Here is a 72,089-nt window from a genome sequence, read left to right as displayed (position 1 = left end):
ACTGTGCCATCCACACTGAGCCACTGTGGCACCCACACTGAGCCACCCTGCCACCCACACTGAGCCACTGTGTCACACACACTGAACCACCATGTCACCCACACTGAGCCACTGTGCCACGCACACTGAGCCACTGTGCCACCCACACTGAGCCACCATGTCACCCACACTGAACCACCATGTCACCCACACTGAGCCACCTTGCCACCCACACTGAACCACTCTGCCAACCACACTGAGCCACCTTGTCACCCACACTGAACCACTGTGCCACCCACACTGAGCCACTGTGCCACCCACACTGAGCCACCGTGCCACCCACACTGAGCAACTGTGCCACCCACACTGAGCCACCGTGCCACCCACACTGGGACACCATGTCACCCACATTGAGCCACCTTGTCACCCACACTGAGCCACTGTGCCACCCACACTGAGCCACCGTGCCACCCACACTGAGCCACCTTGTCAACCACACTGAGCCACCGTGCCACCCACACTGAGCCACTGTGCCACCCACACTGAACCACCGTGCCACCCACACTGAGCCACTGTGCCACCCACACTGAGCCACTGTGCCACCCAAACCGAACCACCGTGCAACTCACACTGAGCCACTGTGCCACCCACACTGAGCCACCATGTCACCCACACTGAGCCACCTTCTCACCCACACTGAACCACTGTGCTACCCACACTGAGCCACCTTGTCACCCACACTGAACCACCGTGCCACCCACACTGAGCCACCTTGTCACCCACACTGAGCCACCGTGCCACCCACACTGAGCCACTGTGCCACCCACACTGAACCACCGTGCCACCCACACTGAGCCACTGTGCCACCCACACTGAGCCACCTTGTCACCCACACTGAGCCACTGTGCCACCCATACTGAGCCACTGTGCCACCCACACTGAACCACCATGTCACCCACACTGAGCCACCGTGCCACCCACACTGAGCCACTGTGCCACCCACACTGAGCCACCATGTCACCCACACTAAGCCACCGTGCCACCCACACTAAGCCACCGTGCCACCCACACTGAGCCACTGTGCCACCCACACTAAGCCACCGTGCCACCCACACTGAGCCACCATGTCACCCACACTGAGCCACTGTGCCACCCACACTGAGCCACCGTACCACCCACACTGAGCCACTGTGCCACCCACACTGAACCACCGTGCCACCCACACTGAGCCACTGTGCCACCCACACTGAACCACCGTGCCACCCACACTGAGCCACTTGCCACCCACACTGAGCCACTGTGCCACCCACACTGAGCCACCGTGCCACCCACACTGAGCCACTGTGCCACCCACACTGAACCACCGTGCCACCCACACTGAGCCACCGTGCCACCCACACTGAACCACTGTGCCACCCACACTGAGCCACCCTGCCACCCAAACTGAACCACCGTGCCACCCACACTGAGCCACCATGTCACCCACACTAAGCCACCGTGCCACCCACACTAAGCCACCGTGCCACCCACACTGAGCCACCGTGCCACCCACACTGAGCCACCGTGCCACCCACACTAAGCCACCGTGCCACCCACACTGAGCAACCATGTCACCCACACTGAGCCACTGTGTTACCCACACTGAGCCACGAGCCACCCACACTAAGCCACCGTGCCACCCACATGAGCCACCATGTCACCCACACGGAGCCACCATGCCACCCACACTGAGCCACTGTGCCACCCACACTGAGCCACTGCGCCACCCACACTGAGCCACTATGCCACCCACACTGAGCCACTGTGCCAACCACACTGAGCCACCGTGCCACCCACACTGAACCACCATGTCACCCACACTGAGCCACCGTGCCACCCACACTGAACCACCGTGTCACCCACACTGAGCCACCGTGCCACTCACACTGAACCACCATGTCACCCACACTGAGCCACCCTGCCACCCACACTGAGCCACTGTGCCACCCACACTGAGCCACCGTGCCACCCACACTGAGCCACTGTGCCACCCACACTGAGCCACTGCGCCACCCACACTGAGCCACTATGCCACCCACACTGAGCCACTGTGCCAACCACACTGAGCCACCGTGCCACCCACACTGAACCACCATGTCACCCACACTGAGCCACTGTGCCACCCACACTAAGCCACTGTGCCACCCACACTGAGCCACCATGTCACCCACACTGAGCCACTGTGCCACCCACACTGAGCCACCGTGCCACACACACTGAGCCACCCTGCCACCCACATTGAGCCATCGTGCCATCCAGAGTCACTGTGCCATCCACACTGAGTCACTGTGCCACCCACACTGAGCCACCCTCCCACCCACACTGAGCCACCCTGCCACCCACACTGAGCCACTGTCACACACACTGAACCACCATGTCACCCACACTGAACCACCATGTCACCCACACTGAGCCACTGTGCCACCCACACTGAGCCACCTTGTCACCCACACTGAACCACTGTGCCACCCACACTGAGCCACCTTGTCACCCACACTGAACCACCGTGCCACCCACACTGAGCCACTGTGCCACCCACACTGAGCCACCGTGCCACCCACACTGAGCAACTGTGCCACCCACACTGAGCCACTGTGCCACCCACACTGAGCCACCGTGCCACCCACACTGAGACACCATGTCACCCACATTGAGCCACCTTGTCACCCACGCTGAGCCACTGTGCCACCCACACTGAGCCACCGTGCCACCCACACTGAGCAACTGTGCCACCCACAATGAGCCACCGTGCCACCCACACTGAGACACCATGTCACCCACATTGAGCCACCTTGTCACCCACACTGAGCCACTGTGCCACCCACACTAAGCCACCGTGCCACCCACATGAGCCACCATGTCACCCACACTGAGCCACTGTGCCACCCACACTGAGCCACCGTGCCACCCACACTGAGCCACTGTGCCACCCACACTGAGCCACCCTGCCACCCACACTGAGCCACTCTGCCACCCACACTGAGCCACTGTGCCAACCACACTGAGCCACCGTGCCACCCACACTGAACCACCATGTCACCCACACTGAACCACCATGTCACCCACACTGAGCCACTGTGCCACCCACACTGAACCACCATGTCACCCACACTGAGCCACTGTGCCACCCACACTGAACCACCATGTCACCCACACTGAGCCACTGTGCCACCCACACTGAGCCACTGTGCCACCCACACTGAGCCACCATGCCACCCACACTGAGCCACCGTGCCACCCACACTGAGCCACCCTGCCACCCACACTGAGCCACTCTGCCACCCACACTGAGCCACTGTGCCAACCACACTGAGCCACCGTGCCACCCACACTGAACCACCATGTCACCCACACTGAACCACCATGTCACCCACACTGAGCCACTGTGCCACCCACACTGAACCACCATGTCACCCACACTGAGCCACTGTGCCACCCACACTGAACCACCATGTCACCCACACTGAGCCACTGTGCCACCCACACTGAGCCACTGTGCCACCCACACTGAGCCACCATGCCACCCACACTGAGCCACTGTGCCACCCACACTGAGCCACTGTGCCACCCACACTGAGCCACCATGTCACCCACACTGAGCCACCGTGCCACCCACACTGAGCCACCGTGCCACCCACACTGAGCCACCCTGCCACCCACACTGAGCCACCGTGCCACCCACACTAAGCCACTGAGCCACCCACACTGAGCCACCGTGCCACCCACACTGAGCCACCGTGCCACCCACACTAAGCCACCGTGCCACCCACACTAAGCCACCGTGCCACCCACACTGAGCAACCATGTCACCCACACTGAGCCACCGTGCCACCCACACTAAGCCACCGTGCCACCCACACTAAGCCACCGTGCCACCCACACTGAGCAACCATGTCACCCACACTGAGCCACCGTGTTACCCACACTGAGCCACGTGCCACCCACACTAAGCCACCGTGTCACCCACACTGAGCAACCATGTCACCCACACTGAGCCACTGTGTTACCCACACTGAGCCACGAGCCACCCACACTAAGCCACCGTGCCACCCACATGAGCCACCATGTCACCCACACGGAGCCACCATGTCACCCACACTGAGCCACTGTGCCACCCACACTGAGCCACTGCGCCACCCACACTGAGCCACTATGCCACCCACACTGAGCCACTGTGCCAACCACACTGAGCCACCGTGCCACCCACACTGAGCCACCGTGCCACCCAGACTGAGCCACTGTGCCACCCACACTGAGCCACCATGTCACCCACACTGAACCACCATGTCACCCACACTGAGCCACTGTGCCACCCACACTGAGCCACCATGTCACCCACACTGAGCCACTGTGCCACCCACACTGAACCACCATGTCACCCACACTGAGCCACTGTGCCACCCACACTGAGCCACCGTGCCACCCACACTGAGCCACCGTGCCGCACACACTGAGCCACCGTGCCACCCACACTGAGCAAATGTGCCACCCACACTGAGCCACCATGTCACCCACACAGAGCCACCGTGCCACCCACACTGAGCCACCGTGCCGCACACACTGAGCCACTGTGCCACCCACACTGAACCACCGTGTCACCCACACTGAGCCACCGTGCCACCCACACTGAGCCACCGTGCCACCCACACTGGGACACCATGTCACCCACATTGAGCCACCTTGTCACCCACACTGAGCCACCTTGTCACCCACACTGAACCACTGTGCTACCCACACTGAGCCACCTTGTCACCCACACTGAACCACCGTGCCACCCACACTGAGCCACCTTGTCACCCACACCGAGCCACCGTGCCACCCACACTGAGCCACTGTGCCACCCACACTGAACCACCGTGCCACCCACACTGAGCCACTGTGCCACCCACACTGAGCCACTGTGCCACCCACACTGAGCCACCGTGCCACCCACACTGAGCCACCTTGTCACCCACACTGAGCCACCGTGCCACCCACACTGAGCCACTTTGCCACCCACACTGAACCACCGTGCCACCAACACTGAGCCACTGTGCCACCCACACTGAGCCACTGTGCCACCCAAACCGAACCACCGTGCAACTCACACTGAGCCACTGTGCCACCCACACTGAGCCACCATGTCACCCACACTGAGCCACCTTCTCACCCACACTGAACCACCATGTCACCCACACTGAGCCACCCTGCCACCCACACTGAGCCACTGTGCCACCCACACTGAGCCACCGTGCCACCCACACTGAGCCACTGTGCCACCCACACTGAGCCACCCTGCCACCCACACTGAGCCACCGTGCCACCCACACTGAGCCACCGTGCCACCCACACTAAGCCACTGTGCCACCCACACTGAGCCACCATGTCACCCACACTGAGCCACCCTGCCACCCACACTGAGCCACTGTGCCACCCACACTAAGCCACTGTGCCACCCACACTGAGCCACCATGTCACCCACACTGAGCCACTGTGCCACCCACACTGAGCCACCGTGCCACACACACTGAGCCACCCTGCCACCCACATTGAGCCACCGTGCCATCCAGAGTCACTGTGCCATCCACACTGAGTCACTGTGCCACCCACACTGAGCCACCCTCCCACCCACACTGAGCCACCCTGCCACCCACACTGAGCCACTGTCACACACACTGAACCACCATGTCACCCACACTGAACCACCATGTCACCCACACTGAGCCACTGTGCCACCCACACTGAGCCACCTTGTCACCCACACTGAACCACTGTGCCACCCACACTGAGCCACCTTGTCACCCACACTGAACCACCGTGCCACCCACACTGAGCCACTGTGCCACCCACACTGAGCCACCGTGCCACCCACACTGAGCAACTGTGCCACCCACACTGAGTCACTGTGCCACCCACACTGAGCCACCGTGCCACCCACACTGAGACACCATGTCACCCACATTGAGCCACCTTGTCACCCACGCTGAGCCACTGTGCCACCCACACTGAGCCACCGTGCCACCCACACTGAGCAACTGTGCCACCCACAATGAGCCACCGTGCCACCCACACTGAGACACCATGTCACCCACATTGAGCCACCTTGTCACCCACACTGAGCCACTGTGCCACCCACACTAAGCCACCGTGCCACCCACATGAGCCACCATGTCACCCACACTGAGCCACTGTGCCACCCACACTGAGCCACCGTGCCACCCACACTGAGCCACTGTGCCACCCACACTGAGCCACCCTGCCACCCACACTGAGCCACTCTGCCACCCACACTGAGCCACTGTGCCAACCACACTGAGCCACCGTGCCACCCACACTGAACCACCATGTCACCCACACTGAACCACCATGTCACCCACACTGAGCCACTGTGCCACCCACACTGAACCACCATGTCACCCACACTGAGCCACTGTGCCACCCACACTGAACCACCATGTCACCCACACTGAGCCACTGTGCCACCCACACTGAGCCACTGTGCCACCCACACTGAGCCACCATGCCACCCACACTGAGCCACCGTGCCACCCACACTGAGCCACCCTGCCACCCACACTGAGCCACTCTGCCACCCACAGTGAGCCACTGTGCCAACCACACTGAGCCACCGTGCCACCCACACTGAACCACCATGTCACCCACACTGAACCACCATGTCACCCACACTGAGCCACTGTGCCACCCACACTGAACCACCATGTCACCCACACTGAGCCACTGTGCCACCCACACTGAGCCACTGTGCCACCCACACTGAGCCACCATGCCACCCACACTGAGCCACTGTGCCACCCACACTGAGCCACCATGTCACCCACACTGAGCCACCGTGCCACCCACACTGAGCCACCGTGCCACCCACACTGAGCCACCCTGCCACCCACACTGAGCCACCGTGCCACCCACACTAAGCCACTGAGCCACCCACACTGAGCCACCGTGCCACCCACACTGAGCCACCGTGCCACCCACACTAAGCCACCGTGCCACCCACACTAAGCCACCGTGCCACCCACACTGAGCAACCATGTCACCCACACTGAGCCACCGTGCCACCCACACTAAGCCACCGTGCCACCCACACTAAGCCACCGTGCCACCCACACTGAGCAACCATGTCACCCACACTGAGCAACCATGTCACCCACACTGAGCCACTGTGTTACCCACACTGAGCCACGAGCCACCCACACTAAGCCACCGTGCCACCCACATGAGCCACCATGTCACCCACACGGAGCCACCATGTCACCCACACTGAGCCACTGTGCCACCCACACTGAGCCACTGCGCCACCCACACTGAGCCACTATGCCACCCACACTGAGCCACTGTGCCAACCACACTGAGCCACCGTGCCACCCACACTGAGCCACCGTGCCACCCAGACTGAGCCACTGTGCCACCCACACTGAGCCACCATGTCACCCACACTGAACCACCATGTCACCCACACTGAGCCACTGTGCCACCCACACTGAGCCACCATGTCACCCACACTGAGCCACTGTGCCACCCACACTGAACCACCATGTCACCCACACTGAGCCACTGTGCCACCCACACTGAGCCACCGTGCCACCCACACTGAGCCACCGTGCCGCACACACTGAGCCACCGTGCCACCCACACTGAGCAAATGTGCCACCCACACTGAGCCACCATGTCACCCACACAGAGCCACCGTGCCACCCACACTGAGCCACCGTGCCGCACACACTGAGCCACTGTGCCACCCACACTGAACCACCGTGTCACCCACACTGAGCCACCGTGCCACCCACACTGAGCCACCGTGCCACCCACACTGGGACACCATGTCACCCACATTGAGCCACCTTGTCACCCACACTGAGCCACCTTCTCACCCACACTGAACCACTGTGCTACCCACACTGAGCCACCTTGTCACCCACACTGAACCACCGTGCCACCCACACTGAGCCACCTTGTCACCCACACCGAGCCACCGTGCCACCCACACTGAGCCACTGTGCCACCCACACTGAACCACCGTGCCACCCACACTGAGCCACTGTGCCACCCACACTGAGCCACTGTGCCACCCACACTGAGCCACCGTGCCACCCACACTGAGCCACCTTGTCACCCACACTGAGCCACCGTGCCACCCACACTGAGCCACTTTGCCACCCACACTGAACCACCGTGCCACCCACACTGAGCCACTGTGCCACCCACACTGAGCCACTGTGCCACCCAAACCGAACCACCGTGCAACTCACACTGAGCCACTGTGCCACCCACACTGAGCCACCATGTCACCCACACTGAGCCACCTTCTCACCCACACTGAACCACCATGTCACCCACACTGAGCCACCCTGCCACCCACACTGAGCCACTGTGCCACCCACACTGAGCCACCGTGCCACCCACACTGAGCCACTGTGCCACCCACACTGAGCCACCCTGCCACCCACACTGAGCCACCGTGCCACCCACACTGAGCCACCGTGCCACCCACACTAAGCCACTGTGCCACCCACACTGAGCCACCATGTCACCCACACTGAGCCACCCTGCCACCCACACTGAGCCACTGTGCCACCCACACTAAGCCACTGTGCCACCCACACTGAGCCACCATGTCACCCACACTGAGCCACTGTGCCACCCACACTGAGCCACCGTGCCACACACACTGAGCCACCCTGCCACCCACATTGAGCCACCGTGCCATCCAGAGTCACTGTGCCATCCACACTGAGTCACTGTGCCACCCACACTGAGCCACCCTCCCACCCACACTGAGCCACCCTGCCACCCACACTGAGCCACTGTCACACACACTGAACCACCATGTCACCCACACTGAACCACCATGTCACCCACACTGAGCCACTGTGCCACCCACACTGAGCCACCTTGTCACCCACACTGAACCACTGTGCCACCCACACTGAGCCACCTTGTCACCCACACTGAACCACCGTGCCACCCACACTGAGCCACTGTGCCACCCACACTGAGCCACCGTGCCACCCACACTGAGCAACTGTGCCACCCACACTGAGCCACTGTGCCACCCACACTGAGCCACCGTGCCACCCACACTGAGACACCATGTCACCCACATTGAGCCACCTTGTCACCCACGCTGAGCCACTGTGCCACCCACACTGAGCCACCGTGCCACCCACACTGAGCAACTGTGCCACCCACAATGAGCCACCGTGCCACCCACACTGAGACACCATGTCACCCACATTGAGCCACCTTGTCACCCACACTGAGCCACTGTGCCACCCACACTAAGCCACCGTGCCACCCACATGAGCCACCATGTCACCCACACTGAGCCACTGTGCCACCCACACTGAGCCACCGTGCCACCCACACTGAGCCACTGTGCCACCCACACTGAGCCACCCTGCCACCCACACTGAGCCACTCTGCCACCCACACTGAGCCACTGTGCCAACCACACTGAGCCACCGTGCCACCCACACTGAACCACCATGTCACCCACACTGAACCACCATGTCACCCACACTGAGCCACTGTGCCACCCACACTGAACCACCATGTCACCCACACTGAGCCACTGTGCCACCCACACTGAACCACCATGTCACCCACACTGAGCCACTGTGCCACCCACACTGAGCCACTGTGCCACCCACACTGAGCCACCATGCCACCCACACTGAGCCACCGTGCCACCCACACTGAGCCACCCTGCCACCCACACTGAGCCACTCTGCCACCCACACTGAGCCACTGTGCCAACCACACTGAGCCACCGTGCCACCCACACTGAACCACCATGTCACCCACACTGAACCACCATGTCACCCACACTGAGCCACTGTGCCACCCACACTGAACCACCATGTCACCCACACTGAGCCACTGTGCCACCCACACTGAGCCACTGTGCCACCCACACTGAGCCACCATGCCACCCACACTGAGCCACTGTGCCACCCACACTGAGCCACTGTGCCACCCACACTGAGCCACCATGTCACCCACACTGAGCCACCGTGCCACCCACACTGAGCCACCGTGCCACCCACACTGAGCCACCCTGCCACCCACACTGAGCCACCGTGCCACCCACACTAAGCCACTGAGCCACCCACACTGAGCCACCGTGCCACCCACACTGAGCCACCGTGCCACCCACACTAAGCCACCGTGCCACCCACACTAAGCCACCGTGCCACCCACACTGAGCAACCATGTCACCCACACTGAGCCACCGTGCCACCCACACTAAGCCACCGTGCCACCCACACTAAGCCACCGTGCCACCCACACTGAGCAACCATGTCACCCACACTGAGCAACCATGTCACCCACACTGAGCCACTGTGTTACCCACACTGAGCCACGAGCCACCCACACTAAGCCACCGTGCCACCCACATGAGCCACCATGTCACCCACACGGAGCCACCATGTCACCCACACTGAGCCACTGTGCCACCCACACTGAGCCACTGCGCCACCCACACTGAGCCACTATGCCACCCACACTGAGCCACTGTGCCAACCACACTGAGCCACCGTGCCACCCACACTGAGCCACCGTGCCACCCAGACTGAGCCACTGTGCCACCCACACTGAGCCACCATGTCACCCACACTGAACCACCATGTCACCCACACTGAGCCACTGTGCCACCCACACTGAGCCACCATGTCACCCACACTGAGCCACTGTGCCACCCACACTGAACCACCATGTCACCCACACTGAGCCACTGTGCCACCCACACTGAGCCACCGTGCCACCCACACTGAGCCACCGTGCCGCACACACTGAGCCACCGTGCCACCCACACTGAGCAAATGTGCCACCCACACTGAGCCACCATGTCACCCACACTGAGCCACCGTGCCACCCACACTGAGCCACCGTGCCGCACACACTGAGCCACTGTGCCACCCACACTGAACCACCGTGTCACCCACACTGAGCCACCGTGCCACCCACACTGAGCCACCGTGCCACCCACACTGGGACACCATGTCAGCCACATTGAGCCACCTTGTCACCCACACTGAGCCACCTTCTCACCCACACTGAACCACTGTGCTACCCACACTGAGCCACCTTGTCACCCACACTGAACCACCGTGCCACCCACACTGAGCCACCTTGTCACCCACACCGAGCCACCGTGCCACCCACACTGAGCCACTGTGCCACCCACACTGAACCACCGTGCCACCCACACTGAGCCACTGTGCCACCCACACTGAGCCACTGTGCCACCCACACTGAGCCACCGTGCCACCCACACTGAGCCACCTTGTCACCCACACTGAGCCACCGTGCCACCCACACTGAGCCACTTTGCCACCCACACTGAACCACCGTGCCACCCACACTGAGCCACTGTGCCACCCACACTGAGCCACTGTGCCACCCAAACCGAACCACCGTGCAACTCACACTGAGCCACTGTGCCACCCACACTGAGCCACCATGTCACCCACACTGAGCCACCTTCTCACCCACACTGAACCACTGTGCTACCCACACTGAGCCACCTTGTCACCCACACTGAACCACCGTGCCACCCACACTGAGCCACCTTGTCACCCACACTGAGCTACCGTGCCACCCACACTGAGCCACTGTGCCACCCACACTGAACCACCGTGCCACCCACACTGAGCCACTGTGCCACCCACACTGAGCCACCGTGCCACCCACACTGAGACACCATGTCACCCACATTGAGCCACCTTGTCACCCACACTGAGTCACTGTGCCAACCACACTGAACCACCGTGCCACCCACACTGAGCCACCTTGTCACCCACACCGAGCCACCGTGCCACCCACACTGAGCCACTGTGCCACCCACACTGAACCACCGTGCCACCCACACTGAGCCACTGTGCCACCCACACTGAGCCACTGTGCCACCCACACTGAGCCACCATGTCAGCCACACTGAGCCGCTGTGCGAACCACACTGAGCCACTGTGCCACCCATACTGAGCCACTGTGCCACCCACACTGAACCACCATGTCACCCACACTGAGCCACCGTGCCACCCACACTGAGCCACTGTGCCACCCACACTGAGCCACCATGTCACCCACACTAAGCCACCGTGCCACCCACACTAAGCCACCGTGCCACCCACACTGAGCCACTGTGCCACCCACACTAAGCCACCGTGCCACCCACACTGAGCCACCATGTCACCCACACTGAGCCACTGTGCCACCCACACTGAGCCACCCTGCCACCCACACTGAGCCACTGTGCCACCCACACTGAACCACCGTGCCACCCAGACTGAGCCACTGTGCCACCCACACTGAACCACCGTGCCACCCACACTGAGCCACTGTGCCACCCACACTGAGCCACTGTGCCACCCACACTGAGCCACCGTGTCACCCACACTGAGCCACTGTGCCACCCACACTGAGCCACCGTGCCACCCACACTGAGCCACTGTGCCACCCACACTGAGCCACCGTGCCACCCACACTGAGCCACCGTGCCGCACACACTGAGCCACTGTGCCACCCACACTGAGCCACTGTGCCACCCACACTGAGCCACCATGTCACCCACACTGAGCCACCGTGCCACCCACACTGAGCCACCGTGCCGCACACACTGAGCCACTGTGCCACCCACACTGAACCACCGTGTCACCCACACTGAGCCACCGTGCCACCCACACTGAGCCACCGTGCCACCCACACTGGGACACCATGTCACCCACATTGAGCCACCTTGTCACCCACACTGAGCCACTGTGCCACCCACACTGAGCCACCGTGCCACCCACACTGAGCCACCTTGTCACCCACACTGAGCCACCGTGCCACCCACACTGAGCCACTGTGCCACCCACACTGAACCACCGTGCCACCCACACTGAGCCACTGTGCCACCCACACTGAGCCACTGTGCCACCCAAACCGAACCACCGTGCAACTCACACTGAGCCACTGTGCCACCCACACTGAGCCACCATGTCACCCACACTGAGCCACCTTCTCACCCACACTGAACCACTGTGCTACCCACACTGAGCCACCTTGTCACCCACACTGAACCACCGTGCCACCCACACTGAGCCACCTTGTCACCCACACTGAGCCACCGTGCCACCCACACTGAGCCACTGTGCCACCCACACTGAACCACCGTGCCACCCACACTGAGCCACTGTGCCACCCACACTGAGCCACTGTGCCACCCACACTGAGCCACCGTGCCACCCACACTGAGACACCATGTCACCCACATTGAGCCACCTTGTCACCCACACTGAGTCACTGTGCCAACCACACTGAACCACCGTGCCACCCACACTGAGCCACCTTGTCACCCACACCGAGCCACCGTGCCACCCACACTGAGCCACTGTGCCACCCACACTGAACCACCGTGCCACCCACACTGAGCCACTGTGCCACCCACACTGAGCCACTGTGCCACCCACACTGAGCCACCATGTCAGCCACACTGAGCCGCTGTGCGAACCACACTGAGCCACTGTGCCACCCATACTGAGCCACTGTGCCACCCACACTGAACCACCATGTCACCCACACTGAGCCACTGTGCCACCCACACTGAGCCACCATGTCACCCACACTAAGCCACCGTGCCACCCACACTAAGCCACCGTGCCACCCACACTGAGCCACTGTGCCACCCACACTAAGCCACCGTGCCACCCACACTGAGCCACCATGTCACCCACACTGAGCCACTGTGCCACCCACACTGAGCCACCGTGCCACCCACACTGAGCCACTGTGCCACCCACACTGAACCACCGTGCCACCCACACTGAGCCACTGTGCCACCCACACTGAACCACCGTGCCACCCACACTGAGCCACTGTGCCACCCACACTGAGCCACTGTGCCACCCACACTGAGCCACCGTGCCACCCACACTGAACCACTGTGCCACCCACACTGAACCACCGTGCCACCCACACTGAGCCACCGTGCCACCCACACTGAACCACTGTGCCACCCACACTGAGCCACCCTGCCACCCAAACTGAACCACCGTGCCACCCACACTGAGCCACCGTGTCAGCCACACTGAGCCACTGTGCCACCCACACTGAGCCACCATGTCAGCCACACTGAGCCACTGTGCCACCCACACTGTGGCACCATGTCACCCACACTAAGCCACCGTGCCACCCACACTAAGCCACCGTGCCACCCACACTAAGCCACCGTGCCACCCACACTGAGCCACCGTGCCACCCACACTAAGCCACCGTGTCACCCACACTGAGCAACCATGTCACCCACACTGAGCCACTGTGTTACCCACACTGAGCCACGAGCCACCCACACTAAGCCACCGTGCCACCCACATGAGCCACCATGTCACCCACACGGAGCCACCATGTCACCCACACTGAGCCACTGTGCCACCCACACTGAGCCACTGCGCCACCCACACTGAGCCACTATGCCACCCACACTGAGCCACTGTGCCAACCACACTGAGCCACCGTGCCACCCACACTGAACCACCATGTCACCCACACTGAGCCACCGTGCCACCCACACTGAACCACCGTGTCACCCACACTGAGCCACCGTGCCACCCACACTGAGCCACTGTGCCACCCACACTGAGCCACCGTGCCACCCACACTGAGCCACTGTGCCACCCACACTGAGCCACCCTGCCACCCACACTGAGCCACCGTGCCACCCACACTGAGCCACTGTGCCACCCACACTGAGCCACCCTGCCACCCACACTGAGCCACCCTGCCACCCACACTGAGCCACCGTGCCACCCACACTGAGCCAACGTGCCACCCACACTAAGCCACTGTGCCACCCACACTGAGCCACCATGTCACCCACACTGAGCCACCCTGCCACCCACACTGAGCCACTGTGCCACCCACACTAAGCCACTGTGCCACGTACACTGAGCCACCATGTCACCCACACTGAGCCACCGTGCCACCCACACTGAGCCACCGTGCCACACACACTGAGCCACCCTGCCACCCACATTGAGCCACCGTGCCATCCAGAGTCACTGTGCCACCCACACTGAGTCACTGTGCCACCCACACTGAGCCACCCTCCCACCCACACTGAGCCACCCTGCCACCCACACTGAGCCACTTTCACACACACTGAACCACCATGTCACCCACACTGAACCACCATGTCACCCACACTGAGCCACCGTGCCACCCACACTGAGCCACCTTGTCACCCACACTGAACCACTGTGCCACCCACACTGAGCCACCTTGTCACCCACACTGAACCACCGTGCCACCCACACTGAGCCACTGTGCCACCCACACTGAGCCACCGTGCCACCCACACTGAGCAACTGTGCCACCCACACTGAGCCACTGTGCCACCCACACTGAGCCACCGTGCCACCCACACTGAGACACCATGTCACCCACATTGAGCCACCTTGTCACCCACACTGAGCCACTGTGCCACCCACACTGAGCCACCGTGCCACCCACACTGAGCAACTGTGCCACCCACAATGAGCCACCGTGCCACCCACACTGAGACACCATGTCACCCACATTGAGCCACCTTGTCACCCACACTGAGCCACTGTGCCACCCACACTAAGCCACCGTGCCACCCACATGAGCCACCATGTCACCCACACTGAGCCACTGTGCCACCCACACTGAGCCACCGTGCCACCCACACTGAGCCACTGTGCCACCCACACTGAGCCACCCTGCCACCCACACTGAGCCACTCTGCCACCCACACTGAGCCACTGTGCCAACCACACTGAGCCACCGTGCCACCCACACTGAACCACCATGTCACCCACACTGAACCACCATGTCACCCACACTGAGCCACTGTGCCACCCACACTGAACCACCATGTCACCCACACTGAGCCACCGTGCCACCCACACTGAACCACCATGTCACCCACACTGAACCACTGTGCCACCCACACTGAGCCACTGTGCCACCCACACTGAGCCACCATGCCACCCACACTGAGCCACCGTGCCACCCACACTGAACCACCATGTCACCCACACTGAGCCACTGTGCCACCCACACTGAGCCACTGTGCCACCCACACTGAGCCACCATGCCACCCACACTGAGCCACTGTGCCACCCACACTGAGCCACCGTGCCACCCACACTGAGCCACCATGTCACCCACACTGAGCCACCCTGCCACCCACACTGAGCCACCGTGCCACCCACACTGAGCCACCCTGCCACCCACACTGAGCCACCGTGCCACCCACACTAAGCCACTGAGCCACCCACACTAAGCCACTGAGCCACCCACACTGAGCCACCGTGCCACCCACACTGAGCCACCGTGCCACCCACACTGAGCCACCGTGCCACCCACACTAAGCCACCGTGCCACCCACACTGAGCAACCATGTCACCCACACTGAGCCACCGTGCCACCCACACTAAGCCACCGTGCCACCCACACTAAGCCACCGTGCCACCCACACTGAGCAACCATGTCACCCACACTGAGCCACCGTGTTACCCACACTGAGCCACGTGCCACCCACACTAAGCCACCGTGTCACCCACACGGAGCCACCATGTCACCCACACTGAGCCACTGTGCCACCCACACTGAGCCACTCTGCCACCCACACTGAGCCACTGTGCCAACCACACTGAGCCACCGTGCCACCCACACTGAACCACCATGTCACCCACACTGAGCCACCGTGCCACCCACACTGAACCACCGTGTCACCCACACTGAGCCACCGTGCCACCCACACTGAGCCACCGTGCCACCCACACTGAACCACCATGTCACCCACACTGAACCACCATGTCACCCACACTGAGCCACCGTGCCACCCACACTGAGCCACTGTGCCACCCAGACTGAGTCACTGTGCCACCCACACTGAGCCACCATGTCACCCACACTGAACCACCATGTCACCCACACTGAGCCACTGTGCCACCCACACTGAACCACCATGTCACCCACACTGAGCCACCGTGCCACCCAGACTGAGCCACTGTGCCACCCACACTGAGCCACCATGTCACCCACACTGAACCACCATGTCACCCACACTGAGCCACTGTGCCACCCACACTGAGCCACCATGTCACCCACACTGAGCCACTGTGCCACCCACACTGAACCACCATGTCACCCACACTGAGCCGCTGTGCCACCCACACTGAGCCACCGTGCCACCCACACTGAGCCACCGTGCCGCACACACTGAGCCACTGTGCCACCACACTGAGCCACTGTGCCACCCACACTGAGCCACCATGTCACCCACACTGAGCCACCGTGCCACCCACACTGAGCCACCGTGCCGCACACACTGAGCCACTGTGCCACCCACACTGAGCCACCGTGCCACCCACTGTGTTTATTTCTTCATATGCTACTGTACAGGACTAAATGCTTTAGTGACCAGGGATTACATCAAGATATTTTATGAATAAAGTATAGTTTTGAAATAAAATAAGTGAGTGGGTTTCAGGGCTGGCTTGCATGAGGGAAGCAGGGCAATCCCTGGGACAGATGAAGCCTTGATTTTCCCAGTGGGTGGTGCCGTGCACTCTCATAGAGGAGGTCTGTTGAGATGCTTTCGACTGCTTGCCCAGCAGCTGCATATGTGCTACCAGCTGGTGGAAAAGGTCTGGCGTTTCTTTGCTTTCATTCGCCTGGGGTCAGGATTACTCGATCACGACATCACCGCAAGCCTGTTTGTAAACAAAGGACCTTCCCCTTGTGTAAAATGGCTGAATCATTATCATCAGTACATTCAGAAACGTAATGTCACAGCATAATTCTGAAATATCCAATTGAACAATTGTTAGCCCACACGTATAAAACTTCACTAGATCAGTATCTTCAACAAATGGTACAGCATTCCCTGAAGTAAAAAAAAACATAAAAACAGTCCAAAGATGTGCAGGTCAGGTGAATTGGCCATACTAAATTGCCCATCGTGTTCGGTTCATTAGTCAGAGGGAAATGGGTCTGGGTGGGTTACTTTTTGGAGGGTCGGTGTGGACTGGTTGGGCTGAAGGGCCTGTTTCCACACTGTAGGGAATCTAATCTAATCTAAAATACAAGTTATCATATCTTTAAAATGTCTTGCCTTGCAGGTATGCTGGGTAAAAGTTTTGATATCTGCTTTGTGCTCATTCTCTGAAGTTTTCCTCAGAACCCTTCAATGAATTTGGTAAATCAGTGCCTGATCAATGCCTTCTCAGGTACAAGTTGACAGGTGATTGCAACATGATCAGCAATAGCCACATCAGAAATATCATCAGCCTCCAAAACTAACAGACCATTGAGAACAATTCGCACACATTCTGTGAAATTTGCAGCATTGCAATGAGTGATTCCTAGAGAAAATCCAGAAAGAGAAGATTTTTCTCTCTCTCTCTCTCTCCCTCCTTTTTCCAGGAAATTCATACAGCACACATATTCAACAATTCAATAATTTATCAAAATGTGACAGTCAGCAGCTTTGTTAGTAACTGGTGATCACAGCAGTCATTTCAGCTCAAAATCAGATAGTTGTGGGTTTAAATCAAACTCTAGACACTTGAGCACACTTCCAGGAAATGTGTCGTACTAAAGAAGCACTGCACTATTGAAATGCTTACCTTTTTGATGAAATGTTAAACTCTCAAGTGATAGGTATATTCCAGAGAATCATAGAAATGGTACTCTCTTAGGTGACATATATATTCCAGAGAATCATAGAAATCCTACAGTGCTAATAGAGACCATTCAGCCCATTGAGTATTCACCAACCATCCGAAAAGCATCCAACCCATCCCTGTAACCTCACATGTACCATAGTTCACCAACCTAGCTTGCACTAAGGGAAGTTTAGCATGACGAACCCACCTAAACTGCATATTTTTGGACCAACTCCAATTTCATATGTACTGTTTTGTAAAAAGGACAGAGTAGTTCTCTCATAGTCTTGACCAAAGTTTAATTATTGAACAGCAAGAGTTGAAGTACGCAGGCAGGAACATGGGGCTGGAGAGGGCATCCTATCTCACCTTCATCCATGTACAGGCTCAATGTGTTGAAAAGCTTACTCCTGTTCCTACATTTATCCGTAGAGAGCTATAAACCACAAACAAAGTTGTTGGTGGAGGTTGTGTTTTCCTCTCCGCATTTTGGATGGTAGAAGAGAATGGCACAATAGTTTGGGTGAGATTTTAACAGCCTCACATATATTATTGTTAACCAGCAATTTCCAGAAAGTCCCAGCACCGTGAGGCTGTGCTTTTGTTGTGACCCACTTATTCCATGGTAATGGGTCTGGACACTACAGTAGGCAACAAAGATTTGTCAGGTTCTTTACACTTCCAGAGTGCTACTTGTCACGAACAACCAATGCAAAGAATGAGGCAAGAGTTGTTCCTTGTATCTCTTGCTCCCATTAAAAATTATATGGTTTCATTGAATTTTTATGAAATGCATTAAATGCAGTCTTATGGCAGATTTAATGAACTTTTATTGGGATGCAATTGTGTGTTGCTTAATAAACCATACATTATCATACTTTGTGTTTTATATTCTTTATTTACTTGTAACAACTGCTTCTTTATGACCAAATGCTTGTGACTATGTTTACGGTCATTACCTTGATTGGATTGCGGCACATATCTTTAAAGAAAATTACTGCCAAGTGACAAATGGAGATCGCCATTAATCTGGAGGTGGAGTAGGGAGATTTTTTTGACTGTAAATGGGGTTGCAAGCTTAGATTCGGATGAAACAGAAAAAAGATTGCAAAGAATCATTCAGCCTGAGACAACAGCTGGTTGAGGTGAATCAAACAAATATTGTAAAGTATAAAGTTTGTAATAAGGTCTAATTCTTGAACCCAAGCATTGTTGATGAGTGAAAAAAACATACGCAAAATTTATTCAAATACACAGGTGGAAAACCTCAGGTCTTGGAGACTTGTTTAAATTAAGCTGATAATTTTCTCTAATTAACATCTTTTCACCTAGAATAAGCAGTAAGGTTTTTCCTTTAGTTTTAATGTTTCTTTATATTGCAGAAATTTGTCTTCCTCCATTGAGAAAAGTACTTATCCACCTTCTCCCATTTCCTTATTATCCATCACAGTCTCTTCTGCTCCCATTTTTAGAAGGTTCATATCCTCCTTCCATAGGACCATAAGACATAGGAGCAGAAGTTAGGCCATTTGGCCCATCAGGTCTGCTCTGCTATTCAATCATGGCTGATATGTTTCTCAACCCCATTCTCCTGCCTTCTCCCCCTAACCTTTGATCCCCTTATTAATTAAGAACCTATCTCTTCCTGCCTTAAATATGTCAATGACCTAGTCTCCACATGTGGTAATGTGTTCCATAGATTCATCATTGTCAGGATGAAGAAGTTTCTATTCATCACTGTTCCAAAGAGTCTTCCCTTTACTCTAAGGCTGTGTGCTCAAGTCCTAGTCTCACCTGCTAATGAAAACATCTTCCCAATGTCCACTCTATCCAGGCCTTTCAGTATTCTGTAAGTTTCAATTAGATTCACCCACATCCTTCTAAACTCCACTGAATATAGACCCGGAGTCCTCAAACGTTCCTCACATGTTAAACCTTTCATTCCTGAGATCATTCTTGTGAACCTCGTCTGGACCTGCTCCAGGACCAGTACATTCCTACTGAGAAATGGGGCCCAAAATTGCACACAATACTCTAAATGTGGTCTGACCAGAGCCATAGAAAGCCTCAGAAGTACATCCCTGCTTTTATATTCTAGCCCTCTCGAAATAAATGCCAACATTGTATTTGCCTTCCTAACTACTGGCTGAACCTGCAAGTTTATCTTCAGACAATCCTGGACAAGGAGTCCCAATTTCCTTTGCACTTCAGATTTCTGAATTTTCTCCCCATTTAGAAAATAATCTAAGCCTCTATTCTTCCTATCAAAATGCATGACCTCACACTTTCCCGCATTGTATTCCACCTGCCACTTCTTTGCCCACTCTCCTAATCTTCCTAAATCATTCTGCAGCCTCCCCACCTCCTCAATACTGACTGTCGCTTCCCCCATCTTTGTATCATGTGCAAATTTATCCAGAATGCCCTCAGTTCCTTCATCCAGATCATTAATGTATAAAGTGAAAAGTTGTGGTCACAACACTGAGCCTTGCGGAACTCCACTAGTCATCAGCTACCATCCTGAGAAGGACCCTTTTATCCCCACTCTCTGCTCCCTGCCAGACAGCCAATTGTCTATCCATGCTAGTACCTGGTCTCTAACACCATGGGTCCTTATCTTACTCAGCAGCTTCCTGTTCGGCACGTTGTTAAAGGTTTTCTTGAAGTCCAAGTTGATGACATCCATTGACTCTCCTTTGTCCAAACTGTTCGTTACCTCCTCAAAGAATTCTAATATTTGTCAGACATGACCTTCCCTTGATGAAACCATGCTGACTTTGCTCTCTCACTCTCAAAATAATAGCACACCTTAAATATTACTGTGCTAATACTTGCAAGTTTCAGAGTTATAGGCCCAGGTTTTTGAAGGGCTGAGAAATTGAAACCTATGAGATTGAAAGATTCTCGTCATGGAGATCGTCTTGGGATCCTCAATTCTTTGGGACAGTTTCAAATTTTCAAAGCACTGGTTGTTTGATTGTGGGGAGGAGTGGGGATAAGTTGTGGGGTGAGTGGGGCATGTAGAGAAAAATTGGTGACTGCTATTGGTGACCCCTTCAACCTTGTGAAGATTGTTAAGAGGCTGAAATAATAACCAAAAGAACTGCGGATACTGTAAATCAGAGACAAAAATAGAAATTGCTGGAAAAGCTCAGCAGGTCTGGTAGCATCTGTGGAGAGAAATCAGTGTTAACGTTTTGGAACAAGTGACTCTTCCTCGTTCGGAATGACCTACCGAACCTTTCCAGCAATTTCTTTGTTTGTTAAGGGGCCTTTCCATTCAGGTGTCATATTTTTTGGAGGGGGAGGGGTTTCCCAGTGAGTCAAAGCTGCACACTGACTGTCTGTTTTCCATTGCACCCAAGCACATTTTTTGGAGTGGCTCTAAAATTTGATGTCAGGCTTAAATCCAGACCACATGATTCCTAACTTTCTCTTCCATGACAATATTCTAATTCCAACTTCATAGCCTCTGAAGAGCTGTGAAGTATAAATTGCAAGGCAGCAGCAGATCCCAGCAAGGGCGAATAAATGGAAAAAAAAGATGCCATTACCATATTTTCATTCCCATTATCTACTTGGGGGAAAGCATTGACTTTTATTTTTACATTTAATGAGAAGTATTGCCAGAACTTAGTTACTCTTCAGACATATTTCAAAATGGTAAGTTGGTCTGATTGGCCAAGGGGTTCTGGAATATAGTCCATCCAACAAATGACTAAAAGAATTAGATTGCACATTCCTTTATTGTTCGAAGTCACAAAATGAACTGGAAAAATATCTGGTTCCAAAAGGTTTCTGTTTTACAAAATATTTTTTCATTTACATATCAATAGCAATATTCCAGTTCTCTCAGTACTGCCATGATATATTCATATTGTTAACAAAATTACAAATCCCCAGTGAACTTTATTTACATGTTTGCATTAAATACAATTGAAAATGTACAGAAATATTACAGGATTTCTTTACTGAATACAGATTATAGAGTCCAACGGTTTGTAATTGCTATTATCTTCCCATGAACATACAACATCAAAAGATTTTAGCAACAATATTTTCCTCTAACATTACATTGCTAATGCAATCTATGTCTTATAACAAAAATAACTTGGTCAAATGGAAGCAAACAAAGATGCAGCTGCATCTGTTCAAAGGAGCCTTTGTTCAATGGTCTCAACAGTGGAACATCTCTGGTATTTAGCTTTGTTGTTACTTCACTTAAGGTAGAATACACAATTATAAGAAACTAACTGTTCACAAATACATACTCTCCACCAGCATCAAGTATACTAGAACTCTGTATGGATTTATTTTTGAGATTATTTTACTTTGCAATGTTTTGTTATTCCTATTGCTCTGTTCGTCTTGAGGCCACCTGAAACCACACAGCCAAATTATAACACTGCACCGCCCAGGGAAAAATATATCCTTCACCATCTGACCTGATATCATTTACATTTATACAGGTGCAGAGAATTATCAACTGGTCAGCATTACAAAGATTTTGTAAATTAATACTTTTGTCCCATTTTTCCCTCAACTCTGTGTGTATTTTATGTGCTTGCAAAAACACATATATATTAAACGGGAGGCAACTTTCTGCTTGTACAAAAATATAGATACAGTGGCATATATATATACACACACACACACACATACTACTAAATTGTCATAACCACTATGGCACCTGAGGCTTTTTAATATCCACTTTTGTTTCAGATTCTAAATTGCCAAGTTTGTGTTACTGAGGACTGCATTTAATAATTTTAATCTAAAACTAACATTTAGGGGAAGACACTACTCACATCCATGTTGCATGTAATTTTCTGCCATCTCTTAGCTCTCTATATTCACCATTCACTGCAGATGGTGACAAGGGCCTTAGTCCCTGCCAACATAACTGTGTATCTAACTGCTATAAAGTATGTGTGGGTCAATAATACTCCCTTCCTCTGAGAATTGCCACATACGCAGCCTTGCTCAGTGCCTCTCCCTGATGACCTATCTGAAATTTAAAACTCAGCCCAAGGAAACATGAATACAAAGGTCAGTGCAGCACTCACATTGCCTGGCTCAAACCATTGGAATGTTAATAAGTTCTGCCAAAGGACAATATAATTAGTTTAATTAAAAAAAAACACTGATCTAGACTGAAATAAACAAACATAATTAAACAATAGAAGTACACTGAAGAAATGCAGGCGTTTAACAATGGGAAATTGCAATACATTTAATAATCCTCCAAAGTTGATGGTCAACACTGAATAGTTGTTTCAATTTATGAAGGGAGGTGCATGTTTCCACTTTAAAGACACATAACCAATATCTTTAAATCATCCAATTAATTAACTGCACTGAAAAACAAATTTAAGGACAAAGAAAATCTAGTCAGCCTCTATCCATTCACACTTTTTTGCTCTAACTTGCATATTCCTGGTTTTTATAAAATCCATCGCACATACCAATGCAAGTGGTCAATACCATGAATGTCTTAAAGAATGGAGTTAAACATGTGTTTTTCAAGCAAGAGAGCAGAGATCTGATCTCTGAATACAAGGTCAGCATCCATGGATAGAGGAGGCAACTCACCATCTCTCCCTCATTATAGCGAGTCAGGCTAACACTGTGGTGGGATAAAGGTAGACGCTGACATGAAAATAACTCAGGGATCAATTTGCTGGATGTAAAAGGCTGGAGGAAGGGTTGTTATGCATGTCATTTAGCATGGAAGAAAGAAATTCTATCAATCCAGTTTGCAATTCAGAAGCAGACCGGTGATCTTCAAATAGCCTTGATGGCATCATTGTCAGCACAGACATGATAAGCTGGAGGACCTTTTCCTGTGCTGTACCATTCTATGTAATTGTTAAGTTGTAAAGTGTTTGTGTGAAACATGGCACTGATTATTGAAAGAAAAATAAAGAACTGCAGATGCCTGAAATCTGAAACAAAAACAGAAAGCGTTAGAAAAACTCAGCAGATCTGGCTGCATCTTTGGAGAGATTCACAAATATTTCGAATCCAAGGGTCACTGGACTCAAAATGGTGACTCTGTTTCTCTCTCCACAGATGAGTTTCTCCAGCATTTTCTGTTTTTCTTATGGCACTGATCACTGACTGCTGAAATCCGTATGTGGAGCTGACCACCATCCTTTTCTCTCCAATTACTGTATATATCTGCTTTGTTTAAATCGGAGTTCAACAGCAAAACATTACATTCTACTTCTGTATATAATCCCTGAAGCCTGTGTAAAATTGAAAATTACTTCTTCATAAAATTGTACAAATGATCTTAACTTATCCCTTAGAATTTTGGATAGTTGATTGTATTGCAAGATAACATAAATGTTTTTTTTTCACGAGCAACTGAAAGTGCTGTGTGTTAGTAATTAATGCATTTATATGAAATTCTTTCCCAACTTTAACTGTGTTAACCTGTATACTTCAGCTCCCTTGTTGCTAATACTGCAGTGTGATTTCAAGTACTTCAGCACACTTAGGTGGAGAAAGTTCAGCTTTTCACAGGGCAATTTGCTCACACATTTGAGTCAGTTTGGACCACCATAAAATTTACCAGCTGACAATGAGGCAACGATCCAGATTTATGTTTCAGAGTAATTATAAAAAGGAATCTATTCAGAGGTGTCCTAACTAAAATAATTGTGCTTAAGGTTAGGTATTAGCTGTTATTGTGTTATTAAACATCAATTTCATATGTACTATCCAGTAAAATAACTGCAACCAACTTCATTCTGATAGGATTTAACTGCAAAGTGAAATGTACAAAATCAAATAATTTACCTGATCCTTCCATACGTCTTTGTTAACACCATAAGCCTAAACAAATGTGAAGTGGATCTATTTTAAAGGGAACCTCAGCAAAACAACTCGAGAAGCTTTTGATTTTAATTTCATTTTGACATATTAAGAAATTGTTATCAGTATTTGAATTGGCAGATAATGTTGAGATGGGATCTGAGCATAGCTCATTCCATCCTGATATATTTGTTAGACTGTAATTTTTATACATAACACTGGAATTTAGGTGCAGTGGCAGTAAAATTCACCCAGTGATTTACCTGACAATGTTCCACCTGGATCTCACATCTTCACTTTAAACCAGGTCTTCCAATTCATTGGCAAGGCACCCAACTCACCCCAGCAGATGTTAATTACAATTCTAATCCTCACCAGACTGCAACAACTTGCTATGTTAAAATAAATCATCTTCAACTCCCTTTTGATTAACTTGCCTATTATTTGAAATCATTCTACTTTATTAAAACCCCACATAGTTTGAACAGCTTTATTAAATCGATCCTTAACATACGCTGTGCTGAGGTGAATTCCAGCTTCTTCAGTCTCCTTACATAAATAGTACGTCACCCTTTGTATAATTCTAGCAAATCTCTTTTGTACTCTCTGCAAAGCCTTATCAAAATCGTTTCCACAGGGCAGTGGTTAAAATCACTATGTTCTCATTCTGCCACGCATGGGTGAGAGCCTAATTAAAAACGACTGGTGCTTGAAATCATCCCTCCCACTATTTTTAAGTTTATTGTGATGAAATGATGCCAGTTAGATGGACCTGGAGAGAAAGCTACTCAAGATAAAAGAGATAGCTTTCTGGGTGCTTCTTGTTTCAGCAACCAAGTGTGGTCACTGTCCACTCTATTTTTGGCAGGTTGTGTTTGCAAGTTCAAGTGCTTCAATTTTCTTTCATTTGTAATATTCTAATCTATTATTATTAAAAACCACAGTCCAGTATTGTACAGCATGTGTAAAAACTAGACTTCGGTTGTGAAGGACAATTCATAATTTGTTCAAACCATGTTCTATTGAGATTTTATCTTGAAACAATCTTTACTGTACCAGTGCACAAATACACTAAAAATTATAAACTACTACAGAAATACCACCCATCTGCTAAGTGTGCTGGTAGACTGAAGTGATAACAATACAGTGTTTGTTTTGTTTCTTTTTCACTCCAGGGCTTCTCAAAATGAGAAGAAGAATGTCGATTTTTTTAATTAGTACAGACTGAGATATTTATACCACTAGAGATTCCCTTTATACCTGCTGGACAGAAGAAGAAAATCTGCTTCACTCAGGTTGCTCAGTTGAAGTATATAGATGTCCAGACTGCAAGTATTACTGACAGCCATACCACATTGAAAAGCCTCATAGCTGAATCTGAAACATAGACTGGACGATCGTTTAGTTTTTGAACGGGTCTGAAGTTTAATTTCATAGGTTCTGAATCACTGTAGAAGAGACTGGCAGCAAAAGTGTTGAGCTGAAACAACAAATATAAAACGCGTTAAATTTCCAGATGACAATATTTTCTATCCAACGTATCATTTCTGTGGAATAATCACAATAAACAAAAATAATGCAGTAAACAATGTATAGTTGTAGAGTTTAATTTCAAACTGACATTGTAAAGGCAATAAAAGAAGGATAAGGAATGTACAATATAAAAAAGATCCCTGACCTCATTCAAAAAAAAAGTGCCTAAAGCACAATTTATCAACTTATAAATGTGGAAAGATTGGTTACCAGCACTTTCAGTAATGGTGAAAAATGAACAATGTTGAATTGGCCGAGCATTATACATTGTAATTCTACTGAACAATCAGTCAGTGTGTATAAAGGGCACCAATTTGATGTTGTCCACTTCACATTACTGTTGAAGCTGAAATCTCAGATGAATGATTATTCAACTGAAACAAATCACATTTGGTTGAGTGATTTGCATTTTTCTGCCAATTACTTGTTCACATGACTATTTCCCTGATTTTGACTAAAAGCAGAGAGGCTGTGAATTGACAGCACCTCTAATTCCACTGTGAAAACCCAATAAAAAACACACTGAGGCAGGACAGGTAGTCTGTTTTCCTTCCTGCCTGGAGATGAAACACACAACAGTATTGCAAAGAAATCGTATTAAATTTCAAATGTTTATCACTTCTGGCTCTAAGACAGTTGTAACATGACTAGAACATAGAACAATACAGCGCAGAACAGGACCATCGGCCCTTGATGGTGCACAGACCTGTGAACTGATCTAAGCCCATCCCCCTACACCATCCCATTGGCATCCATGTGCTCATCCAAGGAATGCTTAAATCTCCCTCATGTGGCTGAGTTAATTGGCAGGCAGGGCATTCCACTTCCTTACCACTCTCTGAGTAAAGAACCTGCCTCGGACATCTGTCTTAAATCTAACATCCCTCAATTTGTAGCTATGCCCCCTCGTACAAGCTGACGTCATCATCCTAGGAAAACGGCTTTCTTTGTCTACCCTATCTAATCATCTGATCATTTTGTAAAACTCTTAAATCCATTTGCTTGTTGAAGTAGGCATTTAAAATTGCTAGGAAGTGATTTATAAGTTTTGAGCAATTTTTCTTTCATTGACGTATATTTAATTATAGCAGAACTGAATACTTTTATAGTATATATGCTCACATCAATATGCTTGCAGTGTCGCTGAAACATTCGCTTGGTCAAATCGATATTTGTTATGACACATCTCTGAAACAGATGTGGGACTTGAACATTGGTCTTCTGATTTAGAGATAAGGATACAACCATTGCATCACCTTGAACAAGTCCATATTTTCTTATCAATCTGTTCGGAGATGTTATGACACACTATAACAGGTGGGACTTGAACCCAGGCCTCTTGGCGCAGAGGTAGGGACACTACCACTGAGTCACAACAGCCCAAAAGTGAGCACTTTGCAATTTTTAATCAAATTGTTCAAATTTGGTATAACAGACCTCTAAACCTCTGCAAAACTGGCTCTAGTTGTTCTGAACGAATTCAAAGTTAAGGGTGGGCACTTGTGGAACTTGGTTCAAGTCCCCATCTGCTCCATAGGTGTGAATCATTATTAATAAGCAGGTTGATTAGGAAGAAATAACTTCAAAGCTATTCAACAAAGTGATATAAGGAGTTTTTCCACTGGTCTTTTGCATCATGAATTCAAAACAATAACTTGATGTAATAGTGAGAGAATGCAAGCATTACAGGTTCCAAACACAACAAAATGAAGAATGTCATCAATTTCAGGTGCTGCAAAGTTCACCACTGTTCATTGTTATCTCATGCCATTGCTATCTCCAGACACAACCTATCCCAATGCATTCCTGGCCAGTTTCCCATGTTCCACAGTCAATAAATCCGAGCTTTTATCAACACTCTGCTGACAATATCCAAACTCACACCATGCCTTGTTCACATACTATCTGTGTCTGCATTCATTAACTTGCTTTGGCTCCTGATTTGGCAATGAGTCAGTATAAAATTATCATGTTGTCAAATTGCCCCACACCTCTGTAAACTCCACCAATTTTACAATGCTTTCCTTAAATGTTGGCCACTTGGGCAAGTTAAAATTTTCTAATTGTTCTACTGGAAGCTGTACTTTCAGCTGGCCAGGCCTTAAGCTCTGAAATTTTGTCCCCAAAACTCTGCACATCTCCATCTCCTTTAAGTTGCAATTTTAAACCTACTGCATTCACCAAGCTTTTGATCACGTATTCCAGCATCTCTTTGTGGCACAGTATCAAACATTCTCATATAACGTCCTTGTGCTGCACCTATGGATGTTTACACATTAAATGTAATATGTAAATGCAAGCTGTTCTTAACTGATAAGGTTCTTAATTGAGGAACTTTAGCTGCAAAGAGTCATACTCACTGAGGTTGACTATGCAATCTGCTCAGGTAAAAGGCTGGTAATGGACAAAGCTTCAACTTACATTCAACTATTTACATAAGTTCATGTAAGTTCACAGGCCAGATGTGGGCAAGAGGAAGACATCCCGTTGGATGCATTAGAGTTCTGCACCATAAATAAGAGCTATTTGGTGATGCGTTATACATTGAGCTTAAACCTGCACTGGAGGTTTGATGGCATTGAAATGTCCCTAGCTATTTCTCAGTGATCCCCCAGACAATGACAAGACTGAAGCATAAGAACCAATTGAGTCAGGTGCCATTGGGTTTACAATAAATATCTTCAAGGTTCTCCCTTTGCATCTGGAAAACAAAGTACCATATTTGTGGCACCTGGTGCCAAACGCATTGTTCCAGTTAGTGATGGAGCTGAACAGATTTGCACACGACACCAGCAATCGTTATCTTATCCATGGGACTCCAAGATTGATTCCATCCCAGGCTGACGAGTTAGAAAAATGAGCAACTCTATTGAGGAAGCTTCTTTTACAACCTCACAATGCCAAAAAATATTATTTTATATGTGTTTACCTTCACAATGCGAGACAGGTCAAATTTGCATACAGCAATGTGATAATGAACAGAGAAGATATCTCTTGATGTTTAGCCGAGAGTTAAATATTGACCTGGAACATGGAGTGAGCCCACTTGCCCTGTTAGAAACACAAGTTGCTACATCTGTTTGATGTGGCCCTCAGTGCAATGTAGGATCTTAAAATTAACACCTCAGATGGTGCAGCATTCCTCAGTACTATTTTGAAATTCCTGTCCAGATTTTGTGTTCAATTCTCTGAAGTCTTTCTTTCCTGCTTAGAAACTATATGCAATGAATTTGTGCAGTCTCAAACCAGTCACTGTTGTACAACATAAACCTGCTCCCTTTTTTATTGCGTTACGCAGATAGAAAGTGCAGGAAAAGTAGATGTTTTTCCAAAATAAGTCCTATCAATAGCTTAGTCTCCAGTGTACTTTACCCATGTCCTTCACACATAATCTTTACCTGGTTTTTGCTGATAGGAATGGGTTCTGCAAATACTGTCCAGATTACCGCCTCATCACAGCCAGGTGTAGTCAATGAGCCTTGGTAACGGTAGTATTTCTTAAGCTTCTCACGGTCTGGAATAAGTCTATTCAGTGCAAACGGTTTTAACTGACTTTTGCCACCTAAAATAAACAGTTTCAGTATTAACTGAAGCGAACTGATATTCAAATACATTTTGTAGATTACAGCCTGGACAATGTATTCAAACTCCAATGTTTGTCCAAAGTGGTTTATGTTATAATTTGTTTGTTTAGTATTTTAATAAAGCTGTTTAGCTGAATGCTTTAATGATTTCACTTATAGGAGGTAACAAAGAAATTTGCTATGAACATGCAGTGGGTCATTTCCATAAGAAATCATTTCAATGTCATGACTTTTATCTGATATATAGTGTGAACTCAGAGGCTCATTTTAGCCTCAAAAAGTGCTTAGGTTTTGTTTGATCAAGAGACTCCATTGATACTTTACAACAAGACACCTGACCAATACTTCCATCATGCACTGCAGTCGAGCTGAATTCAAAGTGCCAGTGTGTTTGTAGAACAAGGAGGTCAGCATATGTGGTTGTTTGTAAAACAAGGAGTTCAGCATATGTGATTGTTTGCAAAACAAAACATTCAGAAAGAACAAACTGTGAAAACAGCCTACAGATCTGAGGAGGTTGAACCAATGGTTAAGAGTTGCAAACAAAAACCAGCTTGACAGAGCTGGAGTGCCTGGAACTTTGCTACCGCTTTGGGATCAGATTCCAAGAATTGCTGTATAATCGTAGGCCAGAGCTTCTCTCTCACCCCATCTAGTAACTAATTACAGGCCTGAAGAACTGGAGTGACCTTGCTGTGGTTGGGAAGTTGCTATAGTCCCAGAGGGCCATAGGGCTGCTTTCTCATTTTAGAGAGACAGCTGCTGGTGACTTAACCCGAGGGTCAGCACACCGTGGGTGAGGGGAAAGGTTGAGACAGAGTACTTCATGGTAACATCAGCTGATGCAGAAATTAAACCCACGCTGTTGGTGTCACTCTGCATCACAAACTCGCTGTCCACCCAACTGAGTTAGTGGCATAGTATTAAACACTACTGGGTTAGCAATCCAGATGCTCAGATATGAATAGGAAGGGTTTGGAGGGATATGGGCCAGGTGATGGCAGGTGGGATTAGATTGGGTTGGGATATCTGGTCGGCATGGACGTTTTGGACTGAAGGGTCTGTTTCTGTGCTGTACATCTCTATGACTCTATGACTGACAAACTGAAGACAAGAGTTTCGATTCCATCATAGAAGCTTGTCCAATTTAAATCCAATGAAATATGGAGTTTAAAGCAAGTCCTAGTAATAGTAACCATGCATCAACCATTGTAAAAGCTTAACTGTTCAGCAATGTCCTTTAGGAAAGGAAATTGGTTATTATCCTATCTGGAATACATGTGACTCTAGTCACAGCAATGTGGTTCCCTCTTAAAAGGCCTAGGTCACTCAGTTCAAGGCCAATTACAAATGGGTAAAAAATGTTGCAGTCAACATCCACATCCCATTAAAAAAGCTAGCTTTCCTGAATGCTCAGAATCCCGACAGCTAAAGCTGTGGAAATTGCTTCATGGATTGGTTGAGAACTTTTAATAGCACTCTGTAGGGCCAGCTACAACCTCTGAGAATCCAAAGCCCTCACCACTCTGAAAAGGAAATCAGCCCCATAATCGGACTACCACCAGGATCAAAGATAAAACACCCCCCAGCATCAGGGACTCCCCCGTCCATCCCAGAAACGCCCCCGCTGCTCCCCATCCCCTGCCACCTGAGTGTTCCTCATCTGACTGGAGGCTAATGCTCAGACTGGCCTCCAGGTAATAAACATGCGTTAAAAGAAAAATAGGACATAACATTGTCCATTAAAACTCTGTCAAAGGATTCCCAGTCAACATTCCTCCCAGTTGCTCACAAGACCTGCCAAGGTAAATACCTGTAACTCTGTAGCAAGTGACAGAAACAGGAGTCATCATATTCACTGCAGTCTTGTTACTAGAGCAGGGTTCTAGGATTTCAGGTAAAAGACAGAGAGAGAATGTGTCTTTGAAAATAATATGCCTTCTCAGCAACTCAGCTCTCTTGATAATACTATTTCAAGACAAAATGATACTAGTGAGTTCAGCAGAAAAAAACTGCTGCAAATCTCAACACTTGGACTTTTCTCTTGCATAACTCTTTTATTGATCCACTGAAAAGCAGAAGGGAGAAGAAAGAAGTTCATCTTATTCTCCTCAATGAACAAATATTTCTCCCACATTGTTCTCCCCTTTGTCTCCTGAAAATGCTGGCTGTTGTATCCTTTTTAAAATCAACAGCCAGATTGTCGCAAAGGTAAAGGTGTTCACAGCTAGCCAAGTTGGCAACTATTTTTGGATGAAAGATTAAATGACCTTGAAGAATGAGAGCATAGAAGAGTCATGGCAAAGAAGAAAAGCAATGGAAGAAAATAAGCAGCACGGATGAATTCGATGCAGGTTGGGAATAAAAACAGAAAATACTACAAATGCTCAGCAGGTCAGAAAGTGCGTGCAAGTAGAGAAAAAGTTCCAGACCAATGACTGACTGTTCAATATCAAACATTAGGCAGAATTTAATCCAGCCAAGAATGATCTCATCCTCCAGCAGTAAAGCCAGACAGAAACCTACGTCATCTGCTTTCGGGAAGGCTCCTCAGTTTAAATTTCAGCCATCCAACCTGGCCAGCAGGGGCCCTGCTTTTTTGTCCAGAACACTGTCAATTTCTCATCCTGCTTTCTAACATCCAAAGAAGTGAGCGCAACTTCCCAATTGTTCCTTTAATAAAAGTGACTGCTGAACACCCAAAGATTCCCTGCCTAAAGTTTCCAACAGAAACCTGATTTTCCTCATTACTCAACTAACCAGAATGGAGGGAAATAGATGGTGACATCTTGAAAAATGTCCATATTACAAAGGAGGAGGTGCTGGATGTCTCGAAAGGTGGATAAAGGTGGATAAATCATCAGGACCTGATCAGGTCTACCCTAGAACTCAGTAGGAAGCGATTGCTGGGCCTTTGCTGAGATATTTGTATCATCGATAGCCACAGGTGAGGTGCTGGAAGACTGGAGGTTGGCTAACTACTTAAGAAAGGTGGTAAGGACAAGCCAGGGAACTATAGACCAGTGAGCCTGACTTTGGAGGTGGGCAAGTTGTTGGAGGGAATCCTGAGGGACAGGATTTACATGTATTTGGAAAGGCAAGGATTGATTAGGGATAGTCAACATGGCTCTGTGCGTGGGAAATCATGTCTCACAAACTTGATTAAGTTGAGGATTGTTGAGGGCAGATGGAGGACGTGATCTATGTGGACTTCAGTAAGGCAGTTGACAAGGTTCCCATAGGAGACTGGTTAACAAGGTTAGATCTAATGGAATACAGGGAGAACTAGCCATTAGGATACAGAACTGGCTCAAAGGTAGAAGACAGAGGGGTGGTTGTGGAGGATTGTTTTTCAGACTAGAGGCCTGTGACCAGTGGATTGCCACAAGGATCGGTGCTGGGGCCACTACTTTTCATCATTTATATAAATGATTTGGATGTGAGCTTAGGAGGTATAGTTAGTAAGTTTGCAGATGACACCAAAATTGATGCTGTAGTGGACAGCAAAGAGGGTTACCTCAGATTACAGATGGGTCAATAGGCTGATGAGTGGCAGATGGAATTTAATTTAGATAAATGCGAGGTGTTATATTTTGGGAAATCAAATTTTAGCTGGACTTATATACTTAATAGTAAGGTCCAAGGGAGTGTTGCTGAACAAAGAGACCTTGGAGTGCAGGTTCATAGTTCCTTGAAATTAGAGTCACAGGTAGACAGGATAGTGAAGAAGACGTTTTGTATGCTTTCCTTTATTGGTCAGAGCATTGAGTATAGGGGTTGGGAGGAGAAAGTGAGGACTGCAGAAGCTGAAGATCAGAGCTGAAAGTGTGTTGCTGGAAAAGCGCAGCAGGTCAGGCAGCATCCAAGGAACAGGAGAATCGACATTTTGGGCATAAGCCCTTCTTCAGGAATGAGGAAAGTGTGTCCAGCAGGCTAAGATAAAAGGTAGGGAGGAGAGACTTGGGGGACGGGCGTTGGAAATGCGATAGGTGGAAGGAGGTCAAGGTGAGGGTGATAGGCCGGGGTGGCGTGGGGGCGGAGAGGTCAGGAAGAAGATTGCAGGTTAGGAAAGCGATGCTGAGTTCAAGGGATTTGACTGAGACAAGGTGGGGGGAGGGGAAATGAGGAAACTGGGGAAATCTGAGTTCATCCCTTGTGGTTGGAGGGTTCCCAGGCGGAAGATGAGGCGCTCTTCCTCCAACCGTCGTGTTGCTATGGTCTGGCGATGGAGGAGTCCAAGGACCTGCATGTCCTTGGTGGAGTGGGAGGGGGAGTTGAAGTGTTGAGCCACGGGGTGGTTGGGTTGGTTGGTCCGGGTGTCCCAGAGGTGTTCTCTGAAATGTTCCGCAAGTAGGCGGCCTGTCTCCCCAATATAGAGGAGGCCACATCGGGTGCAGCGGATGCAGTAGATGATGTGTGTGGAGGTGCAGGTGAATTTGTGGCGGATATGGAAGTATCCCTTGGGACCTTGGAGGGAAGTAAGGGGGGAGGTGTGGGCGCAAGTTTTGCATTTCTTGCGGTTGCAGGGGAAGGTGCCGGGAGTGGAGGTTGGGTTGGTGGGGGTGTGGACCTGACGAGGGAGTCACGGAGGGAGTGGTCTTTTCGGAATGCTGATAGGGATAGGGGAGGGAAATATATCCCTGGTGGTGGGGTCCGTTTGGAGGTGGCGGAAATGACGGCGGATGATACGCTGTACATGGAGGTTGGTGGGGTGGTAGGTGAGGACCAGTGGGGTTCTGTCCTGGTGGCGGTTGGAGGGGTGGAGCTCAAGGGCGGAGGAGCGGGAAGTGGAGGAGTTGCGGTGGAGGGCATCGTCGACCACGTCTGGGGGAAATTGCGGTCCTTGAAGAAGGAGGCCATCTGGGTTGTACGGTTTTGGAACTGGTCCTCCTGGGAGCAGATGCAGCGGAGACGAAGGAATTGGGAATATGGGATGGCGTTTTGAGGCCATGCTGAGGCTGTACAGGACAGTGATTGGGCCACATTTGGAATATTGCGCTCAATTCTGGTCTCCTTACTATCAGAAGGATGTTGTGAAACCTGAAATGGTTCAGAAATGATTAACAAGGATGTTGCCAGGGTTGGAAGATTTGAGTTATAGGGAGAGGCTGAATAGGCTGGGGCAATCAGTTCATCAGCTCTTTGTTACGTTTGTGAGTCCATGCACACAGGGCAGTATCTTAACCGTAAGAAGCAAAAGGAAAGGTGGAGCTCCCTCTAGACTGTCCAAAGAGGATCTCCTTTGGTAAGCTCATCCAATAAATGATCAAAGCTGCACTGGAAGCTCCAAGGCAGGTTATTTGGAAACAAGGACCAACCAACAATAGGATGGCAGTCCAATTAGCACTCACTTAAATGGCTGCTGTCAGCAAAATGCAGTACTGGATCTAACCACCACTGAAGGTATTTTAGGTAACTAAAGGTAGTCCCCACCTTTGGTACAGCAGCAAAATTGGTGCCATTTTCACAGAATTCCAGCCAGATAGATCGGAGAGGAAAGATTAGATTAGATTACTTTACAGTGTGGAAACAGGCCCTTCAGCCCAACAAGTCCACACCAACCCGCCGAAGCGCAACCCACCCATACCCCTAACCTAACACTACGGACAATTTAGCATGGCCAATTCACCTGGCCTGCACATCTTTGGACTGTGGGAGGAAACCGGAGCACCCGGAGGAAACCCACGCAGACACGGGGAGAATGTGCAAACTCCACACAGTCAGTTGCCTGAGGCGGGAAATGAACCCGGGTCTCTGGCGCTGTGAGGCAGCAGTGCTAACCACTGTGCCACCGTGCCGCCCACTGTGCCACCGTGCCACCCACAAGAATATCAAGAATGAGAGTCAACAAGTGAATGAAAAATCAGAGCCAGAAATAATTTGGGGTTGCTAAAATCAAAGCAAAAAACAAGAGGTAATTGGAGGGATTGTGAAATAGAAATAGAGAGAGAAATAGCTGAAATGTTTATGCTGGTTTTAGTACTTACCAGATGTTGAAACAGATTTCAGTGCTTGGATGATGACATTAATTCCTTCATTATTTTCATTTGATTCCTGTCGGACAACAGAGAAAAAAAAACCTAAGCCATCATGAAAAGGAAAAAAAAATCTAAGGCACACTATTAAAAGAAGAGGTTGGTGTGGGATGTGCAGGGGAAGCAGTCCTGGAGTAGTGCCAGAAGATTGGAGGCTAGCAAATGTGGTTCCCTTGTTCAAGAAGGGGGGTAGGGATAACCCGAGTAACTACAGGCCGGTAAGTCTCACTTCTGTTGTGGGCAAAATCTTAGAGAGAATTGTAAGGGATAGGATTTATGAACATCTGGATAGGAATAATGTGATCAAGGATAGTCAGCATGGTTTTGTGAAGGGCAGGTCGTGCCTCACAAACCTTATTGAATTCTTTGAGAAGGTGACTAAGGAGGGGAAAGCAGTAGATGTGGGGTATATGGATTTTAGTAAGGCGTTTGATAAGGTTGCCCATGGTAGACTACTGCAAAAAATACGGAGGTATGGCATTGAGGGTGAGTTGGAGGTTTGGATTAGGAGTTGGCTGGCTGGAAGAAGACAGAGGGTAGTAGTTGATGGCAAAGGTTCATCTTGGAGTGCTGTCACTAGCGGTGTTCCGCAAGGATCTGTTTTGGGACCATTGCTGTTTGTCATTTTTATAAATGACCTGGAAGAGGGGTTAGAAGGTTGGGTGAGCAAGTTTGCGGATGATACGAAAGTCGGAGGAGTTGTAGACAGTGAGGAAGGATGTGGCAGGTTACAGCGGGATATAGATAAGCTGCAGAACTGGGCAGAAAGGTGGCAAATGGAGTTCAATGTAGCCAAGTGTGAGGTGATTCACTTTGGTAAGAGTAACAAAAAGATGGGGTACTGGGCTAACGGTCGGATACTTGGTAGTGTGGATGAGCAGAGGGATCTTGGTGTCCATGTACACAGATCTTTGAAAGTTGCCACCCAGGTAAATAGTGCGGTGAAGAAGGCATATGGCGTACTGGCTTTTATTGGTAGAGAATTGAGTTCCGGAGTACTGAGGTCATGTTGCAGTTGTATAAGACTCTGGTGTGGCCGCATCTGGAGTATTGTGTGCAGTTTTGGTCGCCATACTATAGGAAGGATGTGGAGGCACTGGGACAGGTGCAGAGGAGGTTTACCAGGATGTTGCCTGGTATGGTAGAAAGATCATATGAGGAAAGGCTGAGGCACTTGGGGTTGTTTTCATTGGAGAAAAGAAGGTTTAGGGGTGACTTGATAGAGGTGTACAAGATGATTAGGGGTTTAGATAGGGTCGACAGTGAGAATCTTTTTCCACGTATGGAGTCAGCTACTACAAGGGGGCATAGCTTTAAATTAAGGGGGGGTAGGTATAGGACAGATGTTAGGGTAGGTTCTTTACTCAGCGAGTCGTGAGTTCATGGAATGCCCTGCCAGTAGCAGTGGTGGACTCTCCCTTATTATGGGCATTTAAGCGGGCATTGGATAGGCATATGGAGGATAGTGGGCTAGTGTAGGTTAGGTGGGCTTGGATCGACGTAACATCGAGGGCCGAAGGGCCTGTACTGCGCTGTATTCTTCTATGTTCTATGTTACTGCTGGTCCACAAGTGAGTCTCTTGAAGATACATGCTTTCACCCCACGTACCTTTACATCAGCCTGACGCCTGAAATATCCATCCACTCACTGATAAAGCAGATGCTGCCAGCCTCATTAAATACTATATCACTAATCCAGCTGACAGATCAGGTTGGTTACCCTCCCTCTACTAAACCTAGAAGTGGATGAGTAGCAAATGGGTTCCTGATGCATGCAGAATTTGACCTGATTTAGCCAATCACCCTGCCACTCACCAATATTAATATTTCTCTCAAAGTGAGTAGGAAATTGGGCCCTTGATGTCTAGGCATAAACATGAAGAATGACCACTTGAGAAAATATCAATGAAAGGCTAGTGCCCTTTCGAACACCTCATTTTGTGTTCCATTGGCTTCAGGAGCATGCATATACCAACATCTCCATTATCATTTCAACTGTTGGCTAGGCTATCATAAAAACATTACATTTAATAAATAATATATGCATTACCAATAACTTGGCTTCCATTCTGTTTTCTTTGAATCTATTACCAAACATTGTATGTCGTTCCACAGTACTGCTGCAGTGAAAATGTTTCAGCTGTGATACTTTGTCAGAACTTGCTGATGTAACCCTAAACAATGCCAGTGTAACTACTGAGAAACAATACTCGCCTCAAATAGAAATCCCAGCACAGCCACACCATCAGAATGTTTGAGAGCATTTTCCAAGTTACCATATTTTTCATTATAGTGGACAATATGCATCTGCAGGTGACAGATTCAGGATAGTTACAAGTAAATCATTTGAACGTTGCATAGTAATTACATTATTATATTATTCTTGAAAAGTTTGCACCAGAATTATAGGGCAGAATCTACCAGCCTCTGAATGACACTGACATTGCAGAGTCAGTTGGGAAACTATCATGAGATTGGAAAAATGAGATTCTCGACTTTGAGAAACAAGGAGTCCAATTCTGCAACCACGTTTGGAACAGCGAGACAGGAAACTCACTAGTGAGTGGTGAGAGGCCTATTTGTATCTATTTGCACACATTTAGTGTCTAATCTCACCTCATTAATCTACTTTCTATTTCTCCTACACACTAGAAACAGTTGCCTGCATGAAAGTCAGTGTGGGTATCAATTAATTCTAGCTCAATGCTTGCTCTTCTCCCAACATCTCAAGGCAAACATGATGGGCAGTTCACTGCCTGCACCCTCCATCCACAGACGCTGGTGTTGGAGATGTTCCAGCCTTAAATACCTTCATCTCCAAACCACTGGCATTGAGCAGCACATCAGTAACTATAATTGTAGTGCTACTGTGAGGACACTTTAGATAGAGGGACAAATCTCCAAAACCATGCATTGGACTGCAGCACAACGTTCCACACTTGCAATCTTAGTGCTCAATCACTTTGTGCTTTGGAGGCTCTCAGCATCTCTGCATTTCAGCCGAAGCCTAATGTCTCATAGCACTTGTGTCTTGCCTTGCCCTCAGCACAGTCACAGAGCTAGACAGCATATTATGGTGGCCAGCGGTGACCAGTCAAGAGGGTGGATATATTGTTGTACAGCACTGTTCAATGTCAATCTCACACCTGCAACATGTTCCAGCAGCATAGGTAGCAAACACACTGCATGTGCTTCAAGCGAGGTCTAAGGGAAACAGCCTTCAGGATATCAACAGATAGCAGTCTGGATTAGTCAGCAGAGGATCGGGGGTCAGTGTCACTACAGTGTGGTTATAGCAACGTAAGAACATAATAGAAGTAGAGGTAACCATTCATCCTCTTAAGCCTGTGCTGCCATTCACAACATCATTGCTCCACATAGCCGTCAACTCCTCAATATTACAAAGATGTACTTATCTCATCTTTAAATACTTTCAGTGATCACAAACTTCCCCAATTCTTCAGAGTTGAGATTTCCTTTGCATCTCAGTTTCAAATCAGTATCTATTTATTCTACTAATGTGCCCCCTAGCTCAAGATTCCTGAATTTGTTCAGTCATTCTGGATAAGCCAACCCCCTCATCCCAGGTACCAGCTTAGCGAAACTCTTTTGACCTACCTCCAATATCAACATATCCTTTCTTAAATATGAGGATTAAAACAGTAATTGAGTTCATTGAGTTAGGCTAGGTTGGCCTCAACAACAGCCCATAAAGCAGTAACAATACTTCTCTATTTTTAACCTCTAATCCTCGAGCAATAAAGGCCAAAATTGCATTTTCTTCTTAATTACTTGCTACACCTGAATGCTAACTTCATGTACAAGAACACCCAAATCCCTCTGTGCTGCAATTTGTTGGAATCTCTCTCCATTTAAACAATCGTTGATTTTTTGATTCTTCCTACCAAAGTGAATGTCCTCATGCTTTGCTACACAAACTCTTTCTGCTAAGCTTTTGCTCAATTACTGAGCCTACCTAAATCCCCCGATAGATTCCTTATGTCTTCATCACAACATGCTCTCCCACCTATTTTGGATCATCAGTAAATTTGAAAACATTACATTCTGCCCTTTCCTCAAGTCATTAGCATAGGTAGTGAATAATTAAGATCCCAGGACTGATCCTTGTGGCAATCTGCTATGTTTTTCTGATCTGAAAAAGATCCTGTAATACTGACTTTCTTGTCTTTTGTATTATCCGATCCTTAATCCATGCTAATATATTACCCCCAAAACTGTGAGTTTCTATTTCATGCTGTAACCTTTTATGTGAAACCTTGTTGATTGCCTTGTAGAAATCTAAATACACTGCATCTACTGGTTCCCTTTATCAATCCTGCTTGCTATGTCCTCAAATCTGCCAAAAATAATTTCACTTTTACAGAACTATGTTGACTTTTATTTGATTATATTAAGCTTTTCAAAAATGTCCTGCTTTTTTCCATGCACTCTAGCATTTTCCCAATGATAGCTCTTTGGTTAATTGGTCTATAATTCCTTGCTTTCTGTGTCCCTTTCTTCTTGAGCAGGCTCCATCTTATCGGCAGTTTTCTTTCCACTGGAATTCTCCAAAAATCCAGTAAGTTCAACTAATGCCTCCACTATTTGCAGCCTCTTCCTTGGATGCAAGCCATTAAGTCCTCGTGGCTTGTTTGCCTTCAGTCCTATTAGTTTACCCAATAATTTGTCCTTTGTGATTGAGACTGTTGCAAGACCCTCCTCCCATTCGCATCCTCTCTGATATCTTTGAAATGTTGTTAGTGTACTCCACTGTGAAGACTGATGTAGAATATCAGTTTAAATTATTGGTATTACATTTCCTCATTCTCCATTATCGAATCCCCAGTGTGTCCTCTAAGAGTCCTACACTCACTTTAGCTACTTTCTTCCTTTTTATGTACCTATAGAAGCTCTTGCTGCTTGCTCTTATATTTCTTGATAATTTCCTTTCAAAATCAAAATTCTCCTTTCTTTATTAGTTTTTTAATGATCCACTCTTGGTTCCTAAAATGATTTTCAATCCTCTGACGTACCACTACATTTTATCACTTTATATGTCTTAATTTCTGATTAGATTCCCTCCTTGATCACCACTGTTAACCACAGGAGATTCATTTTTCTCACTGAGTCCTTCTTTTGACCAGAATAACCTTTTACTGAGTATTACAAAATATGTGCTTAAATGTTTGCACTGGTCAATAACCGACCTCTCCCTCTGTCCCCAACAGAAACTCTCACAGACATGGGGAGAATGTGCAAACTCCACACAGACAGTCACCCATGGCCTGGATCGGACCCAAGAGCCTGGTGCTGTGAGGCAGCAGTGCTAACCATTGAGTCACTGTGCTGACCAATCACACATTGGTTAAATGGACTTTAAAAATGAGAGGCCTGAAGGAGCAAGTGGCAAGCTACGATGCCAGGTAACCACCCAAATATCATGTTGGACATTGGGGCCAACTTGCTTCTCTGGGGAGCTACATAGAAAACAGAAGAGACTCATAAAGATCAGTGTCATAGAGTCATTACACATGGAAACAGATCCTTCAGTCCAACCATGTTTCCAGATTAAATTAGTCCCACCTGCCTGCACTTGGCTCATATCCCTCCAAACATTTCTTATTCATGTACTTAGCTTTTAAACATTGCAACTGTACCTGCGTCCACCACTTCCTCAGGAAGTTGATTCCACACATGAACCACTCTGTAAAAATGTTGCCCCTTTTGTCTTTTTAAAAAATCTTTAGACTCATAGAGATGTATAGAATGGAAACAGATCAATCGGTCCAACTCATACATGCCGACCAGATATCCTAACCTAATCTAGTCCCACTTGCCAACACGTGGCCCTTATCCCTCCAAACTCTTTCTATTCATATACCCATCCAGGTGCCTTTTAAATAATACAATTGTACCAGCCTCCACCACTTCCTCTGGCAGCTCATTCCATACACGCACATCCTCTGCGTGAAAAAGTTGCCCCTTAGGTCCCTTTTACATCTTTCCCCTCTCACCCTAAACCTATGCTCTCTAGTTCTGGACTCCCTCATCCCAGGGAAAAGACTGTCTATTTATCCTATTCATGACCCACAATTTTATAAACCTCTATAAGGTCACCACACAGTCTCTGCCATTCCAGGGAAAATAGTTCCAGCCTATTCAGCCTCTCCCTGTAGCTCAAATCCTCCAACCCTGGCAACATCCTTGTAAATCTTTTCTGAACCCTTTCAAATTTCACAACATTTTCTGCTAGGAAGGAGACCAGAATTGTACGCAATATTCCAAAAGTGTCCTAGTGAAGTGTCCTAGCCAATATCCTGTACAACCGCAACATGACCTCCCAACTCCTATATTCAACGCTCTAACCTATAACAGAAAGCATAGTCCTCTCACCTTAAAAATGTGCCCCCTAGTCTTGAAATCCCCTCAGGAAAAGACACCTTATCTATGCCCCTCATGATTGTATGAACATCTATAAGGCCAACCCTCAACTTCCTCTGCTCCAGTGAAAAATATCCCAGCCTCTCCCCATAACTCAAATCTTCCATTCCAACCAACATGCTGGTATATCTTTTCTGAACCCTATATTAGCTATTAATGAAACAAAAATACATGGAAATAAGGAAATCACTGCTCATTAATGAGATTCAGAATTCATCTTTTAAACTTTTCAGAAATTTGTTTCTCTATGTTAAGAATCAGATTTTTCCATTCCACCAGCGGCAAATCAATTCACGTTAAACACCATTAACAAAGTTCAAAGAAGGAATGGAAAACAAAAGCAATAGAGATCAATTAACTTTAAAATTAAAAAAGCTACATTGCAGTGCTAACCTGGATCCTGATCTGTTTTTATTTCCTGGATATTCACTTAAATTGAAGGTTTACATGTCTTACCTCCATGGGATACTGTTCCCCATCTATTGTATGCTCTGACCCAGGATCAGTCTCTGTTCCCCAATGATAATGGAACTGTGCTGCTTTGTATGTATACGGAAGGTTTCCACCTTTGATGGTAATGTCTTTGTTTAATGTCACAGTAACTATACATAAGAAGCAATAACGGCAAAATTAATGGAAAGTCAACCAAAATTATAATTGACAACTGAACACTAGTCTTTGCTAAAATTCTTCAACTTCCCCAACACCTTTCACCCTGATCTCAAATTGACCTGGACCACCTCGGACACCTACTTCCCCTTCCTCGACCTCTCCACTTCCACCTCCGGCGACCGACTAATCACACACATCTACTTCAAGCCCACCAACTCCCACAGCTACCTAGACGAACCTCCTCCCGCCCTATCTCCTGTAAAAACATCATCCCTTATTCCCAATTCCTTCGCCTCTGCCACATCTGTTCCCAGGATGACCAATTCCACCTTAGAAAATCCCAGATGGCCTCCTTCTTCCAAGATTGCAAGTTCCCCTCCCACGTGGTCGATGATGCCCTCCAGCGCATCTCCTCCACTTCCCGCACCACCGCCCTTGAACCCTACCCCTCCCAACGCAACAAGGACAGAACTCCCATGGTCCTCACCTTCCACCCCATCAACCTCCGCATTCATCACATCATCCTCTGCCACCTACAAATGGACCCCACCACCAGAGATATATTTCCATCCCACCCCTAACAGCGTACCGGAGAGACCATTCGCTCCACAACTCTTTCGTCAGGTTCACGCCCCCCCACCAGCCCACACCTCACTCCCAGCACCTTCCCCTGCCACCGCAGGAAGTGCAAAACCTGCGCCCACACCACTCCCCTCACCTCCATCCAAGGCCCTAAGGGATCCTTCCACATCCGACAGAAATTTAGCTGTACCTCCACCAATGTCATCTCTGCATCCATTGCACCCGATGTGCTCTCCTCTACATCAGGCTAATAGAAGGCCTACTTGCGGATCATTTCAGAGAACATCTCTGGAACACCCACACCCACCAACACCACTGCCCTGTGGCTGAACAATTCAAGTCCCCTTCCTACTCTGACAAGGACATGAAGGTCCTGGGCCTCCTCCATCGCCAAACCATTACCACCCAAAGCCTGGAGAAAGAACGGCCTCATATTCCCTGCAACCACACGGGATAAATGTAGATTTTAACATTTTCCTCATTTCCCCTCCACCTGTATTATCTCAGTCCCAACTCGACACCACCCTCCTCACCTGTCCATCAGCTTTCCCATTTATCTGCTCCACCCCCCTCTCCAACCTATCACCTCCTCCCTCACCTTCACCTACCTATTGCATTCTCAGCTGTCTTTGCCCTACCCCACTCCCTCCCATTTATCTCTCAGCCCCCCAGCCCACAAGCCTCATTCCTGATGAAAGACTTATGCCTGAAACGTCAATTCTCCTACTCCTCAGATGCTGCCTGGCCTGGTGTGCCTTTCCAGCATCTGCAGTCCTCACTTTCTCCTACTGTGTTTCATGTGTGTTGTTTACAGGAATAGGAGTCTGAAAGAGTTAAGCACCACCCAATATGATGACATCACAATCTCTGGCAGGGGAGCAGTTTTCAACTTCAAAAGAGTAAGACCTAATATCAATATCACCTTCATTGTCACGAAGCCTATGTCTATCACACTAGAGTAATTTAGAGCTAGTGTGGCATTCTATTTAAAGCAACAGTTTCTTCTTGTTAGACTGTTAAGTGTTTATCCTCTGCCACACTTGACGAAGCAGGCCCTCTAGATCTTTTCCAGTAAAGGATATTGGCAGAAAATCTATCCAATAGATCTTACAACATAGTGAACTTTGGGCTCATAAGCTTTGACATTTTGCTTTATACACTCAATTCCATCATTAATATAAATCAAAAACAGCAGAAGTCATAATAACAATCTGTAGGGATATCACTGTATACTTTCCTCCAGTCTGATAAAGAACTGTTTTGCATCTACAGTCTACTTTCTCTCCCTTCACCTATTTCATTTTAACTTTCATCATACAAGCTTCATTTTTGCTCTTTTAAGTAGTAGTTTATCAGAACACCTTTTTAAAGTACCTAAGCACATCAGTCATACTACCTTCATTCCCCATTGTCATTTGTTCGAAGAACCAATTAGTTAGCCTCAATCTATTATTAACAAATCATCCTCATTCATGATTAGTCCCTGCAGTAGTACCTTATCCTCCACTGTAGCAAACAACAGATGCTGGAATGAATGTGCAGAACTTACCTGTGTGACCATTGTTTGTGATGGGCCAGTTAACCTTCGTGTCAACATGATCATAGCCATGAAAAATAAAGGGAGTCAAGTTTTCATTAAATTTAGCTTTCTTGGTTACAATGTTGATGGGAGACTGACTTTTCAGCCCACAAGTTGCATAATCATTCTTCCAGGTGGCGGGTCCTAAAAGGATGTTACAAATCAGTTAGCCTTGCACAAGGTGTAACAGTGGTTAATGTTAGTATTACTCAGACATATATTCTATTATCACTACATAAGGAAGTTGCAAATTCAAATCCAACTCCAAGATTCAATTACCAAATCTAAGTTGACTCCTCAGCAAAGTAAAGAACATGGAGCCAGACGTGTTGTCTTTTGACAAGATATTAAACTTTCTGGAAATTCAAAGATCAAAGCATGGAATCTAGATGAAAAATTATCAACCCATCTGAAACAGATTTTTTTGGTCATTTATCTCATTGCTAGAAGAACTTTGTAGAACTTTGTTCTATACAAACTGGCTCCAGAATTTCCTGAGAAGACAAGTGATTGGACTCCATAACAGTAATTAAATTACTGAAGAGCAGTCTTGGGTATTTAGTACTACTTATTCATTCAAGAAAGTTAGAGAATGGGTTTGCAAGAATAATTGTGAAGGAGGAGTTAGTTAAGAATTGAAAACAAACATTGAGGATTCAAGAAGAGGAAGAAATTGGAACTCAATCATTTGGAACTAGAAATGGAACAGGCAATTGTACAAATGTGAGGGGGCAAAATTCTTTTTACATTTTGATTATTCAAAATCAAATCATTGAACACCCATTAGCTACAGCTTAGAAGATTAAATTCCCAACTAAGATACATGTTAACATTAGCAAAATAGACAAATATGTACAAAAATGTATAACAATCAATGACAGTGGTATCACAGAAGCTTTAACATGACTATGCTAGAGGTAGAATTTTAAATTTTGTTCATTACTGCCTACAGATGACATGATCTTGAATATTACCTTGAAATCCATTAGCCTGGAAATAACTTGATATATAACCAGTGCATTTTCAGTGAATTCTGAAATCATTCAAATGAGCAACTAGTCTGAGTGTTAACGTCACTCACGCACAATGAAAGGATATTCCTACATGCGCTTTTAGAAGGACCCAAGACTAGGAACCACCTTGGACACTAGGCAGAGTAGAGAAGATCGAAAACTGAGTTGATTTTAATTTGGCTAATGCAAATAACTGGTAGAAAGAGAAGTTTGATTGTAGCACAAATTAGTTCTACACTGACATTGCTCACAATAATTTCCAGGCTGCCAACACATACCAGAAAACTAGAAAAAATATTGAAGAAAATAAATGATTACAACGGGGCGGCACAGTGGCTCAGTGGTTAGCACTGCTGCCTCACAGCACCAGGTGCCCAGGTTTGATTCCATCCTTGGGCGACTGTCTGTGTGGAGTTTGCACATTCTCCCCATGTCTGTGTGGGTTTCCTCCGGGTGCTCCGGTTTCCTCCCACAATCCAAAGATGTGCAGGTCAGGTGAATTGGCTATGCTAATTTGTCAGAGGGAAATGAGTCTGGATAGGTTATTCTTCAGAGGGTCAGTGTGGACTGGTTGGGCCGAAGGGCCTGTTTCCACACTGTAAGGAATCTAATCTACACTGCAAGTTCAGCCAAACTGAGAAGCCAAGTTGAGTTTGAATTGAACATTCTTATTGTACATCCCAATGATGATAACTTGCTTACAAAGTGTGATTGTTTGTCTTGTAACTTCACAAGATACTTGAATATTAGTAAGATATTTTTATATTTTCTCCTGACTCTGTCATCCATTCAATGAATCACCTACCCTATGTCCCTCAGCTTTACTTGTTCTCCAATTATGTGCCTGGTGAAGCATTCCAGGATGTTTTCCAAATTTGAAGGCACTATATAAATGTAATACATTGTTGCTGTAAACAGCTGAAAGGTAGCCTAGAGCTGAAATGCTAATCTGGGTAAACTTTGATTGCATTATTGTTAACAGAATCTTGTGACAACACCAAATATACATGAGCCGGAGTTACACAGTGTAAACTTGGAAGAGAAGAAGTGAATCTCAACTTTTGTAGAACTAGTCAAACTTTCTAAACTAAAACCAACATTGATGTGCATATCATAACCTTTCATAAAAGTTTCTTCAATTAATGAAATCAAGATTTTGTTTTCATATTCATGAATTTTTGCTTAATTCAAATCAAACAATAGTACCTGACTAAGGGAGTTTTCTAATGTAAACTGGCATCATATAAAATACAGTTCAAACCCTGACATCCCTTTGCCTTGAAGGTGTTATTATCAATTTCCTTATGCTATTTGTCTCTTTGTTTTTGAAGCAAAAAAATCTAAACATTTCTGGGCAATGTGTTACTGTATATTTTATAACACCCTTAGGCAGGCTACCACCAATAGTTACTTTAAATCCTTACCACAGCTGACGTTCTGAATGTCGTAGCACCACTGACCTGGACAAAAGCAAAACAAAGTTGATTTGTTTCTTAAAAAACCTTAATTAGTTTTGAAAGATTCTACAGCTAATAAACCCAAGACCACAAGCACCCATTCGAAACTTCCACATCTTTACAACAATTTTCATATAAAGTAATTTCAGGAACATTTCCATTTAATTAAAAACAAACACACAGAACCTTGTCCATTTATGCTTATTCTTCCATATTTTAAAGAACAGAAGTGTTGTGGTTATTCATTCATTTTATGAGATTTAAGTTTTATCATTATTTCCCCTAATTAACTTGTTCAGAGATGTTATTACACACCACGGGAGTAAGTGGGACTTGAACTCAGGTCTACCTGGTCTAGGAGTACAGATGCTAACAGAATGGCACAAGAGGGTCCCTCACATGTTAGATGCATAATTTCTATATAAAAATACTAACAAAAAAAGCATGAAAGGTTGTATTTACACTCATGGTGTAAAGGGCCAAATGGCCTACCCCTGCATCACTTTGTATGTTTTCTTTGTTGATATAAAGCAGTTTTTTGTTTGAACTAATATTTAGAATTAAGTTCAGAGTTCAGGCTAATTTAACTCTTGGCTGATGCAGCATGAGACTCTTTTCAAAGTTTCACTTCTTTTTTGTCAGTAATCAATTCAGGGTTTAGAGAAATAAAATATCTATATAAAGTAGTGGGAACTTGCTCCACGAATTAGCTATTCAAGACCTCTACTTAAAAATCCACATGCCAGAGGGATTATTTTATCACCTGTAACAAAATCTCTCACCATTTTTAAAACCCCTACGAGGTGCCCTCTGATTTTTTTTCTTTTCTAAAAGATAACAGTTCAAGTTTTTCAAAGCTCTCCTCATCACTTAAGTTACTCATCCTTGATATCAGCTTCATAAATCTTTTTGATGCCCTCTCAAATGTATTCCATCTTTTCTAAAACTTCTGTACCCATTTTATTTCATAATGGGTAAGCCAGAATTTTTCAAAAAATACCAAGGATGGCTTTCACCCAGAATTCTTTTCACTCGCTCGGAGACAATGGACATGTTGCTCCTGCAGATTTCAAAGGCATCTCAAGTGGATACCGTCATCAGTCAAAGCAGGAAAGGATGGTTGCTGCTGAGGCAAGGCACACTCAAGAGGAAACCTTATTTCTTTTTGAGAGAGAGGCTAAAATGTAGGTTCCTGCAATCAGACTCTCACAGAGTCTTCCCCCATGTAACTGCAGCAAAATGCTGGCAAAACACCTAAACAGCCTTAAGCATTCAAATTGGCTGCAAATTTGCATGTCAGTCTGCCTCATGAAAACCTCCCTGGCAGCAGGATGCATCCTGAAGTGGCTTCAGCCCCCAGCCCCCTCCTCCACTGCCACCATCACAAAGAGTCAGCAAAGCTGTGGAAAAGTCCGCCCGAGCTATCAGCAGCATGCTAGCAATGTACTGTTTGCCAAATTCCAGACAGTTCCTTTGTTAACTTTCCAGCAAGTAAAGATTGAACCCAGAGAGGTTGGATCTCCCTGTGTTACTTTTATGAGCCATTCCTATCACTGATCAGTTATAACCAGCAGAATTGTCAACTTGTGTTGTTGCAAGATTTACAAGTAATTGTTCAAAGCTTCCCAATTTTAAATGAGGAAATGGTAAATAACAGTATTCAAAAGATTTATTTCAATCTGAGCCAAAATACAAATGACCCAGCTCTGATTAGCTAGCACTTTTCTAAAAATGTTACGGTCAGGTAATTGTGGGTGTGTCACACATTATACCACACACAACTAGATTGGGTGAAGAATTCTGGATCAGAAGTTTACATTATTTGTAAATTACTACTTTAATCCGGTAACTCTTGCTTTCCTTTTTCTTATGGCCTTTTAGTCCTACCAAGCTCTTCTACTTTTATTGCTTGCTCTTTCAGTTTTTGCGAGTCCATACTCTGCCTACATAGCCATTATATAATTGTTAATTTGACTTACACTGTATTAAAGGAACATTCTTCCAGATGTCTGCAAAGCAGGCTTGCTCAATATTTCTTGACGAACAGAAAAAAAGCTGGATGGTAATGAAAAATGACCAGGCAGCTTTTATTACACAATATCTAGAATAAGCTGCACCAACAAAATAAAGACAGAAAATATAGAAATAAAACAGCTATAATAAAAAAAACTGGCTTGTTGAGTTTGGCCAAGTTCCCTTATAAACTGGGTCAAGTGTGGTTCCCGCACATGAATACAAACATGGCATTAATTTATAATTTGAAAGTTCAGTTTCTCAAAAGAGGTACTGAATAATGCAAATCAGAAAGAGAATCTCACTCTCCCAGCTTGAAATCGCATCCCTCTGAGGTTTCATACAACTGAGCCTTTCAGCTAACGTGCAGTAATTGAATTCCACAGCACTCTTCAAGAAATCCTCAATTGTCCACACCAACAAAAAAAATCCTGTTTTCCTTTTCAAAGGTATGATCAAAATATGAGATAGTGCATCATGTACATCCCAATCAATAACATACTCAGATGGAAAAAAACTTGATTAAAGTTGCACACACGGATACAAATATGTACACATTCACGCACAATGTTGTCTGGCAGTGGTTCTGATAGCTGCAACAAAGAATTGAAAATGATTCTAAATCAAAGTACTCAAGTGTCTAAACAATTTCTTCCTTATTGTAAAACACAGATCAGCTTTACATAAGAACAATACTTTTTTTGTATGAACTATTTATAACCAAGGACTATCATAGATATGAAAGATAATCTGGCAAACAGTATCAGTTATTAAGGCTATCACACTTTCCATGTTCTGGCTAACTTTCACATTATGTTTGGATTTTAGCTGAACACATACATGTGTTGCCTAATTGTTTCAATTTAACTCTAACTCATGCTTTACTATTCATCACTGATCAAAGTAAAGGTGGACAAAAATAGAACTTATGTAGGATTGGCATAGAACATCAAAACTACTTAAACAATTCTCTAATTTATTGTCTGTGCTACAGAGAAAAAAGGACATTTTGAAAGGTCAATCAATCAAGGAACTAATTGTTTTCTTCATTTATTCATGGGATGTTCTTTACATCACCATTTATTCACCAGACCACCATTTATTGCATCAAGTGGGCTCAGGAGTCACAAGTAGATGAGACAAAGACATTAGTGAACTGTGTGGGTTTTTAGAACAATTGACAGCAATTACACAGTCACCATTAGGCTACTATTCCAAATTTATTTTATTGAATTCAAATTTCACCATCTGCTATGGCAGGATTCAAACACACATCACCAGAACATTAGCTTGAGGTTCTGTATTATCTGGATTAGGGGTGCTGGAAGAGCACAGCAGTTCAGGCAGCATCCAAGGAGCAGCGAAATCGACGTTTCGGGCAAAAGCCCTTCATCAGGAATAAAGGCAGACAGCCTGAAGGGTGAAGAGATAAGCTAGAGGGGGGTGGGGGTGGGGAGAAAGTAGCATAGAGTACAATGGGTGAGTGGGGGAGGGGATGAAGGTGATGTGATAGGTCAGGGAGGAGAGGGTGGAGTGGATAGGTGGAAAAGGAGATAGGCAGGTAGGACAAGTCCGGACAAGTCATGGGGACAGTGCTGAGCTGGAAGTTTGGAACTAGGGTGAGGTGGGGGGGGGAAATGAGGAAACTGTTGAAGTCCACATTGATGCCCTGGGGTTGAAGTGTTCCGAGGCGGAAGATGAGGCGTTCTTCCTCCAGGCGTCTGGTGGTGAGGGAGCGGCGGTGAAGGAGGCCCAGGACCTCCATGTCCTCAGCAGAGTGGGAGGGGGAGTTGAAATGTTGGGCCACGGGGCGGTGTGGTTGATTGGTGTGGGTGTCCCGAAGATGTTCCCTAAAGCGCTCTGCTAGGAGGCGCCCAGTCTCCCCAATGTAGAGGAGACCACATCAGGAGCAATGGATACAATAAATGATATTAGTGGATGTGCAGGTAAAACTTTGATGGATGTGGAAGGCTCCTTTAGGGCCTTGGATAGAGGTGAGGGAGGAGGTGTGGGCGCAGGTTTTACAGTTCCTGCGGTGGCAGGGGGTGGTGCCAGGATGGGAGGGTGAGCTACCTCGTTCTGTATTATCAGCCCACTGCCAACACACTGGAAACCACCCCCACCCCCCTCCCCTCACATAGCAATGATTGGAGAGATCTCTCCAATAGATAGTGGAGTGTATAATCAGAATCATGCTATAATCAAATTAGAGTTTAATTATTGCTCATTGTAGTTATTCAGACAGCTGCTTACTTTCAGTTTTTAACTGCTTATCTTTCCTGTATGTCTTTTTAGGATTTATCTCCATGAAGAAAGATAGTACTTCAGTAGCTCATTCGAGTGATTATTCTTGTGCACAGACAGCACAGATGCAAACACTGAGGACACAGTCCCTATATATATTTGGCATAAGTTATGTCCATCCTTTTGCCCTCCTGAAATCTGAAATTGTCCCTGAAGATATTATCATCTTTTTCTTATATTTGATTTGATTTGATTTATTAGGTTTATAAAATCATGAGGGGCATGGATAGGGTCTTTTTCCCTGGGGTGGGGGAGTCCAGAACTAGAAGATATAGGTTTAGGGTGAGAGGGGAATAATTTAAAGGGATCTAAGGGGCAACTTCTTCACGCAGAGGCTGGTGTGTTTATGGAATGAGCTGCCAGAGGTAGTGGTGGAGACTAGTAGAATTACAATATTTAAAAGGCATCTAGAAGGGTGTATGAATAGGAAGGGTTTAGAGGAATATGGGCCAAGTGCTAGCAAATGGGATGAGATTAATTTAAAATATCTGGTCGGCATGGACGAGTTGCACTGAAGAGTCTGTTTCCATGCTGTACATCTCTATGACTCTATGTACCAAGATATAGTGAAGGTTTTCTGTGCTAACCAGACATATCATACCTTACTCTAGTACACCAGGGTAAAACAACAGAATGCAGAACATAGTGCCATAGCTACAGGGAAGGTGCAGAAAAAGATAATTTCTTCAAGCTGGAAGCTTTTAAAGTCTAGCCCTATTCTGCATGCACCAATATCTACAATAACAATACCTTAATTTATGGTGTACTTTTAAATTAATGAAATGTCCCAAGGTGTTTCACAAGTGCATTATAAAACAAAATGACTTGGTCAAAGAAGTAGGTTTTAAGAAATGACTTAGAGGAGGAATACAAACTGAAGAGGCCATGAGATTTAGAGGGATTTTTTTTTTGTTCATTGGATGTAGGTATCGCTGGTATTTATTGCCCATCCTTAGTTGCTTTTGAGAAGCCGGCAATAAGCAGCCTTCCTAAACCACCGCAGTGCATTTAGTGCAAGTAAACACACAATGCCATTAGGAAGGAATCATCAGAATTTCACCCAATGACAGTGAAGGAATGGCAATATATTTCCAAGTCAGGATTGTGTGCGGCTTGGAGAGGAATAGCAGGTGGTAGTGGTGTTCCAATGTAACTGCTGTTCGTCTCTTTCTAGTGATCCTAGGTTTGGAAGATGCTGTCTGAGGAGCTTTGCTGTATTTCTGCAATGCATCTAATTAGCATTGGTGATAGAGGGGGGTACGTGTGTGGACATAGAATCAATCAAGCAGTCTGATTTGTCCTGGATGGTGTCAAGCTTCTTGAGTATTATTGGAGATAAGTTGGGAGTTTTCCAACCTATTAATGACTTATGGTTTGTAGATAATGGACAGTCTTTGGGGAGGCAGAAGGAGGAGTTAGTCATCTCTGACCTCATAGCCATGCTCTCATAGCCATTTAAGTTATAATTCAGTTCAGTTTCTGGTCAATGGTAACTCTAAGGATGCTGATACTGAGGGTGTGGGGGGAATTCCGCAATGCTAATGCCATTGAATGTGAGGCTGTGATACTTAAATCCTCTCTTGCTCGAGGGGGTCATTGTCTGACAGTCGTGTAGCTCGAACAGCACTTGCTATTTGTCAACCCAAACCTGGATATTGTCCAGGCCTTGCTGGTGTACTTGAGGAGTCACAAACAGTGCTGAATTTTACGTAATCAACAAACATTCCCACTTTGATGGATGGATGGTCATTGATGAAACAGCTGAAGATGTTAAAGCTTAGGACACCTCCTGAGGGCATTAGTGAAATAGATGGGCATTCATGTTAATAGACAATCATCATCATTAGACATTTAATTTCAGATCTTTACAGATTTAAAATGTCAGCAGCTGCCATCGTGGGATTTGAACTCCAGACCATCACCTGGATCTCTGGATTACGAAACAAAAACCACAATTGCTGGAAGAAACTCAGCAGGGCCAGCAGCATCTGTGGAGAGAAAGTAGAGTTAATCTTTCAAGTCCAGTGACCCTCCCTCACAACTTCAGAGATGTGCAGGGACGAGGTCATAAAAACAAGAATGAAGAGGAGACTGTACTCACCTGGGAGCCTGGGTAAGTCAGTGAGCACACGGGTGATGAGTGAACAGGATTTTATATGAGGACACAGGTAAAATATTGGATGACCTCAATTTGATAAGAGGTTAGAATATGGGAGGGGAATGTCAGAGGTCAGCCAGGATCATGTCAGAGTAGTTTAGACTAGAGGCAATGTAGGCACACTAAAAAGGCTCGGAATAGGATGGGGTGAAGTCAGAAAACATCACACATGCTTTTTTTTTAGCTGAAGAAATTGAACAGCAGTTAGGATCTGAAATCCTCAGTGATTTTCCCTCTCCCTTACTCACTCCTCAGACCAATGGTATTGCCCATCTTAGTCTCTTTCTGGGTCCAGGATACCATTTCAATATGTTCCTTGATGTTCCTCCTTTACATAATGTAATTATTACTTTATCCACTGCTGCTTCATTTTACATTGGGTTCTGTATCTTCAAGATGCACCCATAGACATTCTGCCAATTTTCAGTTGCTGTCAGCAAAATATTAACCTTTTCTGAAATATGATACCCTTCCTTTCCTTTACTAACCTTCCTAAAAGAAAGAAAGCCTGAAGGTGTGTTGGCCAATCACAACCATCCCCTCCCAATACCCTACTTTTCTTTACCAAAGCAAAACACTACAAATACTAGAGATCTGAAATAAAAGCAGAAAATGCTGAAGAAATGCACCAGGTCTGGCAGTATCTGTGGAGAAAGAAACTGAGTTGATGTTAACTCTTAACAATATGACTGTTCTTGTGACTGAAGAAGACTCTCCTCAGTTCCAAAGAATTGCCAAACTGGATTTAAAATGTTAACTCTTTTTCTCTCCACGGAGGCTACCACACATTTCCTTCAGGTGGATCCTTTCTGATAATTGGTCCACAGATTAAATCAATATTTTCAGTCAACTGGTCAGGCAGATTAGCAGCAACATTAAATAGCCATGAGCAAGCAATGTGAAGTCACTTGTGCTGGTAGGGCTCCTGGTGTTTACTGATTGTCACATTTAGTGAGCTACAGGAAATTGAAACAATAATGCAGAATGCCCTGCTGTAATGTCTGTGTGCCTTTGTATTTTCAAAGTAAATGTTCAGTTCTTTGACAAGCTAGCAGCAAAGTCTTGTCAAAACTAAATGCAGCCTAAATCATAAGGATGGTTGTATTCAAAGTGTGCAACCCTGGAAGAACCTACCTTTGATTTGCACCAGCTAAATTTGATGTCAGCTTTAGCATTTTTATTGATGGTAGGTTATCGAAAGTGCTATAAACGGGAAATTTATCTTTGGTCTTCCCAGAACAGACACCCTCCCCCCTAGGCTCATTGTGATGGAATTTGACATTGAACAATTGACCTTTGTCTACATTCCCTGAAATTCCAATTTATGCTTTTGCTTAAAACTTATTTTGCAAAAGTCCTGTCCCTTGTCCTGTCCAATGCATGGCTAAAGATTCACAATGCGTCTCATTTCTTGTATAACAGAGCTGTTCTGTGGTTTATACTGTTTATTCTGCCCAAACTGCAGGAAATGTTTGCCAATCCTAAAATAACTGTGCATTCAGAATTGCTCAAAAGTCACATTCATTCTAATTTGAGATGTCAGCTTTGGCTCAATGGCATCACTGTTGGTTCTGAGTCAAAAGGTTATGGGTTTATTCCAGAGACTCAAACACTGATTGAGGCTGACACTTCAGTGTAATACTGATGGGTTTGCGTATTTCAGATCAGACATTAAACTGAGGCCACATCTGTCCTGCAACATCACTGTAAAAGAATCCATTATGTTACTTTGCACAGAATTTGAAGAGCAGAGGAGCTTACTCCAGTGACCTGGACAATATTTATCTTTCAAACAACATCAGTAAAAAAAAAGATGATTGACTCATTTTCTCAATGATGTTTGAGAGATCTTATTGCTCAAATTGGCTGTCAACGTTTCCATCATTATAACTATGACTAGACTTCAAATGTCTTTAACTGCGATACAGGGCTTTGGAATGTCCAGAAAGCATTAAAAATTCTAGTTGTTCTTTTTTCCTTTTTTTAAACAAGATTTCTCTTGAAATTATTCCTGGAGAGGGTGCATATAATATCATATAGTTTATACTACCACAGTGCTGAAGTTTAAATAATATGGCCTGAAACTCAGACAGTTAGTTAGTTATCAGAACCTACAAGAACTCGGAGAAATAATGTAGGAACTTAACAGAAAGATTCTTTTACTCTGGCCAGACCCCAGCATCAAATAGCCACTGCAAATGTCAGAGTGACCTGTAACATTAAAATTAACATTTAGACAAGAGAAAGAGGGAGGGGGCACTTTTTAACAGTTCATAAATAGATAAGAAAAATGTCTTTGCAAATATTTATAAGAATGAAAACTCACGACAACCTATAAACCAAGTAAATCTGCAAAAATAATTCAGAAACACTATCTAAAAATGATTCCCATAATTCAGATATATTCAATAAAGAAAGACTCCCAGAGAAATTGATGGTAAAAATTAGATCAATTAAACAGAATAAGACTTGCATAGAATTTGAAGCTCAAAAACAAACAGTTCAGCCTAAAACTTCTATACCACAGGGTGTCCATCCTATGCACTTCCTCCCAGCGTGGCAATAAAATTTCAGTTGCTTTAAGCCCCTCATTTATTTTCCACCTTCCCGTTAAATGTATTTATGCTATTTGCTGCAACCATGATATGGTATCAAGTTTCAAATTCCCACCACTGACTTAGTAAAAAGCTCTTTTTCTTGAATTACTTATTATGTTTATTCGTTTGCACACAATGGCCCCTTGTACTCCTGTACAAGGGAAAAGATCTTTTCTATGTCTACCCTATCAAATCGCTCCAGAGTTTTATAAACTTCTGAATCAAAGCTCAAGATTGAGGAAACAGGACAAACTGATCTCACAATTTTTTAAAAAGGCAGAAAGCAAATGGAAAAAACAGGAAAGAGAGTCTACAGATTCCGATAAAAAGTAGCCATTACCAGGTATAAAAGAATGGATTACAGATGAGAGATTAGCAGCGATTACCAAAGGAGGAACACTGAAGTTTCAAGAAATTGTAAAGAAAATACAATTAGCCAGATCTAGAGAGAAATGGTTAATGAGATGTGTGAGGAAGTATTGGAGCTGGAAATAAATTACAAAATGAGAATTATGTGCCACAAGGTGACAATCTTCGACAGAAAGAAAGGGTTGACAACAGATAGCACAACAGATAAAGATGATATTTTATTGTTTAGAAGGGGCACAGGAGCAAAAATATGGATGGAATATTCAATGATTTAATTGTAGAATAATCTAAATTGAGAGAATCCTGAAGACAGAGAGGCAAATTAAAAGACTGAACATTATGTTATCAGAGATATATAATGGTATGGAAACTGATGAGCTTGAGAAAAGATCTAGGCATATGTAAAGTAACCTAGAACACTTAAAACCCCTTGGAGAGACAGAATAGCATATGAAATGTGACCAAATGAGATAGTCATTCTTCAGTAAGATGGCCGAGATACCTTAAGCAACGAATTGTAATCATTTTAATTTAAGCTTAATGAGTCATCTTTTAAAGTGATCTTGAACATTATAATTGAAAGAAAGAGTAATGTATGTGAAGCAGAAATTGGTGGAATAGGCTGAACTTAAACCTAGAAATAGGAACAACAGTAGCAATATTTAACCCAAGAACAAACTTTGATAAATATCTAGGAGTAAACAAAAACATTTACATGTGCTTCGTTGATTATGAAAGTGTTTGATGCTGTTTATCACTAAAAAGTTAATAGATGTGTTTCTGAAACCTAATATTGATACTGCAAAGATGTAAGATTTTTCCTTGGCATATATTGGGACCACATACTGAGTATCAAGCTAGAAGGTGGACAATCTAACATGTTTCAAGTGAAGTGAGCAGTACAACATAGCTGTGTGTTGTCACTCAAAGTCTTAAATCTGGACACAACAAACATTCAGAGCAACAAAAATATTTCCAGGGGTTAAAATTAGAGAAAAGAATGTGACAAGCTTGCAATATACTAATATTCAGTGCTTGTGGAATCAGAAGTTGCCTTGAAAGATATCCTAGGCCAAATGAAATGTAGAAATTAAGAATGTGGACTGAGCATGAATACCAAAAAGATTAAAAGCAACAGAGTTAGAAGGAATAGATTAGAAGTAACTAAAGCACCCACTGGAACAAGAAGGTACTTTTGTCTGTTTGGGATAAGTAACAACAGAAGGTGGCAAATGGAATGCCAAAATTAGGATTGGATGAAGATGAAGGACGTGTTAACAACAAGAAATTTCAAGGTTGTAACGAAAAGAAAAACGTTAACTACTTTCCAGTAAGCCTCAGCAACCTGGCAATAATTGAAGATCTGCAGAAGAAAGAGGACTTTGAAATATGGATATTAAGACAATTAATTAAAATTCTGTAAGTAAAACAAAGATATACTTGAAATTACAAGAGATAAAAAAGAACCATAAAGAGTGACAGCCAGAAAGCATCAGTACTTCAGCTATTGAATCAGGGCTGAAGAGTTACAGAGATCTCTTCTAGATGGCAGAGTGGAAGGCAGCAGAGAGAAAGGTCAACCAGAGTGTAATTTGATGGTATGTGTCACAAAGCAGTTGCAGACCATCCACAGTGAATGGGAGAGTGGTGCAGGACAGAGGAGTATGGCATCATGACAGCACAATCCTCTTGGTATAATAGTTCCAAGCAGCAACAGCAGAACTCAGGCCTGTTCAACCTTTATTGACAGTTTTACAATTAGGAGAAAGTGAGGACTGCAGATGCTGGAGATCAGAGCTGAAAAATGTGTTGCTGGAAAAGCGCAGCAGGTCAGGCAGCATCAAAGGAGCAGGAGAATCGATGTTTTGGGCATAAGCCCTTCTTCAGGAATGCCTGAAGAAGGACTTATGCCCAAAACATTGATTCTCCTGCTCCTTTGATGCTGCCTGACCTGCTGCGCTTTTCCAGCAACACATTTTTCAGTTTTACAATTGGAACTGGTGCCATCCTTCAAAAGCATTGTTGAACTTTCTGCAGCACTTCTACAGTAATATGTTTTTACATATAATATGGAGACCAGACTGCATACAGGACCCAGCTTTCATTTTTATATATTTTATATATATTTCATTTTATAGCACCTTGTTATACTTCAAAATATTTCACGTATAATTAGAGACTCCATGTATCTGAAATATGTGTAGCTTATTTCATTGAGTGCATTAGTGCTAACAGATTCCTTGAAACTCAGTGATGCTGAGTGTCAACCATATAACTTTGTCATGGAAATGAAGGTGAACTGCTCTGATCAGTGTTACACAACTTCTCCAGGTTGGTTCCAGTTCACTGACTGCAATCACTCCATCAGACATGAAGGTGTTCCAACAGTACTAAAGCCCAAAACAAAGTTGGTACAGTCCCACTGCCTCATTATAGGGAAAAACAACTGATGGTGGGTTCATCAGGGGGTCACCATGCCTCAGGTGAGGAGAAAGGTTGAGAAGTCCTGGACAATAATCTCAGCCTGGATAGGAACTGAACACGCGCTAAACTCTTCATCGCAAGCCAACCATTCAGCCAACTGAGCTAACCTACTCCCAAGAGAACAAAACAGTATAACAAATGTTGTTTCGACTCTAATGATATCCTGGCGAGCTGCAGATGAGTTAACAAAGATTAAGAACCGTGCAACTTCATTGTTGAGTAGGTTTGGTTCCAGGTTTCGCTTAACCCTGCATCCTGATATAGAGATAGAAGACTAAATCAATCCTAGGAAAGTCACAGCCTTGGGTTACTGTGGTCAGTGTCAGAACAAAGCCACTAGGCAGCGGGAAATGGGCTGATGGAACTTCTGTTCACCGACATGGATCCCGAGGCATATCCCTTCACACACGTTTGGCTGCTGAAGTGGAGCAGCAAGTGGGAATCTCTGCTGTAAACACGAGAAGTTCTGTCTGCATAGGCCCGCTGCAGAGTCAGGCAACACCGAGCGCGGTGCCAGCAGAACCTGGGTAAGGGAGAGAAGGCAGGAGGCGCTATAGAGTCCAGACTGCAACAGCCCCTGAAGTCCTGGTAGCTCCAGTGCACCGAGCGAGTTACTATCCTGTGTGCAGTTATAGCCACCATCAGAGCAGATATCTAACACAGTCGCTGTACAGTTTCTTAAAGTGACAAGAAAACTCAACATTTAAAAAATCAGAATCAAAAACAAAAATCATTGGAAAAGCTCAGCAGCCCAGTTCTGAAGAAAGGACCCGAATCGTTAACTCTGATTTCTCTCTACAGAGGCTGCCAGACCTGCTGAGCAATTTCTGTTTTGGTTTCTGCTTTCCAGCATCCTCAGCTCTTTCGGTTTTTTTTTAATCGGCTGGTTTAACATGAAGGAACTCGACCAACTGCTTTCTACATTGCCTGTTGGAGGTTACATTTAGGTTGTTCACACACACACACACAATGGAACTTAATGGTTAAATGCATTACAACTCTTTTGTTAATTCGGTACAAATGCGCAAAATTGTTTAGATAGAAATGTTGCATAAGCGCCTGCTGAAGTTATAGGGAGATTGAGCTGTTTGTTGGGGACGGGGGATGAGGACCCGACCATATGAGCTTGACCAGTCGTCTCGCTGTACATCAATATTAAAAACAAACACTGGATGGACAGATCTCAGAGAGAGACTGAACTCGGTGCCAATCCGCAGCTCCGAGCATTCGCAACGATGACCCATGGCCAGGCAGAGTTATCCCAGAATGAAATGACCGCTCACTGAAACAGAGCACCTCATGTCTAACGGCGGGAAAGTGAGCGGCTCTGAGCTTCAGGATTTCAGTCATCGATTCCCTTTGGTGATTCTCGGCGATCTCCACACGTACATTAAACCAATGAATGTAAAGTCCCGGAGATAAAAAGAGAAGTTCAAACAGAGAGCGTGATGGGGCCGAGGTGGGGGAGGGAACTAGCGCTGGTATTCCAGCCCCAGTGAAGGGGTCAGGAGCTGAGCACATTGAGCTGCTCTGCTCTCACTCCGGTTCAGTCCCTGCAGTGCACCTCCCCTGCCCACGCTACTGCAGCACTTCCAGCTTCACCCGAAAATGCTCAGCGCCAGGGCTCCCTGGGTCCCCAACAAAGGTGGCTCCATCTCTCTCCTCTCGCACACACACATACACACACACAAAATGGGACATTTTGTTTTACAACAAAAAAACACTACGATGGAAACTGTCTCCAACAGAAACATCACCCCGGACTGGAGACTTACCTGCTCCCAATCTGAGGAAGGGCAAACAAAAGCTCAGGACCAACAAGACAAGGGAGTACATTCTCTCGCCCCTTTCCCCTTCTCTGCAAGTTCCTCCTGTGCCAAAAGTGAGGGATGCAGTGGATTTGCAGGAACTGAGCGCTGGCTGTCGCCTGGGGCTTTTTAATGACTGGCCCGGACAGTCAGAGCTGCCACAGGATGCCGAGCTCCTCCCCCTGGATCCACCTCTCAGCAGATTCCCTCCGAATGGAGCCGGCAACGAGGCTCAATGCGGGAGGGGTGAGTGCTCTCAGTTCCGGGTACTGGGGCTACACTGAAGGCATTTCACATTCAGCTCCCCCCCCCCCCCTCCCCGCTGGATGGTCCCTTCCTCAGTTGACAGGATTGTGACCCCCCCCCCTCCCCCCCCACCCCCGCTGGATGGTCCCTTCCTCAGTTGCCAGGATTGTGAGTGAGCTCCGGTAGGGGATTGCAAAGGGCACCTGTTTAAACTAGAGAGTGGGTGTGAGATACAAATTGCATTGGCTTCCACATGGCATTACTCTTTCACAATGAAGAGAGGTCATTAAAAGTTATCTTGAACTGTGAAAATACGTGCAAATCCAAAAGCCATGATCTCAGTGTTTGCTTACAATCCCTGCAGAGGGAGAGGGGCTCGAGGGGTATCAGCTGGAAAAAGGAACTGCGCCCGGTTGGGAAGACTAACTGTCCATTCTTTGCTGTTTATTCCATTCCCGTCGGACTCTGACTTCGAGACCATAATTGTTGGGTTTCTATATTTTGGGATTTTCCCTTGAAATTTCAGCGAAAAATCTGTCTGATCCAATCAATCGACACAAGTTGAACTTACTCACATGTTTCACTTGGAACAATGAAATAAAATTTAAGACTCAGAATTTAAAAAAAACTGTTCAAGCACACTTCCAGCCCAGGATGGAACATGCATGCAGACCTACTGAGCCCAGGGACATTGCACCTCGAGACGTTTTTTGGAAGCAACTTGTTCCGAAATGTTCGACACTCCTTGAAGCAGGTGGGACGTGGACCCTAGCCCTCCTGGTTTAGAGGTAGGGACACTAACACTACAGCCCTTGCCAAGCCTTTCATGTACAACATTTAAACCACTAGACTAAGCGCCTCCGGATGTGAATGGCTCCTTCAGCGTGTGAGATTCAATCTGTAGATGGGAAATGTGAGACAGAATCCAAAGAAAGCTATGGGGAATTATTAATATTCTCGCTAACTGCAGCAGTTCAGCTCTGTGAATTGTGCTGACAGTAGTTAAGTGCAAAACCGCACACTCCCAATCCGACTGCTCATCCTTTCACTTTTTTTAACCTGTGGGATATTGTCGTTAGCGAGGGCTGAATGTCACCAGGAGTGTGTCAGCTGAGTGTTTCCGCGTAGGTGTCAGAGGTGAGAGTGAGTTCTGATCTTGGAAGTAGCGTGCTCCAATTAAATACCTTTGTTCAAAAGAGGTGTGACATTACTGAGGTTATCACCCGTATTGGATCCATAAGGAGACAGATCCTCGTTATATGAGCGGTGTGTTGAGCATTGAGTCGAGAGTGTGGTGCTGGAAAAGCACAGCAGGTCAGGCAGCATCCCAGGGTTGAGCATTAGGCAAAAACAATGACTGCAGATGCTGGAAACCAGATTCTGGATTAGAGTGGTGCTGGAAGAGCACAGCAGTTCAGCCAGCATCCGAGGAGCAATAAAATCGACGTTTTCGTGTGCTCTTCCAGCACCACTAATCCAGAACAGGGTTGAGCATTGTCGAGTCACTTTTCGTCAAACATCTTCGCTTCGATTGGGCCATAGAATTGTATTTCATGCCCTTTGTAAGCCGCAGTACCACACAAATGATTAAATGCAAAGCACTGAAAATTAAATGTGATTTTAATTTAACTTACATTGAAGCATTAATTATATTCTTTCAATTACCAGGGTGTTGTAACACAATCACGAGGGGTTTATTAAAACCGCAGTGTGGTCTGTCGTGAGTAACACTTACCACTATGATTTTCAGGGACATTGTAACATCATATTGATGGAAGTAATTTCTGTGAAATGTTTGAACGTATTTCTACTGCCTTTGAAACTGGAAAGATTGCAGATATCGCATTATGATTTGTAAGCCTACACAGAGCCCAGAGGTTCTGGACCTCTCTGCACTGAAATTCCCCAAACAGACCAGATCAATGTTTGAGCTATGGAAACGCGGTTCACCTCCTCAAACGTCTTCAGATGCTCCTTGCCCAAAATGCATTTTAACGGGTTAATATACCTCCTGAATTCTCAGGTGAAAGGGAAAGCCCAGCGATTTCTAATGGCGCATGACTGACTTCAAGTGTTCTGACATGAATCAGTATCATGTCGATATTAGTCACTGTTTGGATCCATCCAATTCTCGGTTATCTGCCGCTGAAACCCTTCTCCGCGTTGTTGCCGCTAATAGACTTATTCCAACGCAGTCTCAAAATCCTACCATGAATGTTGTCCGTGTCTTAATTCGCACCAAATCCCATTTACCTTTCACTGCTGCTCTCGCTGACTCGCAGGGCAAATGGTTAGGGTAGGTAAAAACAATGAGGTAAAAACAATGACTGCAGACGCTGGAAACCAGAGTCTAGATTAGAAAAGCACAGCAGGTCAGGCAACATCCGAGGATCAGTAAAATCGACGTTTCAGGCAAAAGCCCTTCATCAGGAATACAGGCAGAAAGCCTGAAGGGTGGAGAGATAAGTGGGCAAATGGTTAAAGCAAAGCTTCCAAGTTAAAAAAAAACGTTTACTTTTAAAGCCCTCCCCAGCCTCATCTTCACCCTGTCCCTGCAGCTCCAACCCCGTGAGATTATGGTTTTGTTTAGGATCGCAGATTTTAATCACCCCCATCATTTGTGCGTTGTGCCTTCAGCTGCCAACACATTAGATTAGATTACATTACAGTGTGGAAACATTGGCTCTCGAAGTCCCTCAGTAACCCAATCGCAAATGCTCCTTTCTCACTTAGCTCCTTAAAACCAGAGGCCAGATATTTGGTCATCAACCCATATAACCCTTTCGGAGACTGGGTCTCAATTTTTTTGTTCGTGATGTCGTGAAGCGCTATTGAGTTAAAGGTGCTATATAAATGCACATCACTTTGACTACTTGCTGAGGTACCAACGGCATTCTGGTACAGCTCATCCTACTGTTCATTCCCGTGTATTTTCAAACAAACCTGATCACAGATGCTATCACACACCATTGGAGGAGGTGGGTTCTGAACCCAGGCCTTCTGTCTCAGGGCATCATCACTGCACCAAAGAGCCTCAGCCCCCTACCCCCGCCAAAAAAAAAAATGTTTTAACACACCACCGAAGCAGGTGGGAATTGAATGCAAGCCTTCTGTCTGAGAGGTAGGAATACAACTGTGGATGTGCTACTGGAGAGTGGGCGCTAGGAAACCTAAGTAAAATCTGTTCTTAACCTTACCTGGCGCTTCTTCCTGTTCTACCACCTCAGACTGGTTAATTCTGCCGACTGTTTTTTTTTCTGTATGGTTCAGCTACTCACTGGATACATTCCAAGGAGAGCTTGATATTCAATTGAAGCATAGTCACAATCCAGTACCAATGCTGACTTGCTGAAACTATGAAAGGATTGTGTTCTGAAGCATTCAATGCAACCGCGTGTTTCAGAGCTATTATGTCACTTCTTTAAATTCAGAGGCTGAGTTTATGTTGTACACCTGGACTTTCTGAAACGAAGGGAAAACTGTTCACAAACTTTATATACCTGTAGAATAACTTAATTTAGGGTCAGAGTTGTTCATTTTATCCAGCACCGCACATGTCACTAAAAATTATAAATTGGAGATCCACAGTATTGCTTTCATCATTGTCTACAATGTGAAAGGTGTATAAATACTTCCCTCAAGTAACATTTTTTTCGAGTGACTTGATATTTCTCTCTCTCTTCACATTTTATACGGGTTTAGAATCTAAGTTAACCAAAACCGCTGAAACATCCCGTTTTCAAAAAAGGTTTAATTCATGAAATGCACCAATTGATCAGAAATATTTATTTTAAAAGGATAAAATTACGTAGAATTTTTTTTCACTGTAATTAGAAGCTCAGTTCCAGTGTTGAGGCGGTTAAACATAACAAAGATACATAGCGACCTCTAGAGACCGATTGTAACTTGGGGTCCAAAAAATTTAACAACAATTTTTATACCACTTCTCACACAGTAGACTGTTCTAAAGGGTTTCCACTGCTACTAAGATTGTTTTGCTTGGGAGATTCTTCTTGACAAAATACATAAACAAGAAGCTTTGATTTATTATATCACCTCCAAGTCTTCTCTAACTAAGTAGTAGCAGACAGTATTGCCAATTTAAAGAATGCACAGACTCATGTGTTTCACATATGAACACGAAGCTACATAACGTAGTGCCTTTCCAGATCATGGTGTGTGGTTCTTCACAACGAATGATGCATTTTTAAAGTAAAGCCATTGCTGTACTATAAAGAAAGTCTGATTAACTAAATTAGCAAAAACATCGGGAATTTGATGATTTGTAACTTAGTTTGAAAATGCATTTAGAAACAACTCCTTAATTTGCTATTCTCCTTTAATTTGTTGTCATTATTTTTCATATTTAAAATCATACATTTAAAACCCTGTCATTAATTTTAATATTTAAAATCATACATTTAAAACCCTGTCATTAACTTTCATACTTAAAATCATACATTACTGCTAAAGAGTCCAGTTGTTACAGTCCTACTTGACATCTGGCATTTTCTGTCCTTTGGCATTATCAGATGTCATGATTTTTAAAGGACTTTAAAAATTTTCTACACTTGGAGATAGCTGGATATTTTTAATCAATGCTCTATTAACAGCAAATAATTGTCTGGCATTCACATAAACTAATAAATAAACAAGGGCATATTATATTTCATTGATATTGTGCACTCATGGAAGAGTGAATGAAATTCTGGACTTTAATGCTAAGCTAGTGGAACAAATAATCCAAAACTTTAATTCACAAAGTAATGTGAGCATACATGAAACCAGCATTATGTTTAGAATATGGCAACTTGAATTTCATACCAGCTGAAGGTGTGCATTTATCGGCATATTTTGAAAGCTATATTATATTAACTTTGTTAAGAAATTATTTCTTATGCCTAAAACTGGCCATTGCTTTAAGACTTGTTCCTTTTATATATGTCTTCCTGTGTACTGAAAACAAAAGATCACTATTGCAGTTTGAAATGAAAAGGCCACATGATGATGAAGCTTTTGGGGTAATAGTAGCTGAGTGTTATGATTCATTTTCCCTGAAGATGTTCGTTTTGTGATGGTTTACATTATGCCCAATGGTTATTTAATGTAATATTTGCTAATCACAAGACAGATACAAAGCAAGGAGATAACTGGCACACATTAAGTCATTCATTCTGTATTTTAAAAGATGATTTTCATTCACAACTGTGCATGGTTTACAGAGTAAGTTGAAAAGTTTATTTATAAATAAAACAAACACATTGCATGCTTCTAATTGGCTATGGGGAGAGCGCAGATTTCTCACCTGGTAGGTAACTGGAACAACTGCAAATCAAAAAGAATACAGGGTTATCTCAGTCTATGTTAATTTATACAATCTAGGAAAAGGTAATAGGTATACTATATTTATAATCAGTAAGCCTGAGTGAGAAAAGACAAATTCAAGGGAACACATGATCAGGAACATCCTATTGATACTGTTCCAGGTCCACAGATGAAGAAAGCACTCCCAGGCTGCTGTTACTAATGAGGAGGTCATGTGGTGCATTGGGCAGCATCACTGCCTTTGAGTCAGAAGCTCTGGGTTTGAGGTTCACTTCAAGCCTTGATGCCATGAGATGGTGTATTCATGATACAGCCACACAGATATCATACAAATTCATGCTACAGCCATACATATATCATATAGGTTCATGATATAGCCATACAGATTCATTATCAACCTATAGATTTCTCCAAAATATCTATGGCAGGTGATGAGAGGTAGAATCTCCCAGGCAGCCATTTTTAGTGCAATTTGGTCTCCCTCAAACTACAGCCTTTGGGGAAAGGTCAGCTCCCTGTTCCAGGGAAAAAATAAATCACAAAGGAACCAGACATAATCAGTTACTTTGTCTACCTCATAATCCACTAAGCACAAGAAGAGACAAGTTACCAATCCCTCAACAAGGAAGGTATAGCTGGCACAGGAAAATGGGGAGAAAAAGAACATTAATGCTCCAAATTCCTCTGTTTAGCAGTAGATTACATTTACACATCATTCATCATTTAGCCCATTGAAAGGAGGATGCACTCAGCATGCAATATAGGGTATAAAGATCTAAGAGGCAGGGCAGATTTAAAAGTATGATTAGATTACTTACAGTGTGGAAACAGGCCCTTCGGCCCAACAGATCCACACCACCCCACCGAAGCACAACCCACCCATACCCCTACATTTACCCCTTACCTAACACTACGGGCAATTTAGCATGGCCACTTCACCTGACCTGCACATCTCTGGACTGTGGGAGGAAACCGGAGCACCCGGAGGAAACCCACGCAGACACGGGGAGAACGTGCAAACTCCACACAGTCAGTCGCCTGAGGCGGGAATTGAACCCAGGTCTCTGGCGCTGTGAGGCAGCAGTGCTAACCACTGTGCCACCGTGCCGCCCTAATTGGAGAGAGATGTCATTATGAAATGCATTTGAAAAATAATTGCTAACAACACAAGGACTGAAATGTTTAAAAACCACAACAATGATGAAAGTGTGTGTGTATATCTGCATCTTGGTGTCTGTATCTGCATATAAATATATTTGTGACTATGAATACATATCTGTGAATGGTGTACATATTTTTCTCTCTGTGTGTGTATCAGTAGATATAGGATATATATCTGTGTGTTTTGGTGTGGACCAATCCTATTGTAAATCAGTGATATGGTTCAAGTGATAAACAGGTAATGAGTTTATTTGAAATCATAAGCTTTTGGAGTGCTGCTCTTTTGTCAGCTGAAGACTTTGCCTGATGAAGGAGCAGTGCTCATACATCTTATGATTTCAAATAACCCTGTTGAATTATAGCCTTCTACAGTGTGGCTTCTGACTCTGTCCACCTCAGTCCAACGCCGGCAGTCTACAAACAGGTAATGAGTGTTCTTTTTGAGTACCTGTTCAAAAGAACTGGGAATTTGTTTTTTAAAAAAATCAACCTTTGGATGTTGTGGCAAATGGGACTCAAATCAGAGCCTATGGACTATAGTGAGGGAAACTGCACTGCACCACAAACACCCCAGTGGAAATGCTGACCAATAGTTCCCCCAACACTTTCACAATGGGGAAACTTCTAGATTTTATGATATAATCAAATGAGTATGTAACTAAGATAACAATTTACACTTGAACTGCTCATCCTCAACTTCAAGTTTCAAGTGCAAAGTTATTACTCAAAAGCATCGCATTTTACACAGACAAATAACTGTTCATTGAAGATTATGGAGCTAGCAAAGACATACTTAAACATTTGGATAAATCAGTGTAATGAAAGGAACTGCTGGGACGTGAATCAGAGAGCAGAGAACTGCAAGACTGCAACATGACATTTATAAATATCTTTCGTTCCTTGTTTCCAACTTCACCATCTGGCTTCGGTTCAATTTAAATGACGGAATGTTGTTTAAAATACCGGAGGGAATGCAAAACGTAAGGCCAAGTTTATAACTAGAATTTTGCCTTTGGATATTTACGGAAATCGGGAAATGATGTTTCATCTTTCAATATGTCGAACTACAATTAAAAACCGTGTCATTTTTCTAACTGTCGGGTAATCATTCATGCTGCGGACCATTTCAGGAGGAGGGAATCGGTTTGAAATACTCCCCCTGCCCTGAAGAATCTCAACTCCTCCTAATCCTTGACCGATCTTGATCAGGTGCTGTTCACCTCAGGGAGGGTATGTTCAGCTGCTGCACAGTGAAGCTTCCTCCGTCCACATGCAAATCAGACAAACGGTGCTGAGCATTTAGTTAGCCAAAAAAAAAAGACACTAGGAAAGGAAATTATATTCTCTGCCCTCTTCCTTCCGATAGCGTCAGGAGTTGGACAACTCATCTACTGAAGTTTCTGTGGTTTGTAACTGTTCAGTGATGCTCTCCATTGTCTCCACAAGCCTATCTTCATCCTCTCTGAGATCTTGGACACTTCTTTCAAATTCATGGTTTTTGGATCATGTTGCTGTTTATTCGGGAGCCGGAGAAGACTATCACCATTCCCCAACTGCGTACTTATTTTCACGTGTTTACTGGTCACCTACGTTGCCATCGTTGTCATTTTAAAGAGACAGAAATGCATCATTGCAGCCCAAGGACACGTTAGTCCCAGGTACAGAGTGGCTGAAGCCCGTGTAGCAAGGACGAGTGTGATCATATGGATTATGACCGTGGTCTCCTACTGCCCATTCTTTTCTGGTGTGCTCTGGGATGCTCTCGATCATTCCTCCCTCCCGGACCTGCAAATCTACGAAATCAGAGCAAATCATTTCAGATGCTGGAATCTGTACTGAAAACAACAAATGCTGGAGATCATGAAGGGTCAGGCAGCATCCAGGTGTTGGCTTGCTCTCTCTGCATCGATGCTGCCTGACCCGCTGTGATCGCCAGCATTTGTTGTTCGGTTAAATCCCCGTTTATGTTTTCAGAAAATTCGCCGTTATCATGAGGACGCTGAACTCTTTAGTTAGTCTTAGTCTATACTCATAGATGGGGGGGGGGTGGGGGGAGGAAGATGCGTTCCCTTCAGATCCCGGTTAATAACAAACATCCACTTCCAGACAGTAAGTCAGTGCTGAATTTATTGCCGTTACCCGGATTTCCGCGCACAAAGCGAGCTGGGAATCTGTCGCTCAGTTTCAGCACGAAGGACAGCGACAAGCGGGTCTGGGAAATACCTGCTCGCGATCATTGAGCTGAGACCGAACCCTGCTCTTCTCCCTCCGCAAGTTACTCGGCCCTGCTGGGTCTGCCCATCTGTTCCAGGTTACCGGCATCCACGGTGTTTTGCGAGAGTGCCTGTGATATCGTTATGGGCTGAGAGGGAGCAATTCATGGCCAGGAAATAAAATACCCCAATATACAAAGGACCTATAGGTCAGTTCAGCTGGAGAGTCCAAATCTCAAGAGTAAAGCAGCCATTGCGTTGGCATTGGTAACAACCCTTTCCCATGCATGCCTTATGTACCTTTAAAAAACATCAAGATTCACCCGATTCTTTCAATATTCAAACAGCTGAAAATTCAAAGACATTTCGGAAACATTTGACACCAAGTACACAAGTGGGTAAAAGACTGGATCTGTAAACAATGTTGTCAGTGGTTGTTATATCATGTATCAGAGTTACTAAAGTACCACAGTTCATTTTCAGCCATCCTATCCCAATACTCTCCATGCTCAAACATCTGACTTGATAGAACCTTTACTGATTTCCTCCTCATATCAGGTTGTTGAAGAGGGTCACGATGGCTAAGTGAAATTTTATCACCATTATAAAGATTGATTTGGGGCTGAGAAGGTTCCAGAAAGCCCCAATGTCACCAGACTCCAGCACAAGGCACAGTGGGATCATGCCTTGGTGGGGATGCACCCCTGTCATGTTAATGGCCCGGGACAATGAATTCTGTTACATTGAGGTGTTGACAGGCCTTGTACACTTACAGAATGCTGCTTCTAACTAACAGACAGCAGAGAAGAATGGAGAAAAAAATGGTCCTGAATCTCTTGCTCTGATTATTATGAGTTAACTCGGAAATACTCATGACCTATGGTTCTACTGACTGCTATTCAGGGTACAAACTCTTCACACTGGGTTTTATTATTAATTATTAATAAAAAAATAACTATTTATCAGCCACACAAATCTGTAATGAAAGACAGAAAAGAGACAGGATTACCAAATCACCACTCTGTAACTTAAACTATACCTCTTCAAAAATTCCAAACAGACAC

At 46.0% G+C, this 72,089-nt stretch overlaps 1 protein-coding gene across 1 annotated transcript; it reads right to left on the bottom strand.

Moving 5' to 3' along the window:
* Positions 1–22,419: 22,419 nt before the first annotated feature.
* On the bottom strand, positions 22,420–62,193 carry ca4a (carbonic anhydrase 4a). The gene is made up of 8 exons (XM_043718573.2): positions 62,048–62,193; positions 48,315–48,350; positions 45,848–46,021; positions 43,561–43,706; positions 38,878–38,970; positions 36,616–36,682; positions 30,443–30,606; positions 22,420–26,991 (listed from the first exon to the last, which is right to left on the bottom strand). The coding sequence occupies exons 1-8, from the start codon at positions 62,106–62,108 to the stop codon at positions 26,812–26,814; spliced, it is 921 nt and encodes a 306-aa protein (XP_043574508.2). The 5' UTR covers positions 62,109–62,193; the 3' UTR covers positions 22,420–26,811.
* Between the last annotated feature and the right edge of the window lie 9,896 nt (positions 62,194–72,089).

This window comes from Chiloscyllium plagiosum, unplaced genomic scaffold (assembly GCF_037043375.1).
Source record: "Chiloscyllium plagiosum isolate Xiang-an unplaced genomic scaffold, Cpla_swu_hap1 HiC_scaffold_31, whole genome shotgun sequence".
Taxonomy (NCBI): Eukaryota; Metazoa; Chordata; class Chondrichthyes; order Orectolobiformes; family Hemiscylliidae; genus Chiloscyllium; species Chiloscyllium plagiosum.
This window is presented reverse-complemented; position numbering and strand designations above follow the sequence as displayed.

Coding starts and splice junctions, on each gene's coding strand:
- ca4a (XM_043718573.2), bottom strand. CDS start 62,108: ATGTACTCCCTTGTCTTGTTGGTCCTGAGCTTTTGTTTGCCCTTCCTC. Junction 46,022..48,314: donor CATTCAGAACGTCAGCTGTG/GTAAGGATTTAA, acceptor ACATCCTTTTAG/GACCCGCCACCTGGAAGAAT. Junction 30,607..36,615: donor GAAATCTGTTTCAACATCTG/GTAAGTACTAAA, acceptor TGTTTATTTTAG/GTGGCAAAAGTCAGTTAAAA.